The sequence below is a fragment of the Acanthochromis polyacanthus genome, chromosome 4 (genome assembly GCF_021347895.1).
Source record: "Acanthochromis polyacanthus isolate Apoly-LR-REF ecotype Palm Island chromosome 4, KAUST_Apoly_ChrSc, whole genome shotgun sequence".
NCBI classification, from domain to species: Eukaryota; Metazoa; Chordata; class Actinopteri; family Pomacentridae; genus Acanthochromis; species Acanthochromis polyacanthus.
In genome coordinates this window covers 3,668,309-3,740,397 of record NC_067116.1, presented here as the reverse complement: position 1 = coordinate 3,740,397, position 72,089 = coordinate 3,668,309, and the positions used below count along the sequence as shown (strand labels likewise).

The following is a 72,089-nucleotide window of genomic DNA, read 5'->3' as shown; positions in this document are numbered from 1 at the left end:
CTGTCTGATAAATTCTTCACCCATCTGTGTTGTGTGTTATCTGCAGTTGGACTCCCTGGTTTCTGTCTCCAACTGAGTTCTTCTGCCCTTGTATTTTTGTGTGCCCGAGATTGGAGGCTTAGAAACTTGTGTCTTTGCCTTTCCTTGCTCTTAATATGTTGAGATTGTTGGGCTGTCTCAACAAACTTAGAGACTTCCTCCAAGGTCACAGGAGGCAGAACTGGCATTAGTTTCTTGAAAAGCTGGTCAGCCTTTGCCTTCAGGCTCTCGATGGTGAAGTGGACCTGCCTCACTCTCTCATTCAGGAGTTGGTTTTGGGCTTTCTCCAGGATGGTGTTTGCCCTGTGTCCCCTCACTGTGGATCCTAGTCGTAGGCTGGTTGGGACGAGGTTGTTTTGGCGGCATCTCAAGTTGAATCATAAGTGGTTTCTGTAGTCTGCAATCTTCCTCACTGTCCTTTCATATTCCTGCACCACGCTGAGGGTGTTCCTCCCAAAGTGTTTAGCAAGATGTCTGTGTAGGTTCTCATTCATCCAGATCATGGTTATCCAAAGTAGTTTAAATCAATCCACTGGACTGGAAGAAAGTTCCTTGAGCTGAGGCAACACCAACCACCACCAGAACTGAAGAAGCCTCTTGGATGAGAGGTGAAACGCCCTCAAGGAACTTTGTTAAAGTCCAGTGGATTGATTTAAACTACTTTGGATAACCATGACCTGGATGAATGAGAACCTACAAAGACATACTTTCATTAGAAATTGTCAGAGGTCATAAAGATTGATGCAAACTGCTTTTTTGTTGAGTCCAGACATTATTTTAGAGTTTATCCACCAACATGTCAGAGCAGACAGACTAATGAAGGTAGAACTTCTTGTTTAATTTCACTCTGTGTTTTAACCCAGCAGATGTGAATTTCTTTCTGGTGGGTTTCCAGCAGAGGGCAGCATGGCAGCAGCACCTGGTGAGTCCATTCAGGATTTATGTCACCTGGATGTTACCTGAGAGTTTACAACTTCTACACACAGTTTTTTGTTAGTTACTATTTTAGTTATTCTGACTGATGAAGACAGCAGCATTACAGGGAGCTCAGCAATGTTAATATGACCTGACTGTATGTAACATAATGGAATATGCAGAAACAAACATGGGGCTGCACAGTGTCGTAGTGGTTAGCACTTTAGCCTTGCAGCAAGAAGATCCCCGGTTCAAATCCCGGCCTGGGATCTTTCTGCATGGAGTTTGCATGTTCTCCCTGTGCATGCGTGGGTTTTCTCCGGGTAATCCGGCTTCCTCCCACAGTCCAAAAACATGCTGAGGTTAATTGGTTACTCTAAATTGCCTGTAGGTGTGAATGTGAGTGTGATTGTTTGTCCGTATATGTAGCCCTGTGACAGACTGGTGACCTGTCCAGGGTGTCCCCTGCCTTCACCGAGTCAGCTGGGATAGACTCCAGCACCCCCCATGACCCTAGTGAGGATAAAGCTGTGTATAGAGGATGGATGGGTGGAGAAACAAACATGTGCATCCTATGTTGTATAATAAAGAAAAAATAGAATGGCAATAATGATGAAGTCAGACCTTGTACTACATGAAGTCTTGTGTTAAAAAAATCTGCCTGTATGCATCAAAATGTAATATGTAGAAAGAAATCACATTTGATTTCAATCATTTATGATATAATTGCATTGTTCCTCAGATGGACTTTGATAGATTCTCTGTTCATTTCATGATGTTTTCATTTGTCTTCATTTCAGTGTCTGAGCTGAGGATTGTTCTGTTGGGGAACAACTGGTCTGAGAGGAGTTCTGTTGGAAACTTATTACTGGGAGAGACCGAGTTCAACACTGAGGAGGAACCAAACCAATGTCTGAGAGTCAGAGGACAACTGCAAGAGAAAGACATACTCCTCATCAACACTCCAGATCTGCTGAATCCAAACATCTCTGAAGACAAACTAAGAGAACATGTAGAACTCTGTGTGAGTCTCTCTGATCCTGGACCTCATGTGTTCCTGCTGGTTCTACAGCCTGAAGGCTTTACTGAGGAACACAAACTGAGGATCTGCAGAGTCCTGGAACTATTCAGTGATCAATCATTTGATCATTCAATGGTTCTGATTTCAAAATCCAAAAAGAAGAGTTCAGTTTTACGGGATTTTTGGATAAACCAAGTAATCGTAAGATGTGGATCCAGGTCACTGAAGCTGGAGGACCATATACTGCCAGAGTTGGTGAAACAGTTAAAAGAAATTGAAGAAATGACCAATGGAAATCATGTGATCTGTCATCGTCACAGCATAAAACGCTGGAAGTCTCTTCGAGAAGTGGGTTCTGCTCCATCTGTTGGTAAGTGCAGGAAATATTTTGATTATGTCATGAAAATTTGAAAGCAAATGTCTGATATGTGACGTTATGTTGCTGCACTTGATGATATTTGTGTCTGTTGTCTTGAAAAGCTCCATTTGTTCCTCAGATATTAGTCTGAAAGGACTCCCAGCTAAAAGAACAGAACTTTATGAATCAGGTCTGGTTAATTTAGGAACTAAAACCTGAAACTACATTTCACCTTCATAGTTAAAGTTAACAAATGGAAGCAGCTACAGATAAATAATATCCTCACCTGAACATCTGTAGTCTGTGTTGTGTAGCTGCTCTGAGTGGACGCTGAATAACAAGAGCTCATGTTGTACTGAGATGATCAGCAGCAGAACGTAGAGCAGAAATCCTGCTAATGTTTCTACTAGAACCACTGATTAAAGACACGTTCTGCTCAGAGGCTCTACTATCCTTCACAGCTCAGTCACAACAATCTGATCTCTGTTTGTTGGCTCACTTTATACTGTCGTTGTTTCTCTCTCTGGTGTCCATGATGTGCAGGTGAAGGAGAAAATGTCCGTGACACTGACTTTCTTTAAAAGTATTTTATTAAAAGAAAGAGCAGCATCAGTACAGACAGAACCTGCCTGGAAGGAGCCGGCCAATTGAATCCTCCTTGCTTGACAATAGCCAGCGATCACTTTTATAGGTTTTAACATGTAAATGAGTACAACATATGGTTCTTTATTGTCTAACACATGGGAAACAAGTGAGGAGTATCCCCAAACAAACCCCCTGTGTCTACAACAGCTGAAGAATCCCTAAGTCAATGTTTTAGACAGAAGAACCCTCATAAAAACACCTCCAACAGGGCTCTGTAAACAGGAGAACACTTTCCCATGGCATGGGTAGAATATAATGCTGGTTCCATCTGTGGTCAGAGGCACCAGAGCAGACACTACATAAAACAAGCAACTCATATCAAATACTAGAACAAACAAAACAGATTCTATACTACTAACTTATTAAGTAATACATGTAACAGATCAGATACCACAATACCAGCACAAATATTCTGTTACCTGATAAATACAGTTTGTGGCCGAAGACTTGAAGGCACCAAGATGGAGCTCTGAGTGAATACTGAGCTGAATTCAGAGGCCGTCTGTGAAATCAGAGAAGATAAATAATCAGAGTTCTTCATTGGTATTAGAGTCTCAAGCAGGAATATTCGAGATGATATTAAACACTGATGAAGACAGAATAAATAATGTGTATATTTATGCTTTGTATTTACAGATGAACCTCTGAAGCGCAGCAGCAGCTATAAACCTCCACGTCCACCAAGTGAGTCAAACTGTGTTTAATTAGGTTGAATTTCCAGAGTTTATGTTTGCTTCCAGGAATTTAAAGTGACTGTATTGTTAGTTCAGACTCTATAATTATGTTATCGTAGAGACCCAGTGTCATGGTAAATAATGTTGTATTTCTGAGCTTTCCTGCTTTAACTCTGACTGATGCTCAGGTTTATTGTCTTTAACAGAATAATAACAGTAAAGACACATTCAATGATTGTATGTTTTCACAAACTAAGATCATATGACCTGTGTTGTTTCCAAAGAGCCAACTTCTGTTCCAGCTGTAGGTCATCCAAAAGAAGTCGTCAGTGTTGGCTTGGATGCTGCTGAACGTACTGGTGAGTTCAGGAACAATTTTTATAATGTGATGAAAAGCATGATCAAGTCTGAATATGAAGTTACCACAGATGACTCTGCTGTTAAGTTTATGCTGTTTAGAACTCATTTCTGTTCTTTACTGTTTTATGAATTTGAGTAATGCACAGAGTGATGAAAATATTCTCATTGTCGAGGGGGCGTGGTTATGGTGCTGAACTAGACACACGTATTCTTAGGAGCTCCTGGTGATATCTTACTAAACTCCTGTAAATGATCCTTTAACATCGTGGACACGAATACCAAACTTCTGTGGCAACTTTGCAGTGTGCACCTGTGATATCATGTTGCCGAAAAAGATGAAGACCACGTCTAAAACCCAGCTCTTTCTCGCACGAGGAGGATGACGATATGGACGCTAACAGCCTAGCTAGCTCAACAGGTGATGCTAGCCCCAAGCCTCGATTAAAGGAGGCTGAAGGAGCTCATAACATGGATGTTATTCAGAAACTCAACGTGATCAGAAGTGACTTTGCCACCAAGATTGAAGGGGTCCTGAACGCAATTCAAGATGGTAAGAGGGATATACGAGACTTCTCAGATCATACGGATGAGGCAGAAGAGCGTATGAGCAATGTCGAAGACATGGTTAATGCAGAGAAAGGCAAAACTGATGCGCTAGTTAAACAAGTAACGCTCCTCACGGACAGGCTTGATGACCTCAAAAACCGGTCTCGACGATCCAATCTCCAACTGGTTAACATGCCCAAGAAAGTGGAAGAGAACGACGCAATAGGTTTCCTCGAGAAGTGGCTATCTGAGGCTCTGGGTCCCACAACATTCCCGACACCACCTATCATCAAGAGAGCGCACAGGCTGCTCGGCTGATCACAGCCCAATAGGCCCCCCACACCAAGAGTTCTCATCGTGACGTTTTTAAACTTGCAAGATAAAGTCCAAGTGATGTGAGCAGCCAGGGCCAAAGGCAAAGTATTGTGCGGTGGGCAGGAGGTGATGTTCTTCCCGGACATATCAACGGAGCTTCACTGGCGGAGAAGATGCTTTGAAGGGGTTAAAACAACAGCTGAGAACGCTGAATATCCGCTACAGAATAGTTTACCTGGCCAAGCTAAGAGTGACGATTGATGGACAAACAAAGGTGTTTGTATCTTCTTCAGGTGCTGAAAAGTTTGTCCAAAAAATCCAATGCACAGAGGACTCACAGAGTGATTAATTTGGACTACTTGAACTTTGATTGCACTCCTGCACCACATAAGTTTTGTTATCAATGGATCTGCAGGCCAAAAAGTAATCATACGTGCTGATAAGGCTACGTTTTCACCTCCTAGCTGATTTAGTTTCCCTCTTTTTCTTTCCTGATGTATGTGTACATCACTCCTCCAATTTTCTCAGAACTGCTGATAGTCATTTTCCATTATAACTAAATAATGGAAATCTGTTGCCCTATTAAAAGAGGGCCTGCCTTACCTATATTTGAGAAGTGGGCATTCATTATTCTGTAGGCTTTTCTAGAAGAATCTTACACTGCAAGTGAGTTGATTTCTATCATGTTATAAATGCTTGTTTGTGTTTAACTTACATGTTCGCCAGGAGATTCTTATGTCTGGTTAGTTTTTGTTTTTGTCAAGAATATTATTACTTTGAGTATTTAGTTTGGTTTAACTGCTCCCTTGGTTACATTGGACCAGTGTGTGCATTTAACTTCACCCCACGGTCTGGGGGAGGGTGGGAGGAAACGAGAAGCTATCCTGTTCAGGATGACAGCTGAGGGGATTTGTTTATGGCAGGTTTTTACATTTTATGTTTGCGTTTGTGTATTCCTCACATTATCACATCTTGTACTGGTGCACCTCAAAATGATCACATATGTACAATCTAACTCTACATTAGTCTAAAATTACTTCAAATAAGAATTTAAAAATCACCTATTGGAATGTAAGGGGGATGCTTAAATTGTCTAAGTTAAAACAGGTTATTACTAGGATAGAGCAACTTGAGTCATCTATAGCAGAAATATTTCTATAGTTTTTTTCAGGAGTTGCATTTACTGAAACAAGACCTGGTGAAAATAGGAAGGTGATGGCCGGGCAAGGTGCTGGCTTCATGTTTGTCTTCCCACTCTAAGGGTAGGGCCGTATGATTTCCGCGATCAGACGAAATAGCGGAATTCGCCGTTAAAAACGGAATCCATGTTTAAATGCAGAATATCATGAAATTTGACATAATTTGACTGCAATGCTGTTTTCATGTGGAAGAGGAATGTAAGTCTGGGGAAAACTACATGGAGGAAAGCAAATCTGGGTGACACAGCAAGCCCTTTCCAAAGACCAAGCCCCATCTATCCATCCATCCATCCATCCATCCATTCTCTATACACCGCTTTATCCTCACTAGGGTCATGGGGGGTGCTGGAGTCTATCCCAGCTGACTCTGGCGAAGGCAGGGGACACCCTGGACAGGTCACCAGTCTGTCACAGGGCTACATATACAGACACACAATCACACTCACATTCACACCTACGGACAATTTAGAGTAACCAATTAACCTCAGCATGTTTTTGGACTGTGGGAGGAAGCCGGAGTACCCGGAGAAAACCCACACATGCACAGGGAGAACATGCAAACTCCATGCAGAAAGATCCCAGGCCCAGGACAGCTTAAACAGCTACTTTAAAAGAAGTTTCAAATGTTTGGTTGTTGTTTTATAACAAGTCAACCCATGAATTTTTTTTTACTTGCTGCTAGTTTTTGATGCACTTTAATTTTGCCATATTGAGGAAGAATGTTGTCTGTCACCTCAATAAATGTAAGTTAATTTCTATTTAATTTGTTAACATTTTAGTCATTTACATTAAAAAGAGCAGTCATTGCAGCGTTGCTCCGACACATGCTGATTATCTTGCTGATATTGTTGCAACCTCGCTACGTACGACACTTGATGCTGTTGCCCCACTAAAAAGAGGAGAGCTCCCTGGTATAATACACAATTACGTTTATTAAAGCGGGCATCATGAAAACTTGAAAGGAAATGGTTTTCAACTAAATTAGAAGTGTTTCATCAAGCCTGGAAAGAGAGTTTATTAATATATAAAAAAGCTCTCGGTGATACTCAAACTGCGTATGTTTCATCATTAATAGAGGATAACAAGAAAAACCCCAGGTTCCTTTTCAGCACTGTTGCCAGGCTGACAAAGAGTCACAGCACTGTAAAGCCCTGTATCCCTCCGACACTCAGTAGTGATGATTTTATGAATTTCTTCACTAATAAAATTCTGACTTTTAGGGACAAAATCAATTTGACACCTTCTATAGCCACGGATGTATCATCAATTACAGTGGCCTCAGAGGAGGCTGTGGGATCTTTGGACTGTTTCTCTCCTATAAATCTCTCTGAGCTGACTTCATTAGTCACCTCAGCTAAACCTTCGACATGTTTGTCAGATCCCATCCCGACGAGACTTTATAAGGATGTTTTTCCTATCATTGGCCCGTTCACGGTGGACCTGATCAACTTATCCTTAGCAACAGGTTACGTGCCGCAGGCTTTTAAGGTGGCCGTTATCAGCCCCCTCCTTAAAAAGCCTACTCTGCATCCTGGCAACTTAGCCAACTATAGACCAATATCCAACCTCCCATTTATATCTAAAATCCTTGAAAAGGTTATCGCGAGACAATTAGGTGAACATTTGCATTGCTATGGCTGGTATGAGGAATTTCAGTCTGGATTTAAAATTCATCATAGTACAGAAACAGCCTTGATGAGAGTCACTAATGATCTTCACATGGCTTCAGACAATGGACTTGTTTCTATGCTTGTCCTGTTAGATCTCAGCGCTGCATTTGACACTATTGATCATCAGATCCTATTACAGAGACTGGAACATGCCTTTGTCATTAAAGGAACAGCCCTTGGCTGGTTTAGGTCATATTAACATGGACAGATTGTTGTCGGTTTGATAAATGATTCCTCTTCAATGTATACCACAGTTAATCATGGAGTTCCACAGGGCTCTGTGTTAGAACCCTTACTCTTTACTTTATACGTGCTTCCTTTAGGCAACGTCAGTAGGAGGCACGACATTAATTTTCATTGCTATGCAGACGACACTCAGATCTATTTATCTATGAAGCCAGACAGAACCAATCACGTACTCAAACTCCAAGCATGTCTTAAAGACATTAATGCTTGGATGACTTCTGAATATTTACTCCTCAATCCAAACAAAACTGAAATTATTATATTCGGTTGTAAACACCTTAGAAATAGATTATCCAACAAAATAGTTACCTTAGACAGCATTACTCTGGCCTCAAGTACCACTGTGAGGAATCTTGGAGTTATTTTTGATCAGGATTTGTCCTTTAATTCACATATTAAACATGTCACCAAGACTGCCTTTTTTTCATTTACGTAATATTGCTAAAATTAGGAACATGTTGGCTCAGAGAGATGCTGAGAAGCTTGTCCATGCATTTATCACTTCTAGACTGGATTACTGTAACTTTCTATTTTCAGGATGTCCCAATAACTCCTTGAAAAGCCTCCAGCTAATCCAAAATGCTGCAGCACATGTACTGACAAGAACTAGCAGAAGAGATCATGTTTCTCCCGTATTGGCTTCTCTTTACTGGCTCCCTGTAAAATCCAGAGTTGAATTCAAAATTCTTCTTCTCACATACAAAGCGCTTAATGACCTAGCCCCGTCTTACATTAAAGACCTGATAACCCCATACCATCCCTGCAGAACACTTCGTTCCCAGCATTATGGCTTATTGGAGGTTCCTAGAGTTTTAAAAAATAGAATGGGAGGCAGAGCCTTCAGCTACCAGGCTCCTTTCTTGTGGAATCAGCTCCCACTTCAGTTTGAGAGGCTGATAACCTCTCTCTTTTTAAGACCAGGCTTAAAACCTTTTTATTTGTTAAGGCTTATAGTTAGGTCTTTTATTATTTTATTTTGTTTTATTTGTTCTTAAATACTTTTTCTTGTCAAAATGTTTATTGCATTGTTGTTTGTGTTTTTATTATTGCATTTCCTCCTTTTATATTTATTCACTATGATAGCGATGTTTTAGTTGATTTTAACGTTTGTATTTTATGATTGTGCAGCACTGTGAGGTGCATTCTTGTATAAATGGTGCTTTATAAATAAAGTTATAAAAACACACTGTTTTTGGTTGTAAAATAAGAGTAAAACATAATTATCAAAAATTAAAATGGAAAAAATAAAACGGAATCTGGAAAAAAATGAAATGGATTTTATAGGGCCCTATAGGGGGTTAATGGTATTGATTCACATCTCTGTGCCAATCCAAGTTAATAACACCATCCATGATACATCTGGTAGATTTTGGGTGGTTCAGGGAACACTTTTAAGAGAAAATATTAATTTGGTGAATATATATGGCCCCAATGACGACAATCCGTCATTCTTTGAAAATTTGTTTTTGCTAGTAGCCATCCTCCCACATAAAATAATTATGGCAGGAGATTTCAACTGTACTTTAGATCCAAAGCTAAAAGCACCGCTCATTTACAAACCAGAAAGAAAATACATCAATATATATAAAGGACCTGAACCTCTGTGACCCATGGAGAATACATTATCCAAGCAAAAAGGAATATTCATGTCACTCTTCACTTAATACACACTCCCGAATAGACTACTTTTTAACCTCACACTGAAAAAAAAAAATCCTTTCAATTTACATGATTTGAATGTGTACATCAGTCCCACATGATCAGATCGGTTCCATCTGACACACTTATCCACTTTATTTCTATGAAGAATTGCTTATAAAACCAATGTATTGAATTCATATTGGATTGTTTGAAAAAAATCATGTTCATGTTACACAGAATTTTCCAGTTACACTTGTATAATTTTAATGTGTAGTGTCAACGTAATTTAATCATGTCCAGGATAGTTAATGTTTGACTGTAAAACAAACTCGATTTCTTTGTGGTATTATTACTCAATAAGTATTGCATGGCTGTAAAATAATTAAATCATGTCTCTGGTACTTATTTTTTCTCTATAACATCAACTTTATTTCTTTGTAGTATTACTATTCATAAGTATTGTGTCTGAAAGTACAGAAATGATGAATTCTTTAAGGTAGTATTCAAAAGGTGTTCATCTTCAACTCAATTTGTGCAAACAAAAAAAATCATAACAAAGACTCTGAGCTCTGAATAGTTACATTTTGGATTTAACATTTTTTTTAACCATATACAAACTTTACACAAAAAACTTAAGTAAAACATCTAAACACAGAGACAAGCAGAGAGACAGACAGCCACAGGGACAGACAGAAAAAGAGACAGACAGACCCAGACAGAGAAAAACAAACAAACAAACAAACAAAAAACACCACAGTGAGTATAAAAGGAGAATTCCAGTATACTTAAACCTGAACCCATTACACCAGTAAAGGTAAATTCTCCATAAGCTGCAATAGATTCACCATCCATGTGTAACCCTGAATTTCAAGTTCTCACAGTTTCAACAGGAACATAAAACTGAACCTATTATAAAACTGGAATAAGAACACCAAAGACATGTATGAAACTGTCTAAAATGGAATAGAACATTTAAAGTGCATTTTTAGGAACAAATACAAAACAGGACAGCAAGTGCTTTGTTGTAAAGTATAGTGCAAAGGTTTTAACACTGCAGACAACCATTTCCCCCCCAATGGATTTACAAAGTAATCAACCTAAAATTAAATGTTTCCCATAGGAATAAACACAAATACATAATTAAATGTCAAAAATGTTTAACAAAATACAGCAGCTGTTTTATAAGCTGACTCAGATAAGCCAACTAAAAGATTCTAAACCTTTGACACATTTTTTGGGTCAAATGACATGCTGTCAATTCAAGACAGAAAAAGGGTGTCCACCTGACACAGCAATAACAAAGATGCCTTAGAGGATGGCAAATGTCCTGTGATGTCGTCACTGGGACTGCATTCTGACTCTTACTGAAAGAGCCTGTTTTTGAGAGTGAGCGCTTTGTTGGAAAGTTTATCTCTGTCCAGTTCAATGAAAATCTTTTGGATGACCTCAAAGGTGTAGCGGAGGTTGAAATTTAAAGTCAACTGCTATAAAGTGAAGTGTCATGCAGTATGTCTTGTCTGAAAACATAAAACCAGAAGAGAAATAGAGCCTTGCTGTGTGCTCCAAATAATATCAGAAAAAGACATTAAGACATTAAAGTAACTGGAAAGAAAAGAAAATGTGCACAAATATATTGAGTAAAAATCAGAAAGGTTGACCTTCATCTACATAAACCATTTCTATCAAAGTGCATTAAAGCATTTGGCAGAATTACAACACAGAGTCCAGAAACACCTACCTCATACATGTGTGCAACAAGTGTTTTGAGTTTTTTCCCGAGCTGTCCTCCTCTGTTCTGAAACAACTTGGTCAGACTGGTAGAGTGGAGGTCCAGCTGCGACAGGAACTTGGACTGAAGAGGGACAGTGGTGATTCTCTTGAATTCGGCATTTATCTGAAAAACAGTAATAAGCACAAAGAAACGGTGTTAAAAATTAGGGCGAAAGCTTCCATCACATAATCGAGGTGACAGACCCATCTTACCTCAGTGACTTCAAACAAAGGGCACCTGGCCATGAACTCCTCCACCATTGGTGCATCACGAACAACTTCGTGTCTTCTGTGAGCAAAAGTCTTTTCCATCTTGAGTTTCACGACCTCTCTGTTGTTCCTTTGTTTTACATCCAAGAGTAGGTCTTTCTGTATGGCCTCCAGACTGCCCTCAGTTTCGCCTGATGGATATTCTGGGCAAAAATTCACCCCTGCCCTTTTTGGCTTTTTGACACCAAATGCTGCACTGTGCATCCCTGCAGGCTTATTTCTTAAAGAGTTTACTGTGACCTCTGGGCAACCAAATCTTCTCAGCTTTGTGCGGTAGTTAGACAGTTTATATTTCAAACTGATCTTCCATCCGCCACTTCCAGTGCTGGATCCCTTCTCGGATAAACACGGATGTCTCTTGATAAGACTCTGTGCAACCTGGTCCATCTCCTTATCCGTTGCATAGACTTTATACTGCACAATTTCTTGTACTAAACCATCAAGGATGGCTGACTTCAACTTGGGATCTTGGTTAAGTGTTGTGCCATTCTGAATATAAGCAGTGTTTGCCTGTTGAAGTTTTAATTCTGCATCATAAGAAAACTTGGGGACATGAAAAACTGCAGGCCAAGAGAACCGTGAGGTTGTGGATTCACTTGATGACAGTATGTCTGTATCCACGCATCCACTGGATGCTGACGAAGAGAAAGGACTCACTGGTTGAGAAGGGGCAACTGGACATGAAGCAGCACCACTATCCTCATGCTACATCAGCATGGGCCTTGAAAGTTCAACAACTTTAAGAGTCCCTTTGTTTTCAACCTCTGACATTGAGGTTGGGTTAAGGAATTCATTTCCAAACATGAGATCCATGAACTGCAGTCTAAAGTCAGTCTGAATCTGGTATTGTTTCTTCACCTCAGCCATTAGGTCATCAGTGGTTGCTGGAAGTCCATGGGGTAGAATCAGTCTCTGAGAGCTTCCATCCAATAATATGATCCTGAGGATCACAAGAGTTCCCATCTCTACAGTTTACTCTGTAAAGACAAAAAAAAAAAAAATATCCGATCTCAGGAAATCCAGGAAAACATTACACCATAATGTCACTGAGTGCTACAGATAAGCAAATGTACAATCAAAGAAGAAAATTAACAATATAAAATATAATCATTAATCATGGAGACTAAACATACAGCAAAACAATATTACAAAGCAGACAATTTTTTAGATTTTTTGACTACATTCAGAACAATATCTTCCCAAAAAGACTTTTCCAAATTCAGTACAATGTATTATTGTGAGGTAGCAATGGTTGCCAACTATACATTTTAACACTAGTGACTTTAGTAACAATATTATTTTGAAATAAAGAGGCGATGAAGTCAAATATATAACTTTTGATTACTTTTAGGGCAATTTTATTCTTGATTTCATTTAAATGTTGTACTTTTTCCCATGGCAATCTTATTTTGAAAGTAAGATATGACTTCAAATATGATTTTTTTGAATAATTTTTAAAATGTTTTTAAAAAGCTTTTAAATTTAATTTGAGCAATTCCACTGCAATTTTAAAAATTAAGAAATAAACTCAAATTTAAGACTTATGTTTCTATTTTGAAATTAGGACAATCAGTTTGAATACAAGACTTAAATGACTGTACAGACAGGTTTTTGGTTAAAATGAAGACCTAATGACTTTTAAAGCCTAACCCTTGTAAAATTCAATGTAGCTTTATTGAATATCCGACACCTGGAATATCATTTATAAAGCAGATTAAGTTAAAAGCAATATTTTGCAGGCACAAAGCAAAAAGGTGATGCCACGCCATCCTGTAACCATATTTAATAAAGAAAATAAAAAATGAGTTTTAAAAACACTCACTTGCATACCTTTTATTTCAATGTGGCTTTTCAAAGTCACCATTCGGACTGACCCAACCCTGTAGAGTTCAGTGAGAGCCACAAGAGTGAATGTTCTTGTTGGTGATGGGGTGAGTTCAAAAGATCTATAATGCTCTCTGTACCAACCACAGAGCTCTTTGACTATTTAGAATACACAATCACGTATGATGCAGATTTGGTCAATTTCACCAAATTCGGGCAATCTCCCTGTTCCTCTGTGTGCCAGTATCATGCCCTTCCTATAAGTTAAATCCTTGGAAGTCACACACTGGGCAAGGTGAACCTCACTTATATCTGAGAACCTTTGTCTGATGTCTTGAGCTATTTCATCTTTCAGTAAATCTACTGGTAGGGTAGACACAGCTGAGACCTCAAGGTTGGATGTGGTAAGACATGGAGCACTCTGGTGGTAGGTGATCATCATCTGACGCTTTGAGGCTAATGTGAGGGGTACATTTTTGGAGCACCTTGTATGCCTGATGACGCGTTTAAAAAGCTATGCTTAGCGTCAAAGCGCATTGTCCACTGCTCAACAACTGGACCGAATAGCCTAACCATCTGGGGATAATGCTCTAAAAAAATGGTGTTTTGGTAGCAACTTTATGTCAGGGAACAATTCTTTATATCTCTGTCTACGTCACGTCCAGGCATGTGAACCCAAGCAGCAGGCAAAAACAGGGTGGTTAAATTAATAACGATTTAATGAAAAAAATATAAATGAACAGAAAACACTGAATAAAGAAAGCTGGAGAAAAGCAACGGGGAAGAAAAACTAAACTAAACACAACTAAACTAAAGGCGGACCCGAAGGCCGAGGTGAGCTAAACATAAACTAAACTAAAGCGCGGGGAAGGTGACTCACAGAAAGTCCAGTCCGGTGTCTGATGGGCGGAAGATGGGGGAGAACTGACGGAGCCGATGGAGGGGGTGAGCTAGTGACAGGGTCCAGGAAGCGATGTGTAGGAGATGATGAACGGAGAAACGGAGTGCATGGTCTGGCATGAACAGGATGCAATGAACCAGCAGTGAGTTCTGAGGGAAGTCGGGCTTATATGTCGCACTGATTGGAAACTCACGCCGGCTGTGCCGATTAGAATTTGAGTCAGCTGTGCATCAGCACAGCCGCTCGTGGTTCGCTTGATGAGCAAGAACACTGGACCAGGCGGAGTGTGACAGTCTATGCTTTTACTCTCTAGAAAAGCAAGAGAGTCATCACTATGTACAGGGGCCACAGCAAGTTCTGTGATGTCTTTAAAGCTGCTGTCCGGAGTTTCCGTTTGTTTTCAATTTATGTATCATTGTTTAACAAAGCTTAAATGTGTTAGTCTAGTTCGATACTATAATATAATGTTAGTATGACGCGATATGAAAATTTATTCCTGAGCTCCGCCTTCCTCTCAGAGACCCCCATGTTATTCCAAAAAGCGCCGGTCGCTGCCGACCAATCAAGTTCGAGCTTCAGCTTTGTCATGCTGTCAATCAACGGTTGCGCGCACAGCAAGCAAGCCCATGCAGAGGTGGGCGAGCTACGCACTACGCAACCGCGCGCACATTTGTTTTGCTTGTGGAGGAGAGAGCATCAGGGCTCAGCAACTTCCAGAAAAGTTACCGATCCCACGGCTTGTCAGGCCAAGAGACTGCAGGACGTTTTTTGGCTCGGGGTGCTCGCGTCGCTCCCCGACCACGGCCTCCATAGCCCGCCTGACGGCTTCGTTTAGATGCCCGACCTCTGGAGGAAGATGTTGGGGCGTCTGGGACATACTCTTCGTCAGAGGAGTCATGCAATTCTGAACTCTAGATAGAAATAAATAAACAATGTAACACATATACACGCGTAAATGCACTAAGTTTGATAAACAACGTCATCCAGAGGGATACACGAGTGTAATCACATATTGAAACTTTACTCGTTCGTCCTAGCAGATTCATGTTATTTTGGTATTAGGACAAGTTAGACTCAATACAGCATTCTAACGTAATTCCTTTATTATTTACTAAATGTACTAAATGTAGAAGAGGGGAAAACAGCAAAACGAGGCGAGATGCTGCAGCACTCCGGGCACTTCTCTCATGTACTGAGCGCGTGCACAAATAAAGGGGCGAAATCAGAGGGAGGGACCAACAGTGTTTTGGGAGACGCTGCGATTCAAACTCCGGACAGCAGCTTTAAGATCCATTAGAATGAGCCAAGCAGGCTCATCATCAGGGATGAGGGGTCCAACCAAAAAAGGCAATAACCTGAGCAAGCTCCAATTTTCGTGAGCATTTCCCCCTACTGTTTTTGTGCTAGAGAAGCTTTGTGAAACAACATGGGGTTTGTTTGTCCTGTTTGACCATTTGTAGGGAAACCTCTGAATGGCGTTAAGTTCAGGCAACGTAAAAAGCTTTTTAGATATAAGAACATCTAAACAATAGGCAAGCTCCACTGGGATTATACCCTCAAAAGATCATGTGCAAGATCAGGTGGATAGCCAAAGATTACATGAAAATGAGAGAGATTTTTTGTGAGGACACACTCCCTTTTCACTCCACAGCAACCTGTACCTGTATCTTGGGCTTGTTTTACATGAGCCTGATGAAGCTCCTTTGTTCTTTGAGTGAAAGCACCCGATGCAACTGAATGTTGTTGAATTTCATTGCTCCTTCCTGTACAAAATCTACAATAATACTCTCCTGAAAAACTCTGCACAAACCCTGCAATACTGTGTGCCCCCAGGTTGTCAGCTACTACACTGAGTACCGTACCTTTACGTGACTCACCTAACAGTGTAATATAAATGCCTTGCTTCTCCAGATATTTCAGATCCTGTTTAAGGGGTTCCAAAATTTTATCAAAACCATAGCATTTAACATCATCGGTTTTGCATAAAACTGACAGGTATATTGATGACAACAAAGAGTGAGACCCTAGAGGCAAATTAGCCAAAACCCAATAAACACCACAGAGCTTGTGTTTTTTTCGGGAGGTGCCTGGGGGGTTACAAATTTCAAAGTCATCCACATAAAAAGTCAGGATGATTCTTGGCCCTCCTTCAACAAGGAAATCATTGTCTTTAAATAGGGAACCATCCTTCACAGATCTGAACTCACATGACCCTCCACATTGTGTGCCCTGTGTTTCATCGCTCTCAAGAACTTTCTCAATAATATCCTTGCTATTTAACAGTTGCTGTAAAGACTTCAGTAGCGAGATATATTGGAAACTGTGTTTGTTTTTACCATCAAGAATATATTCAGTTGGTTCTACTACACTGAAGTTATCCTTGTAATACTGCTTACGCAGATATGCAGTACTTAGAGGGCCACCCTTTTGTATGGACTTTTGGACAGGGTTACCAGAACAAATTGCATTGACAGTTTCTGTGATTACACTTTCGTCAACAAGAAGGTTTCTTTGAAGAAAGATGATGCTCACTTTGTCACAAGATAACTGAACAGGGGCAGAACAAATCAAATGATGAAGTTCATCTGAAAACTCATCTACAGATGTGCTTGGCACATGGACCGAGTGTTCCAACTTTAGCAAAGCAGCGGAAAATCTTTGCTTTATGACTTTTTGCAAATCTTGTGCGTGAGAATGAATATTTGAAGGGATGGCAGTATCTGACTCTATTTCAACACACCCCTGAATATTTTCCTCCAATTCATTCACAGATGTCGTAGCTATAACTACTCCCGGTTTAAAATCAACTAATGTGTGATGGCAGTATTTTCTGTTTCTGTGTGATTTAAATGTGCAGTAAATGTTAGTTTTATAGTCACAGCCGATAAACATACAACTGACCGTCTCATTTCTCTTGAGATGTGTATTTATATGAGCAAAATATGGACAAAGGACAAATATATATTTTATGTAACACACAGGAAAAATGGCATAAGGGCATAGTGTACTTGCTGTGACCTGTGCTGGTCAGACCGTCAGGTTTATTACCTCCAAGTATTGTCTGTACAGTCCTTAACTGTTATATAAAATATACCACATACATGAAGAAAAGTGCCATTTTAATACTCATAAAATAATCATACAAAACATAAAAATTCCTTAAAATTCAGATTTTTGATTTAGCGCCAAAGCAAGAGTTGTAGTTTGACCAGCAAGAGCCCATTCATGGCTCCAGTGATTTTAGTGGCTCTACAGTGAAGTTATTGAATAAATGTGCAATGTCTCTTTTCACTGTTGCAGCGGTTTTGCTATTTGCAGACGGTCCCTGTTCACTCGTTGCACCGCCGGCTGCTCATAGACGCCAATGTTATTTCTGTAGCTTGAAATACAGCGACTTTTGATAAAATTGGCCTTGTAGCACATTGTCTACCTTACAACGATTTGAAAGAGGCATCGTTCATGTTTTGACAACATATATCTCATGAGTTATTGATGCCGGAAGTCCGAATCTGTGAATATCTTTCCAACTTTACCGAACTCCGCCAGATTCATTGTAAACTAAACTAATGCACGTGTCTGAGTTTGCAAAGAACTAAAACTGGACTTAATTTACAGCAATTTAGGCTGTACAATGGGCTGATTCATACGCCAATTGCCACGATTCATAATCTCAAATTATGTTTGTTTTGTTATTAAGCCTCCTCATTAGCCTCCTTGCATTAGAAGGCTAATGTGTCACCGGCCCGGCTCGTTAGCGTGCAAGCTAAGCAGTACCGTCTTTCGTCCATAAACCGTATATCAATTAAAACAGTACAGTTTCATGAAATAAATAAATTACAAGAAGTTGGATGTGTTATTTACTTGACCTGTGAGGCGTCACCTGCCCCGGTAGGTCCACCGGGTCCACCCGGCGTCTACGCTTTATAAATGGCGCATGCGCGTTTGGAGCAATCGGTGTTCGATTACCTTCCCCTGTGACCTGTGTGACGTCATTCCAGTATTTTTCTACTCGTACCCATAAACTTGAATTCGTCCTCACAGGGAAGACTTCGTAGTCGTAGAAATTAGAGTTGCACTCACAACTTTTAAGTTCATACTCGTAAAAACAATCCTAACCCTTAATTTATCAAACTCATGCATATGACAGCAGAATTTTGTGTACAAATTTTTTATTAACATACAAATGTTTAACATTACGAATACGAATGGTTCGAATCGTGGATGAATACTTTTGACAGTAATCTTATTCCATACCAATCCAGCTCATTGGTTCAGTGCTGCCACCCTCTGCCCAATCACATGTCTGAGAACCATTTGAATATATTATCATTTCCAGTCATGACCAAACTTAATTACATCAATTTAATGTTCGGTTCTGTATTATTTTAAGTCAACGTGAAAGAAATGAGCGCATTTAATAAGCCCCAGAGACACTTCAAATCTATATCATTGAAATATGATCACAAGACAAATATAGCAATCATGTTGGATACACTTGGTTCAATTTTGTAAATTCAAAGACCTGCATTTTCCCATTTTTTCAGTGCATCCTCTCTGTTACCAAATATAAGTAATTGTGTATATGATAACATTGTTTTGTCAGACCATGCACCAACTTCGCTATTTCACAATGATTTTCAATTAAACAGATGGTCTTCTAATTGGCGGCTGCATCTTAAAAGGTTTCAAAATTCTGATTTCATAAAATTTGTAGGTGAACACAGTGACGTCTCGTTCTCTTTAAACACAAATCAGACAAAAGCAGCCATTAGATAGGAGGCATTTAAAGCATATATAAGAGGACAAATTATCAGTTTCACTAGTTACAAATTTAAACATAGAATGAACGATTTAGAATCCAAATTCAGAAAATTAGAGAAAGCGGCTCCTTTTGATAATTCGAATCAAACAAAACAAGAGCTACTTGCCCTTAAAGCAGAATATGATGAGCTTTCCACACTCAAAGCTGAAGACAGCCTAACAAGACTGAAGCAAACTTTTTATGATCAGGGTGAAAAGCCGAGCAAATTGCTTGCTTGGCAAATAAAGAAGCTTGACTCAGAAAGAGCCATAAACATAATTAGGAATGAACATGGAGAATTTGCCCCTTAACTTATTTATTTGTTTATTTGGTTCTCTATCTGTCTGAGGTTGTTTCATTTTTTCTATCCTCTTCCTGCTAGTAATTTTATCTTATTGACCTTTTTTTTTTGGACCCACACTCTGATACTATACCTGTGCACGTTCAGTAGCACATGTGTTTGTTTTGTTTTGGCACATTTTCTGTTTTGTTTTGTTTTTCTTGAGGTTTGTGTTGGTTTGTGTCTTGTGTTATGTCTTTTGCTGTGTTGTTGTTGTTTTTGTTTTTTTACTGAGTTCTTTGTTATTAAATCTGTTCATTTTTGTTAATGGTCACGTTTGGTTGGCCATTTACGTATCAGTTGTTTGTATGCTCCTGGTACTCTGTTTATTGCGCCTTAAAAAATTCATAAATAAATCACACATAAAAAAAAGAACATGGAGAATTAACTACAGGTCCCAATGAAATTAGTAATATTTTTGTTTCGTAATATAAACCCCTTTACAAGTCAGACTTCCCACTAAATCTGCTTACAGCTGCCCAATTTGCAATGGTACTACTGGGCAGTCCAGTTAAGAGCCACAATGTTTTGGTTTTCTAATGATATCTTCTTGCCCTGACTAGAGCTGGAAATATTATCCACAAATGGTTAGGCATTGAATAGCTTTTTATACTCTGCACTTTTTAAGAAATTAAGACAAAACATAGCTAATCCTTTAGTAAAAAACACAATGGTTGTTTGGCATGAAGTACATAAATATATAGGTGATTTCCCAGTGTTGTCTTGTTTCTCCCCGATATGGGGTAATGAACACTTCGCCCTGGCAAAAAAAAAGATCTGAGTTTTAAAACATGGTTAAGCAGGGGCATATTAACTGTACAAGATCTGTATAAAGACTGCAATTTAATGTCATTTGATGAGTTAAAGTCAAGTTTGACATGCCACAGAAACACTTCAAGTATTTACAACTTAGAGGTTTTATTCTAGCACACTTAAAGAATTCTGTGCAGCAACCTCCTTGATCCAGGCAAGAAGCATTTGTTACAAAAAACTGCTTCAATAAGCGGCTGGTCACTAGTTGTATAACTTGGTTGAAAATCATAAAGATAACTCCGAAAGTAAAGGACAGGAAAGGATTAGAGACTTAGAGGAAGATATCTCAACCACTGATTGGCATAAAATTTGCCTGGGGACCAGACAGCCTTTATATTGTGCATTCCAAATACACATAAAGTCAGTCTGGAACTGCTCCATTGAACCAAATCTAGCCCAGAGGCGGGACTACCGATCACAGCTTGAATTGGAGAGAGCCAATCAGCGTAACACATGTGTGACGCAATCACTAAACGACCTAACAACTGCCTTTCCGCCATGATGTTTTGTAGTTTTAACAGCTTCCTTCGTCGTACAGGGGTCCTGAGGAAAATCTAAGCTCTCCCTTTCAACAGTGGAGGGCAGCATTACGCATTCTATCGTACAGCCTGCCGGAATTAAAAATACATCCTTTAAAGAAAAGCTTTAAGAGCTGCTTCTTGTTGAGGTTTTAAGGACAAATTCAGCCCGTGCAAAACAGAGGAAACCGCACGAGAGAAACCTCGCTCTGTTGCGGTCGCATCGTTAACTCCCGCCTCTGGTGCTCTGATTGGTTCGGTCTGATCTGCTCGGAGCTTGAAAACCTGTCAAAATGTGTCAATGGAGGAGGGCTAGACCGTATTCCCGTATATCCCTTATAATGGGAATACAGTCTAGCTAAGCTAGGCTATAAAATGTGTTTAAAAGCACACACTCAAACTATCAACACTCAACTGAGATTAATACAGTTCAACTGCATAATGAGAACATATATCTCCCCTGTAGAGCTAAATAAATTTGATCCTAAAATACCTGACTTATGCTAAAAGTGCAATATTCACCAGGGTTGTCTGTGGAAATGTGAGGAGATTCAAAACTTTTGGAGTTTGGTCTTAAAATATATCTCCCAGATGGCATCTTCTCCAATTTCTCTGTGTCCTAAGATTTGAATTTTAGGCATTTACACAGACAACTGGGTACTGCCTAGCTGCCTTTTATCCAGCAGAGAAAGGAAAATGATTGACCTTTGTTTATCACAAGCCAGGCGCTCTATCGCATTGTGCTGGAAAAGTGTTAGCTGTCCCTCTCTTGGCTATTGGTTAAAAAAAAAATCTAATATCTAGTTTGGCTCTCAAGAAACTCACTTATATAGTTAGAAAGAAAGCTTCTGAGATTAATGACATCTGGAGGTTGTTTTTGGAATTTATTAGAAAGGGTGATATTGAAAAGGCGCTGGAGATATGATTTGATTTTGAAGGTACCACATACAGTGGGTATGGAAAGTATTCAGAGCCCTTGAAATTTTACTTCTGACCATGTGATATTTCAGTTTTTCTTTTTTAATAGATTTGCAAAAATTTCTACATTTCTGTTTTTTTCTGTCAAGATGGGGTGCTGAGTGTACATTAATGAGAAATAAAATGAACTTTTTTGATTTTGGCAAATGGCTGCAATGACACAGAGAGTGAAAAATTTCAAGGATCTGAATACTTTCCGTACCCACTGTACATTTAGGTCAAGGGTTGCCTGCCTGCACAGCCTGCTTCTCCACCGCGATGCTCTCAGTAGCTGCAGCCTACCCAGAGTAGATTTGAGTTCTGGTGGGAGTGTTAAGTTCGAACTTACTTTAATGTCCAGGAGTTTGGTTCGGCTGTATCTTTGCTGACTGAATGATGCAGAGTCAGCACTAACTGTTGGTCCGGGGACATTAATAAAAGGCTTATTCACGGGAGCTCGGGAAGCCGCTGCACCTCTGTTCGCCGCCATTTTAATAATCCATTATGAGGAATGGACTCTGAATTGTGCTCAATACCTGCGTTTATCTACATTTTAGTTATTTATTTATAATGCTACCCAATGTAATGAGATGTTTTGTATTATACAGCTAGTGCTGCTGGCTCAGCTGACATCTTCAGCCGGGAACCACCTGTCTGCAAGTGCTTCGACCCTTCATTTCCTGGAACACTTGAGGTGGCGGGTCCACAATGAGCACGTCTGCTCACTACGTGTTAGCTCATAGCTTCCAGCTTTCCTCTTCCCTCTTCAACCACAGCCAGCTCGATGATCTTTCTGCCGCTTGGCCCACTACTTTAACAGCTTTCTTCCTGCCCCTGCCCTTGACGCCTAGGTTCCCTAATGTTCTCCATAGGGACTGTGCTGCAAATCCTCTCGCTCCTACTTCCACTGGGAAAAACAAACACCTCCAACCTTGTTCCTGGCACTGTTGAACCAGCTCAGTGTACTTGGCCTTTTTGCGTTCAGACGCTTCCTCACATCTTGTTTCCCAGGGTACGGTGACTTCGATGATTATGATTTTCCTTCCCTCTGAAGACCAAATGACGATATCCGGCCTCAGAGTGGTTTGGACTATGTCTGGGAAAACCAGCCTTCTTCCCAGGTCTACTTTCATCTCTCACTGATCAGACTGGTCCAATACTGATAGTGATGGTTGTGCCACTGTGGTTTTCTTAACTTCCCCCTTTCACAAAGTTGATGAATTCTTTGGTTTTCATAGGGTTTCTCTTCTTCCTCCTTTCTCTATCTAGGATGTTTGCAAGTTCCCTTAGAACACTGTCATGTCTCCATCTGTAGCGGCCTTGACTTAGTGCTACTTTACAAGATGACAGTACATGCTCCATCGTTCCTTTTTTTTCGCACAATGGGCATTTTGGATCATCTTACAGACCCCATCTTTGTAAATTGGCTGGTGATGGTAGAAGGTCATAGACTGATCTAAGTAAGAAACTCAATCTGAGAGGCTCGTACTGCCAAATCTCTGCTCATGTTAACTTTCTTTCTGCAGTTGACCATCTTGTCCATGCCCCTTGCAGCCCTAATTCAACTGCTCTTGATCTTTGGGTTTCCTCTTCTGCTAACCGTACTTCATTTTGGACCATTTTCCTTTTCTCGCTCCCTGATGCAGCAAACCATCTGGGGGTGCTAGTAGTTCCAAGGCCCTGCCATCCAACTGCTGTTGTGCCAATGATGTCCTTGCATTTTAGCCGACTCTCTGCTTGCTCCACTGCCTGGCTGGCTGACCATTTTCTTACTGTGCGGGTTTCTATGCCTGCCTTACCGATCATTTCATCTTTGGATTCCTCCAGAGTCATCACCAATCTTGTTTTGGCAACCTTATACTCTTCCAGAACTGATGAGACTGGGAGTTTAGTTGATTGGTTCTTCCATACAGGCCGATACTTGTGAAGCTTGGTGGTACACCTAGCCATCGCCGCAGATACCTGTTGATGGTCTTTTCCCATCCTTCCACTGTTGTGCTGGCAATTTCGTAGAGCATGAGTGGCCACAGTAGTCTTGGCAATAGTCCATGTTGGTAGAGCCAGACCTTGAACTTGCCTGGCAATCCCGTCTCCTCTATCTGCTTCAAGTGTTCTTGGAGCTGGCTTTTGACCTGTGCCGTGTTATTCTTGTCTTTCAGTGTTGCATCTTACCACTTCCCTAGGCACTTGATTGGGTTGTCCACAATAGATGGAATGTTTTCACCTTGCACTTGTAATGTGAATCTCTTGCTTGGCTGTCCCCTCCTGACAATAAGGCTCCTGGACTTTCTAGCCTTGAATTTCATTCTTGCCCAGGAAACAGTTTTTTCAAGAGCCATCAGCATCCATCTGGCTTGTACAGGGGTTGCTGTTGTGAGGATCATGTCATCCATGAAACCCCTGCTGGATGGCAAGTACACTTCCAAAGTTGTTCTTGGACCTCGTGTTTCTCTTCGTCCTGCTTCCAAGATGAGATTCATTCCCATTATGAATTGCACCACAGAGATGGTGCAGCCGGTAACTATTCCTTTCTCCAACCTCTGCCATTGGGTCATCTTATCTCCTACAGAAAACCGCAGATGCATGCCATCAAAGTAATCTGTGATGATTCCCTTGATGTGGTCAGGAACATGGTAATGATTTAATGCCTCCTCAATCAGCTTGTGTGGAATAGAGCCATATGCATTGGCTAGGTCCAACCACACCACTGCCAGGTCGTTGTTGTTGACCCTTGCTTCCCTGATAAGCTGGCTGATGCAACTAGTGTGCTCTATTCTGTATTCAGTATTTTTTTGTTTTGTCTTAATTTATTTATATTTTTCTTCTTTCCCCCCATTTAATTATTGTTTGAAAATTTTTACTTAAATTTTTCTTTTTTCTTTTTATTTGATTATTTATTTGATACTGCTGTATGTTCTTGTTGCAAGACTTCAAATTTTTTTGTACATTAAAAATATGTCCAATGTATAAATACATAAAAGCAATAAATACATTTTTAAAAAATATTCTCATTGTCATCCAGGAAGGTAATTTTCATTCCTATTTGTTTAAGTTATATTCTTACTTGATATTCTATGTGAATTATATTCCCTCGAACTAAGGATTGTGTTGTTTGGAAAAAAATGATAACAAAAAGACAGCACTGGGAAACATTATCATTAGGAAGAAAGAGCATAAAGGCTAAGTGTTACAAACACGGCATTTAGAACCCAAAAAGCAGGCACTCAGGCAGGTGGATAAATAAACAGGGATTTAATAAGGAAACACAACATAAAGCTCTCCACATGGGAGGTACAGGAACTAAACAGAACGGGGGCAAAATTAAACCAAGGGCGACGGCTCAACGGCCATGGTGGGGGCTAATTAAACTGCAACTTGATGGCAACACCTTAGACCAATCGCACTTGAAGCACTTTTGCACTTACTACAGGTTTTTCCTTATGTCTGAATTCTTGCTTGTGTTGTACGTCACTTTGGACAAAAGCGTCTGCTAAATGAAATTGTAGAATTGTAGAATTAAACAGAACTGAGGAACTCACAGTATAAGGGTGCAGGGGGTTGGGAGCCGAGGGGGGGACAGAGCTGAGGAGAGCCAGTGGCGGGGTTATGGCAAGGGGTAGGGAGAACCAGAGGAGACAGTGGGAGTCCGGAGCGGAGGGGGAGACGGAGCGGTTGTGGGATTCCAGGATGGGAGAGCAGACGAGGTATTCTGGGATTGAAGAGAGAGCAGCGCTCGAGCAGACTGGTGTGGTCTTGGCAGAGGAACGCCAGCAATGGCCCAGCAGAGAGCTGTTGGCAGAGCCAGGCTTTTATCTGTGGCTGATTATTGATTTGAGCCAGCTGCGCTCCTGCACAGCCACTCTTAATCCGCCAGAGCGCAGCACAGGAGAGGCAGGGGCCATGGCACTAAGCCGATGCTTGAAGCCCTTGAAGTGCTTCACCAAGACTTAAATGGTTGAGGCGCCGACAAACTTTACCACATCTGATTAAGAGGGTCCGAGACAGAAGCTTGCGCTCCAGAAATCTGCATTCATTGCTCCAAACAATTGCAATTCAACATGCTTCATCTTAAACAACCTATTTTTCATGACCGGCTTTTTCAGTGGTCTAAACTGTTTTACCTTCCAGGCGGAACACCTGCCCAGACAAAGATTGGTTCCTACTTATAAAGTAGCACTCACTGGCTCTTACAAAGAGTTTTACGTCCCATAATTCTTTGGAGGAAAGCAGTGTGTAGCTGCTCATGGAATGTGAAACATGAAACTTTTAACAGTAGTGAAAACTCCTCTCAACTGTCTGAGAAAACAGTTCAGACAAGAGATGAAGAGAAGAGTGGATCTGTGTTCTCCTGGACCAAATGAAGTTTATCCTGAGTCTGTTTGGTGAAGATGCTTTCAAACACTTGATGGTCATCATGACTCATGTAACACATGACACAGAATGTAATATATATTACTTAGATGCAAATACACAACTATCCTATAACAAAAAAAATCATTAGTTAAAGAACAGGGGTTGTTTAGTTAGGTAAGGCTTCTGGAGGTGGAGGAAAACTAAAAACAACAACAAAAATTTCTTTTTAACTAACTGCTTTTCTACTTTGAGAGTTTGAACATATCTCTCAGCAAGCCCATTTGCTGCTGGATGACCTGGAGCACTGGTGGTGTGCAGGATTCCACTCTGCTTGACAAAAGCCTGAAACTCATCAGATGTGAATGTAGTAGCATTATCTATCACAATTTGTTCTGGGAGACCATAAGAGGCAAAAAGTCTTCTCAGCCTTGTGATGGTTGCTTGAGATGTGATTTGTGATATGTGAAACATTTCCAACCATTTAGTGTAAGCAACCACAACTACTATGAACATGTCGTTCAAAAAGGGTCCTGCAGAGTCAATATGCATTTTCCAGGACTCCCTGGAAACCCCCATGGGTGCAAAGGAACCTGCTGTGGCATTTTCTGCTCCAGCTGATAGGTCTCACACATCCCTTAAAGATCTGTTCCACTTCTGAGTCAAGGTTTGGCCACTATACATACAGTGCCTTGCAAAAGTATTCGGCCCCCTTGAACTTTTCAACCTTTTGCCACATTTCAGGCTTCAAACATAAAGATATAAAATTTTAATTTTTTGTCAAGAATCAACAACAAGTGGGACACAATCGTGAAGTGGAACGAAATTTATTGGATATTTTAAACTTTTTTAACAAATAAAAAACTGAAAAGTGGGGTGTGCAATATTATTGGGCCCCTTTACTTTCAGTGCAGCAAACTCACTCCAGAAGTTCAGTGAGGATCTCTGAATGATCCAATGTTGTCCTAAATGACTGATGATGATAAATAGAATCCACCTGTGTGTAATCAAGTCTCCGTATAAATGCACCTGCTCTGTGATAGTCTCAGGGTTCTGTTTAAAGTGCAGAGAGCATCATGAAGACCAAGGAACACACCAGGCAGGTCCCAGATACTGTCGTGGAGAAGTTTAAAGCCGGATTTGGATACAAAAAGATTTCCCAAGCTTTAAACATCTCAAGGAGCACTGTGCAAGCAATCATATTGAAATGGAAGGAGTATCAGACCACTGCAGATCTACCAAGACCCGGCCGTCCCTCTAAACTTTCACCTGGAACAAGGAGAAGACTGATCAGAGATGCAGCCAAGAGGCCCATGATCACTCTGGATGAACTGCAGAGATCTACAGCTGAGGTGGGAGAGTCTGTCCATAGGACAACAATCAGTCGTACACTGCACAAATCTGGCCTTTATGGAAGAGTGGCAAGAAGAAAGCCATTTCTCAAAGATATCCATAAAAAGTCTGGTTTGAAGTTTGCCACAAGCCACCTGGGAGACACACCAAACATGTGGAAGAAGGTGCTCTGGTCAGATGAAACCAAAATCCAACTTTTTGGCCACAATGCAAAACGATATGTTTGGCGTAAAAGCAACACAGCTCATCACCCTGAACACACCATCCCCACTGTCAAACATGGTGGTGGCAGCCTCATGGTTTGGGCCTGCTTTTCTTCAGCAGGGACAGGGAAGATGGTTAAAATTGATGGGAAGATGAATGGAGCCAAATACAGGAGCATTCTGGAAGAAAACCTGTTGGAGTCTGCAAAAGACCTGAGACTGGGATGGAGATTTATCTTCCAACAGGACAATGATCCAAAACATAAAGCCAAATCTACAATGGAATGGTTCACAAATAAACGTATCCAGGTGTTAGAATGGCCAAGTCAAAGTCCAGACCTGAATCCAATCCAGAATCTGTGGGCAGAGCTGAAGACTGCTGTTCACAAACGCTCTCCATCCAACCTCACTGAGCTCCAGCTGTTTTACAAGGAAGAATGGGCAAGAATTTCAGTCTCTGGATGTGCAAAACTGATAGAGACATACCCCAAGCGACTTGCAGCTGTAATTGCAGCAAAAGGTGGCGCTACAAAGTATTAATGTAAGGGGGCCGAATAATATTGCACACCCCACTTTTCAGGTTTTTATTTGTTAAAAAAGTTTAAAATATCCGATAAATTTCGTTCCACTTCACGATTGTGTCCCACTTGTTGTTGATTCTTGACAAAAAATTAAAATTTTATATCTTTATGTTTGAAGCCTGAAATGTGGCGAAAGGTTGAAAAGTTCAAGGGGGCTGAATACTTTCACAAGGCACTGTATTTTCGAGCAAGAGCTTTTGTTTTCACTATGCCTTGATGGGCAGTGTGGATCTCTTGTAACACTACTTCTCTCATTTTTGAGGGTACGGTGAAACTGGTGACCCATAAAAAACCTTGATCTGTGGATAGTTCATTTCTTTTTGTAGCAAACTGTTTTAAGTTTTCTTGGTTGGGCCAGCCTTCCATGACACTTACACACTCAGGATAGGCCACTGTCTGTGTGTGTTGCTCTGGAAACTTGGATTGCATTGAGCAGTGCTTCCTGTAGATGCTCCGTTAGCAGTGAATGAACTGTGGCAGCTGTCACAGCCGTTCCACGGGTCACTTTTCTCAGGCAAAGAACATCGAGATAGTCCATCAGTGATGTGATCCTCAGACTTACACTAAACGATGTGATAGTCATAAGATGATAAGATAATGACCCAACGCAGGCTGCAGGCTGCATCGAGAATCGGCAGACTCGTATGCTCACCAAACACTGTCAATAGGGCACAATGGTCACTGATTAGAGTAAAGTGTCTGCCCCATAAGTACTGGTGAAACTTCTTAACACCATATATCAGTCCAAATGCATCCTTCTCTATTTGAGAATATTTCCTCTCTGCTGGAGATAATGTTCTGGAAGCATATGCTTGTGGCCACTCCTCATCATTTGGCATAATGTGTTGGATAACTGCTCCAGTGCCATAAGCAGAAGTATCACAAGCTAAGGTGAGCGGTAGAGAGGGGTTATAGTAAGCCAACATTTGGTCACTAGTCAGTAAGTCTGTACACTTCATAAAACCGTTCTGTTCAACCTCAGTACATTTCCATGTTACCTGTCCCTTTAACAGTCTGTATAGTGGTGCCAACACCGTGCTTTGCTGTGGCACAGATCATCCATAACAGTTTACAAGTTCTAAGACAGCTTGAAGCTTCTTGACGTTGCTCTCACCTTGTCTCTTGGAGAATGCCATGTTCATCCAAAACGTGACCCGGATTTTCTATGCAAGTTTCACTGAACTCACATTGTCCAATGTCTTGGAGGCGTTGTAGGATATTCTGTAGGTTTTAGAGGTGTTTCTCCTCCTCTGAGTGACCTATGACCAGCAGGTCATCCAGGAATACGACCACTGGTAGGTCTTTCACCAAATTTTCTATTATCCTCTCAAAAATGGAAGGAGCAGAGCTTATTCCAAATGGAAGTCTGCTGTACACAAACAAGCCTCTGTGTGTGTTGACTGTGGTGTACTTAAGTCCTCATCTAACAGCACTTGCTGGTAAGCTGCTGCTAAATCAATTCTGGAGAAAACTTTCTCTCCACTCAGGGTTGCTAACAGCTCCTCTAACCTAGGTAGGGGTTAAGTGTCTGTTTCAACAGCTTGGTTGACTGACACTTTATAATCTTTGCATAAGCGAAATGACATATCTCTCTTTTTCCCTGGCACTATTGGCGCTGCCCATGCACTATGTTTCACTGGAGAGATAATACTTGCTTCTTCCAGCCTCTAGTGCTTCCTCTACTCTTTCTTTCATAGCAAATGGAAGGGGTCTGTGATTGCAAAGCTTTGAAGTTATCTCTGGTTTAACAATAATAGAAGACCCAGTGTCTCTCAGGGTTCCCAACTCCTCCTTAAATACCTCTGAATATTTATCCACCACTGCCTGAAGTATCACATGCCTTTGCTCCTGTGAATACTTAATCTTGTCACAGGTAAGTCTAAGTTTTCTCAGCCAATTTCTGCCACACAGTGTTTACCCTTGAACTTTAAGAACTACCAGTGGAAAATTCTGAACTTGTTCTCCATAGATTACTGTAGCTGTTGTTAACTGTTGTTTTGTTTTTTTTGTGGTCAGTGTACATAGCTGCCTCTATGTCGATTTCCATCTCTAAATCATCATCAGCTATTGCAAATGTGTCTCTATATAGTTCAGCATCCATACTAGTGACTGTCAAAATGGTAAAAACACCTAAATCCACGTCTTCTTCCACTTCCACATATTTAGTGTGCTTTTGCTGCTGTCCTGTGTATTGTGTACTTTTTCGCTCTTCAGTCAGTGTTTGTGCACAGCACGCCTTTGTTTTATATGTGATAATCAACAAAATGAATAAAGAAACCTGATAGTCACTTAATATATTCTGTTGTCCTTTATCCTCACAGCTTCAAAATATGTGCGCAGGAACAGCTATCCATTCTTGCCTCCCTTCAGTGAGTTTTGAAAATTTCATTTCTTCTGATGTAGGTCAAGCATTTGCATCCTAAGTTGTATAATAAAGAAAAAATAGAATGGCAATAATGATGAAGTCAGACCTTGTACTACATGAAGTCTTGTGTTAAAAAAATCTGCCTGTATGCATCAAAATGTAATATGTAGAAAGAAATCACATTTGATTTCAATCATTTATGATATAATTGCATTGTTCCTCAGATGGACTTTGATAGATTCTCTGTTCATTTCATGATGTTTTCATTTGTCTTCATTTCAGTGTCTGAGCTGAGGATTGTTCTGTTGGGGAACAACTGGTCTGAGAGGAGTTCTGTTGGAAACTTATTACTGGGAGAGACCGAGTTCAACACTGAGGAGGAACCAAACCAATGTCTGAGAGTCAGAGGACAACTGCAAGAGAAAGACATACTCCTCATCAACACTCCAGATCTGCTGAATCCAAACATCTCTGAAGACAAACTAAGAGAACATGTAGAACTCTGTGTGAGTCTCTCTGATCCTGGACCTCATGTGTTCCTGCTGGTTCTACAGCCTGAAGGCTTTACTGAGGAACACAAACTGAGGATCTGCAGAGTCCTGGAACTATTCAGTGATCAATCATTTGATCATTCAATGGTTCTGATATCAAATCCCAAAGACGCGAGTTCAGGTTCCATTGAAACATGTATGCAGCGTCCACCATTAAAAGGCATTTCGGATAAATGTAGAGCCAAGCTGTTGTGGGAGAAGAACCTTGAACATCAACAGCTGTTAAAAGTTATCGGCAACATGGTGAAGCAGAAAAATTATTGTGTGACCTGTGATGTTTCCAAAGAACCAACTACTGTTCCAGCTGCTGGTCATCATGAAGAGAGCATCAATACTGGCTTGGATGACACTCAATGTACTGGTGAGTTCAGGAACACTTCATAATGAAATAAATAAAACGTGATCAAGTCTGAACATTAGGTTACCACAGATGACTGTACTGTTAAGTTTATACCGTTTAGAACTCATTTCTGAGTCCTTCAGATATCCATGTCAACACTGCATCAGTCAAATACTTGTACTTCTCCACATATTTGGTCTGAGTATCGATTCAGATTATAATACCTGAGCAATGCAATCTGTTCTCCACAAACTAGACACATAGCTTTATCCCTCACTCCAGTACAGAAATACTTTGAAGTCCATGCCTTGTTAAAAACATCAGATTTTGAATCAAGCTTTTTTTTTGGCATGAGCTGACATCTTTATGGGCTGCAGCTGACCAACGAACAAATCAGTGTATAAGGTCACACGCAAAAAACATTAATTACTATTACTATAACTTGAAAGTAAGTTGCTGTCACAACTGACACAAGGAAGATCATAGAACAGTCTAAAAGTATCTGATGTAACTTTGTAAACTAATATTAATTAGTTATTGTATCAGTGTCACATGATAAGTTAACAACAGCTGCATAGTGAGACTCAAACCCAGCAAATTGTAAACAGTGATACTAATTTACTAACTCTAAAGCTGCGTGTCGACTGGATGCGATTTTCCCGCATGGCAACGCACCGCATCTGAAAATCGCACGGCTGGCAGGCGGTCACTAGCGAACAACAATATTGTCACGTCACAGCACTCGAGCAACAGTGGCCGGCTACATGGTCACGTGACCGAACTTTCAACTTGACAGTCCGGCAGATCAGTTGGATAAACACAGCGGCTCGGCCACAAACTTTCACTTTTATTTCGAAAACACTAATGGTTACGATGCGTGCGCAGACACAGCTGTAATAAGCTTCTCCCCCACTGCGAACTGTGTTTAACACCTGCCGACTTTCTTGAAGCACCTTGCCGTCTCAGGGGTTGGTCTGCTCCTGGATTTCAAGCTGGACAAACATGGCGGCTTGGCTACAAACTTTGTCTGATATTACAAAAACACAAAGTATTTCTGAAAGCATTTGAGGAGAGAAATAAGCTGTGCAGCAGCTGAATCTGTCCTCATTTTATTTCACCGATGGCTAGTTTAGATGTTTGAGGACAGTTCCAAGATGCGTGGACTCTCTGCACGCTGCAGTCCAGTCTATTTAAGCAAATGAGCTGCAGCCCTCTCCAGGTAAACACACCGGATCGCGGCTGAAAATGCGCCGCATGTGGCATGCTTATCTGATTGCGGGGTGTTTCCAGCTGCGATCCGGTGTACTTACCCAGAGAGGGCCTTAGCTCATCTGCATAAAGTAGAATGGATTCTACTTTATGCAAATGAGCTGCAGCGTGCGGAGATTCCACGTATCATGAAAATTTCCTCAAACATCTAAACTAGCCGTCACTGACCTAAAACAAGGACAGATTCAGCTGCCTCACAGATTATTTCTTGCCTCAAATGCTTTCAGAAATACTTTTCGCTGAAGTGTTTTTGAAATAAAAGTGAAAGATTGCGGCCGAGCCGCAGTGTTTATCCAACTCGACTGCTGGACTGTCAAGCTGAAAGCTCGGTCACATGACCACGTAGCGGCCCGCTGTTGCCCGAAGGCTGTGACATGGCAATGTTGTGGTCCTCTAGTGACCGCTCGCTGGCCGTGCAATTTTCAGATGCGATGCGTTTCCACGTGGGAAAATCATATCTAGTGGACACGCGGTTTTACCATGGACACTAATTCCCATAAATTAATATATGATGGAATGTGAAGAAAATATTCTTATTGTTATCTTGGAATCTTGGAAGGTCATTTTCATTCCTATTTGTATATATTTTTTTTATTCCAGCACAAGAACTCAAGATTGTGTTGTTGGGAAAAAGTGACAACAAAAAGAACGCACTGGGAGACATCATTGCTGGAAAGAAAGTCTCTTATTTCCAAAGAGTCTTTGGAGGAAAACGGTGTGAAGCTGCTCATGGAACGTGGAACATGAAACCTTTAACAGTAGTGAAAACTCCAGACGTCTTCAGTCTGTCTGAGGAGATCCTGAGAAAAGAAGTGAAAAGATATGTGGATCTCTGTTCTCCTGGACCAAATGTTCTGCTGCTGTTAGTGAAACCTTCAGATTTCACCGAAGAAGACAGAAAAACTCTCAAGTTTATCCTGAGTCTGTTTGGTGAAGACGCCTTCAAACACTCCATGGTCATCATGACTCACAACGAAGACGGACAGAATCAGTCGGTGGAAAAACTCCTACAAGACTGCAGGCAAAAGCAGCACAGCATCAATCTTGATATAAAAGATCCTTCAGGTCATGAAGTACAAGAGTTAATGGAGAAAATGGAAACTATAGTGAGTGACCTCAGGGGAAGATATCTGACACTAACTGAAGAAGAGGATCAGACAGTGATGAACCTGGTCCTGTGTGGTAGAAGAGGAGCTGGGAAGACTTCAGCAGTCAACGCTATTCTGGGACAAAGAAAGTTTGGTGGACCTGAAGACTCATCAGAGTGTGTTAAAACCCAGGGAGAGGTGTGTGGACGTCGGGTTTCCCTGCTGGAGCTGCCTGCCTTGTATGGAAAACCTCAGGAGGCAGTGATGGAGGAATCATTCAGGTGTATCTCCCTCTGTGATCCTGAGGGTGTCCATGCCTTCATCCTGGTCCTACCTGTGGGTCCCCTCACTGATGAAGACAAGGGAGAGTTAGAGACCATCCAGAACACATTCAGCTCTAAAGTCAGAGACTTCATCCTGATTCTGTTCACTGTGGAGTCAGATCCTACAGCTCCAGATGTTGTTGACTTTATCAGACAGAACAGAGACATCCAGGAGCTCTGTCAGAGCTGTGGAGGAAGATCTGTTGTTGTCAATATGAAGGACAAGCAGCAGATCCCAGAGCTGCTGGATCAAGTGGACAAGATGAGACTGTCAGTTCAGAAACCTCACAGCTACACAACAGGAACATTTGCTCATGGCCAAATGGAAAAGATCCTACAGCTAGAAGCAGTCATCACCAACCAACAGACTGAAAACCAGAAACTGAAGAAATCCGATGTGGTCACCTGTAAGTATTCCACAGTTTTTATTTTGTTTTTGCAGATTCTCCTAAACCCTGTTCTACACAACGTTCATACTTTAAGTAACTCTGTTTGGTTTCACAGCTGATGAAGAGCAGCAGAGCCCAGAGAGTCTCAGGATTGTGCTGATCGGGAAGACTGGCAGTGGAAAGAGCCGTTCCGGAAACACCATTCTGGGAAAAAAGGAGTTTGAAGCTAAAGCAGGCCAACAAGGTGTCACCAAACTTTGTCAGAAGTCAATGGGTAAAGTGGACGGACGTTCTGTTGTCGTGGTCGACACTCCTGGTCTGTTTGACAACACTTTGTCTAATGATGAAGTAACTGAAGAGATGGTGAAATGCATCAGTCTTCTGTCTCCAGGACCACATGTCTTCCTGCTGGTGCTACATATCGGCAGACTCACCCCAGAGGAGAAGGAGGCTCTAAAACTCATCAAAGAAGGTTTTGGGAAGAATTCTGAAAAATTCACCATCATTCTTTTCACAAGAGGAGATTCATTAAAACAGGAGAATCAGTCCATTGAAGAATACATAGAAACATGTGATGAGTCCTTCAAGAAGCTGATCTCTGACTGTGGAGGAAGATACCACGTGTTTGATAACTATGATGAACAAAACCAAACACAAGTCAGTGAACTGATAACAAAGATCGACACCATGGTGAAGGAAAATGGAGGAAGCTGCTTCACCAACGAGATGCTGCAAGAAGCTGAAGCAGCCATACAGAAAGAAACGCAGAAAATCCTGAAGGACAAGGAAGAAGAGATGAAGAGAATGATGGAGGAAGTGAAAAGAAAACACGAGGAAGAAAAGGAAGGAATGAAAAGAAGAATAGAAGAAGAGAGAAGAAAAATTGAATGGAAGAGAAAACTGAGAGCAAAACAACTTGATGACATGGACAAGGAGCATGAGCTGAGAAAGAAAGAAGAAGAAACCAGAGAAGAAGAGAAAAGGAAAAGGGAAGCAGAGGAAGAAAAACACAGACAGAATCTAAAAAAGGAACTGCAAATGTTGGACAAAAAAATTCAATCAGACCAAGAAGAAAAGAATAGCACTGACAGAAAACTGGAAGAGACCAGAGACGAGATGAGAAAGAAACAAGAAGCCTGGGAGGAAGAACGAAGAGAGTGGTGGAAGAAACGAGAACAAGAAGATGAAGAGAGACAACGGGAGGAGAAAAGAAGAATGGAACTTCAGGAGAATTTAAAGAAGGAACGAGATGAATATGAAAAGAAAAGAAAAGAAGAAGACCAAATCAGGAGAGAAGAGGAGGAGAGGAAATATGAAGAATTAGAAGAAAGCTACAAAACAGAGCTAATATATATGAAAAAGATGTACGAAGAGAAAGCCAGAGAGAGAGCTGAAGAGTTAAATGACTTTCACATGAAACACATGGAATACTATGCAGCTCTAAATGAACAGCATGCTGAACAAATGAAAGCTAAAGATCAGAAGTATGACCTCCTAACTGCACTTGCAGCCCACAGTGAAATACAAGAGAGAGAAAAACATCACAAACAACTGAAGGATTTTGTGAAAATTGTGTCCAAGAAGAAAGGAAATCTGAGAAAGATCAGTGACGTACTGGAAAAACAAGAGGAGGAGTTGAAGAAAGTGGAAAATGACACGGAAAAGGGAAATCTGCAGAAAAAACATGAAGCACAACTCAGTGAATTGATAGATGAACTTCTGAAGAAAGATGGAGGGAGATGGTGGAAGCCTGTCAAGACACCTCGTCCGTCTGAAAAAGAGGACAGCGGACTTATTGGCACATTTCACAGTTTAGGGATCCCAGGTAGCCACTACTAACACAACGTTCAATGAGGCTCCTCAGTCAGGACATGATCACTCTGCTAGGAATCTTAACATGGAAGGATGGACTCAGGTGTTTCTAAGATCATCTTAATGCACTCATGGTGTGCCTCTGCGTCGACTGAAAGAGTTACTGATCACTGCAGTCATTTCCCTCGTCACAATAATCGGATCATTGTGAACTCAGCTTCAGCAGCTTCAGCAAGTCAAGTCTTCCAGAGTTCATCTTTATAGAACAAAAATTATTCTTTTTGTGTCACAACTGCTTCATCATGGTTCAGATTGTGAACTTTGTAGGCTACCCGCTGGATTAACAAAAGTCTGAGTCCGTCTATGTTATCGTATTGGTATCTGCTCCTGGTTCCAGTTTATTACAACTGAAGATGATCAGGAAATTCTGTCCCTAAAACAATCAACTGTGAAAACTCTGTTATTTCCTTGTACTCTGGATCAAAAGTGCACTGTGAGAAACAATAATGGAAAAAAAATGTGAAAGTCTAACAGCAAAGATGCCAGAAAAAGTAAATTAAAAAAACAGCATGTTACATTACTGTAATGTTCAAAAGAATGCTGAATATCCTGATTTAAGTACAATGGTGTCATTTTATGGTCATTGATAGTAAAACAACAAATCAGTTTGTAAACATATTGATTTTAAATGTGGACATTATTTACAGTTTTGGCTCACTGTCTTTGTTTTTTTACAGTCAAGTAAATTGATATTTTTTCCCCTGTGATTGTACTGGATATGATCTGTAATCTAACAAAACCTGTCAAATTTATAAAATAACAGATTAATTGTGCCATTTTAAGTCCTTAATATACATAACTTTCTTTAAATAAAAAGTAAATTCATTATATTTTTGCTGGTTTACAGTGACTTTAGAATCAAATGTAAAAGAAAAAAACTATTAGTAAAAATACAGATTTTTGATGTGGACATTTATAGTTTTGAATCTTTTCTTTTTATTATTGGCAGCAAGTTCCTACCCTTTTCTGTGATTTCACGAGACATTTCTAATTTAGTAGGACTGAAAAAATACATAAAATGAAAGCATACAATTTTCAGTATTTGCAATTATATGCTCAAATACAAGCAAATATCTGTAAACATGGTAGTAATTTTGCTGACTTAAATACAGTAAAAATAAAAACTATTGACTGATTTTTTTTTTTGTTTTACAGCTAGCATGCAGAATATTACCTTTTTCCTGTAATTTTATAAACTCTAATCTGAAATTTTACATAATCCATTCTCTATACACCGCTTTATCCTCACTAAGGTCTGTCACAGGGCTACATTTAGGCTGAATCCCAAACCCCCCCTACACACTCCCCCTACACTACCGGGTGTCACTCCAAAAGAAGTCACACTCACAGCTGTGGAGGGCACCTATTATTGAAAGGGGAGGGTATAAATACGATCGTCAGGAATGGGACGCCCTGTCGCCTCACTGGAAAACGGAAGACGTCATCGCCATGGTAACACAAAGACGCCTACTGTCATGGCTGTAGCGCTGTGGCACAGGTTGCAACTAACAAGGATCGCTGCTGCTTCCAGAAGACGAAAGCATCCCACTTTTTTCACTCACATGTTTTCCAATCCTATTATCTGGCATTTCAAATCCAACAAATGAATGAATGAATTCTGTCAGGTGTGTTCAAATGTTAAGGTGTCAGGGGGTGCACAATTAAATCAAACGTCAGCAGAGAAGAAGATTTGTTTCTTTTGTTTTATCTTTTTACACCACTCTTTGTGTGATGTTCTGTTAGTGTGATAAAGGCGTTTTTTTGACACAGTTGCACTTACTATAAAAGTATGGTTTTAGAAACTAAGAATGATGTTATTGCGTTTATAAAAAAACTTTCTTACAAAAAGCAGAAAAGAAGCATGAATTGAATTCAGAATATCTGCACCACATGTGCTTCTCTTGTTTCTGACCTGTAATTTGACATAATTTTGTCATTTGTAAGCATGATCACAGAAATTACTTTGTGGTCCGATTTGCTTGTAATATTGATTATGGGAGACGCCAGCATGTCGTCATTTGCTATGGTCACGTGGTACAAGACTGCTGCTGGTTGGCAAGAACCGGCAGTAACATAACGGCTTGCTACGAGAACGGTATCGGGTTTGAAACAAATACGTAAAGTTATCGCTTTTCATGAATGAAATCGCACATGTATTTACCACAGTGGTAATATCGTGTGTAGTTGTTGTTGTACGAAGCGTTTTGAGAAGGGATCAGGCTTGAAATTTCACCGAATACCGATGTCAGGAGAGAGAAGATGGCGGTGGCTTCAGCCATCAACAGGAAAAATTGGACCCCAGTAAGCAGCAGAGATCGTGTTTGTGGCTCCCACTTTTCTTCAGGTAAACTATTCAACAGTTTAGCATGTTTAGTATGTCCAACTTTGAGCTTATTTACCAAAAGATATTTAGTGCTGCATCCTTCGCATGAAGCGATCTCTACACTTTCGGTTTGGTTCAGTGTTGTCATGTGTTACTGATCGCTTTTTAGGCGATGAAAGTATACTAAAGTGGAATGAAGCATATTCAATAACATCTCCTTAAGCCAGCAGCCTCCTATTTGTAACCATATTTGTTTCTGTATGCGTCTAGCGATCGTTTTTTAGAATTGTCCTATTTTCGATCACCAATGCTGTGGGTCTGTTACTGTTACATAGAAGCCATACTGCAGACAAAAAATACAGCAACGTATTGACGTTTCTTTGACATCTTGTTGAAGATTAACAGAAGATATATTATTTTTAATTCATAATTATATATTTTTGGGTGGGTGAACTGCCCAGCGGTGTCAATCAATTAAAAATAAATGTCGGTGAAGGAAATGCCCGGCCACAATGAAGGATCGTCAACCCACCCAGTCTTCAAATTGTAGGGATCTGGCAAGGTTTTACCTTTCCCTGATATCTCAGCTTACTCACGTATATTTTGTCGGGCCTCAGGTGATAAGGATTGAACATAATCGGACAATTTCATGGAAGGATACTTCGCATTGCTATCATCAGCCATTGTTCCTCTGGTTCCTCTTGCCAACCAGCGCGGTAATCACGTGACTTCGTTACTTCACTGTTTGTAAACACTGGCATCTCCCATAGAAACCTGCGATGGAGTCAGTGAAATAGGAATCTAATTTTCAGTTGTTCATATGTTTAGAGATTTGGGATTTTTCAATAACGAGCTTTTATGAGGTGTGTGAGGTAATTGTTCTTGTAAGACCAAGACTGTGTTCTTGCTGTTAGTTCATACCACAATGAGAACTCAGTGCTTAAAATGGTTTACTTTCAGCTGCTCTTGCTTCAAGGTTCTTTTTATCTCTGGAATGCAGCTCAGCCTGGTACATTTCAAACACTTCACTCTGTATGCAGTATTAAGACCACAGGAACAATTATCACACAGTTCAACAGATCAAGCTAAAATACAGTTTCACGTTGATAAAGCATAGATGTAATAAAGTATAAATGTATTACTATATAAAGATATTCATATATGGATGTGGTTGCATATTTCTTAACGTGTTAGAGGGAACAGGGTCCCCATGGGGACGGAAAACCAGAGTAATGGAGCTAAACACCCGAATTACGACAACTTTTGCGGTTCATGAAACAGGCTCTTGGGTGGTGTGTAAACACCACACCCTCCACACATTTGGATGAAAAAGAAACCTGATCATTAATTTGTTTGTCCACAGAGGATTACCCAGAATTTGAAAAAAAAAAACCTGCCCAGTGATCTCTGGTCCAACAGCCCTACAGATGTAGGACTGATAAAGATTTTCCACCTGTTGAAGTACAAGCAGCCACTCCGTGTCGACCACAGATTTCTCAATATCCTCTGAAACAAGCAGCGATAGAAGGTATAAGACCTGTTATTGCAGATATGGAAATATCAGGGATTACTGTGAAAACGAAAGAGCGCGTCTGTAAAACACCCATTTTCCCTGTTTAAAAAACACATACAGGAAAATGGAGGATGGTTCAAGACTTGAGAGCAGTGAATGATGCTGTACAGAAAACTACACCTGATGTTCCAAACCCACATACATTATTAAATGAAATGACCCCAGATAAAAAGTGGTTTTCAGTTATAGATTTAAGTAATACTTTCTTCTCTGCACTACTACACCCTACCTCACAACACTGGTTTGGTTTGCCTTTGAAGGTGCACAGTACACCTATATACCATTATCACAAGGCTTTACAGAAAGCCCCATGTATACACTCAGGATCTCAGGTGATCAATGGCAAAACTTCAAATTCCAGAACACAGCCAAATTTTGTTGTATGTTGATGAGATTCTTGTGACTGCAGACACGCAGGAACACTGTAAACAGACAACGATGGCAGTGTTACGACACTTACATGGAACAGGTCATAAGGTTTCGCTAAACTAACTTCAGTTATGGGCTCCGCAGGTGGTGTATTTGGGCCATATACTTTCAAAACATGGGAAAGCTCTACTTCCTGACAGAAAAACTGCAATCCAAAATGCTCTAAAGCCGCGAACAAAACAACAAATGATGTCCTTTTCCGACCTTTGTAATTTCTGCAGATCTTGGATTCCAGATTATACAGTGTTATCTCAGCCACTGCAAGGTTTGATATATGGCAAAGACATGTCATTAACAGATGAAGTTACTTGGACTGAACATGCTGAGAAGGCTTTTAAAAATCTAAAATTAGCCCTGAAAACTGATGTTGTTTTGGCTCTACCTGACTATAACAAACCGTCTGACCTGTTTGTGTGACATCAGCGAATGAAGAAACTAAACCACGACCTGATATTTTTGTTCTACCACAACCTGGTTTTATTGATATTTTTTGTGGACGGTTCCGCTTTGAACGACATTCGAGTCAATCATTGTGAGGGCTGTGCAATAACGACAGCAACTACAGTCTTAAAAGCTAACTAAACCTGTCAGTGTCTATTAAAAGTATTTTCTTAGTTTTACTTGGAGACCCGTTTTGAAACTCCAAAACACTGTTCTATATGGATTAGGCACAAATAAAATCCATTTCTCATAGTAGCATTTCTCTCCAAACACAAGAATCATAGTGCAGGACAGCATTATTATTACTGAGAGTGAAAATATATATATATATATATATATATATATATATATATATATATATATATATGCTTTGTCAAAATCATTTTTCAGAGAGAGTAATTCACATTCATAGAACACAGTGTGCCAAACAATTCAGTTCTAGCCTTTTACACATGTATAATCAAACACCAAAAGCTGAACCAGTAAAAAACAAGTAAGAACAGGAAATGCTTCTGCACCAGAGAGGCTCTGATCTGTTCAAGCCATCAACAGTGAAACATACAATTGGCACATAACTGCACAAAATTACAAAAAAAGACGGTTAGGGAAACGTCTAGAACCAGTAGCATGAATTTCCTTTTCTTGCTTTTGATACTTTACCTTTTGATGCACTACATGGGTCAAAAGTGACCCAGTCCAGTGGAAAATGGGAATCCTGACCCCCGCTGTGCACCCAAGGGTTAAAGGAGTAACGTACAGATGATCTGCTGAATATTAACACATTTTAAAGCAGTACATGCTTAGCTAATAGATAACCTGCCTCACATTTATCTACAAGTAATTGAAAACTGTAGAGACAAAAACCTTTAAGAGATGGTTGTCGAAGGCTACATTAGATCTGTTATTAGGAGGGTTTCACCAGACTGCGTTTTTCTTTTCTTTCTGCATTACAGTATTGTGGATGGTTTTATAATCCATAGGAGCGTTTTCACACTGTGTGAGTTCAAAGCTCATCAAACCGATGACTCCACTATAACACTGAGTGACCTTGCCGACTCTGGTGCGAACCAAGCCTCATTCAGCACAGAATGCTTTGAAAACAATAGAATTAGAATTCTTAGCAGACGCATATCTGAGCACACTTCTTGGCTCAAGCGTGGAGCAGTTCTCACAAACAACCTCTATCACATTGAAAGCAAACCCATCCTCTAGTGAGTCATGGTCTCACCCATGTCTCAACAGGAGGGATGGTACACATGATGCAGAGACAGTTCTTCACTGAAAAGTTTTCTGACTTTGCCAAGGAATACTGTACACAATCCATATGGACCTTATTGAACTAACAGCATCAAAAGGACTAATATATTGTTTAGTGGTTGTGGATACGTTTTTAAAATGGGTTGAAATATACCCAACCAAAGATAATACAGCCATAACTGTAGCAAAAGCTCTCTGCAACCATTACTTTCCAACTTATGGTATTCCCGCCATAATTAGATCAGATAATGGTACACATTTGTAAATGCAATTATGACACATTGCTCACACTAAGGAACCACTGTGCATATCATCCACAAAGTGCTGGCCTTGTACGAATGGCACAATAAAAACAGACTAGCCAAAACTATGGAGGAAACTAAAAGACCTTGGCCAGATTGTTTATCCTTGGTTAAACTGTGGATGACAATTACGCCCACGGGAGACAAAGCAATAACACCTTTTGAGATAGTGCATGGGAGACCTTTCCCACTTCCATAAAACAACAATCCACTGAATCTTAGTGAGCAGATTGGAAAGCACATACACTGAAAATGAGAGAAGTTCAGAGTTCAAATAATCTGCCAGAGTGTTCTTCTCCTTTGTCTACACAGAAGCTTCAGCCTGGAGACTGGGTCCTGATCAGAGTCCTGAGGCGGAAGAATCGGAGGTCGCCTCGGTGGTAAGGGCCGTATGAAATACTGCTGACGACACCCACGGCAGTAAAAATTGCTGAACGGCCTTCATGGATCCACCAATCGCACTGGAAGCTGATACAACTGGAAGCAGAGCCAGATCAACCGACGGGGTAGCGGTGGAAGTGCAAAGGGGTCAGTAGCACAATAGGGTGCTGACGTCTCAACCCGGTGAAGAACCCAACTGATCCGCGCCCAACTTTAAAATGGCTCTCTGGCGACTTCTGCTAGTCGCAGGGGTGACTTTGTCACTTCTGTGGCTTTCCTTCTTCTTCCTTCCCCCTACAGGAACTCACAGGACTAAAAGAACCCATGAACACTCCATGGCAGCGACTTGGGAACAGAACCTCTGGTATAAAGCTATGAATTTTACAGCACGACAGAATAAAGTTACTAACGCACTAATTGACATAACTGATCAGCTGATCCTGAACTTGAGGCTATCAAGCAAATGACACTCCAGAACAGAATAGCTTTAGACCTTCTTTTAGCGGCACAAGGAGGAGTTTGTGAAGTTGTTAATGACTATTGTTGTACATACATCCCTGATCACAAAGACTATTACACTTTAATCAGACAGAAATTGGATGAGATTAAAACAAACATTTTAAGCAACCAAGACAAAGGTCTTCTTTCAGGCTGGGATTTTACCTCTTGGTTTACATCTGGTGGTATTTTTCAGACTATTATAAGTGCATGTATTTTGTTACTATTTTGCATTTTTGCTACCTGCATTTTACCATGTTTGAGATCCATGATTTCTAAAATGATAACTACTTCTGTTGTTGCGTATGCTGCACTCGAAATGGAAGAACCACAATATGACTCTAATGATGGGAATGATGATGTTGAAGTGTAGTTTAATGACGTGACAGCAGAAAATGTTTTACAAGATGTTAACTGATCTTCACATTTTTTGATCATGATAAACAGGAGGGAATGTTAGAGTTGAATTTGTAAATACATTCATCATAATCGAGCCTTAGAGCATTAACTGTGTGTGCATAGTATTTTACATGACTATTTTTATAGAATACCACTCACTCACTTCTATCTGCACATATCTCTCCCTCTCTCTCTCTCCCTAGTCTCCACATCCCAGTATATTTCCACTCTTTCAGCTTAGCACACCCCCTTGTGTAACTCCAGCTATTTCTTATCTTATGCCATGTTTTCATTCCTGCTTGTGTATAAAATAAACCTTGTATGGGAGCAGTCTTTGTAGCTCGCACTAATGTGTCTTGTTACACTGTGCTGTGTTACCCTTGCAAGTAAAATTACAGTCTCCGTGTCTTTCTGGTTTGGTGAAAATCTTCTTATGTTACGTGAGAGCTCTTAACGGAGTTTCTCCCTGACATATAGTTTCCTCCTCCATTTCGACGTTGCACTTCCTGAAAAAGTTGTCCAGAGTGAGCATCGATGCAGACTCGCTATTTAAGGGCTGAACAGTCCACTCCCCCTCCGCACTACATGGTGTGGGACGGCCCTTAATATGGAGGACCCTCCGCGGGAACGCGCAAACGGAGGGGTAGTGTGTAGTAGAGTGCCTGTATAATGAGAGTGGCGACAACTGGGGATTTGAAGCCATTTTGTTTCCATTCACTCAATATGGGACGCGCAGCGCGAGGTGCACATTCACGAAAACTATGGATTGTTTACTGATTTCAAGACATGTTTTGGACAAAATAATTTACTGGATTGTTTTGTCTGGATGTCCAAGGTTGGATTATGGCCGTTTTTAGTGGAATATTTTCATCTGTGACTAGTTTTGAGCCTTCAAAGGTGAGTTGTGCTGTTTACGTTATTTGCTGTTTGTTGGACAAATGTGTTTATATCACCCGCTGTGGTAATCACATCTGAAAGTGGTTTATACCGGCGGATTCATGAGAATCTAAGCTTTCCATGGGTGTATAATGTTTCTATCATCGAGTTTTCAGCTTCGGTCAATTTAGTAAAATACGTTGTCCCGTCCGCCTGTACGGTGCTGCAGCTGTAAGCATATGGCTAACAGCATCCTCATGCTAACGGCGGCTAATAGTCCAGAAACAGGTGAACAACACGGAGCCTGTTCGGGTCATATGAGGCTGATAAGTGACTGCAGGTTGGACGGAAAACAGAAAATAGGAAACAGAAAACTGTCAGCTGTTTGCTGAATTGGAAATCATGTGAATGAACAGGGAGGCTGTTGTCGAAGCTCAGATGGGCCGCTGAAGTTTAACGGGTTACCCCGTTAAACTTCAGCGGCCCGTATTTCATGCATCTCCATCATGAAAATGGTCAAAGTCAAAATAACCACAACTGCCTAAAATCACATCAAACTTTCCTATCTGTCATTCACCCATACATCATAACATGAAAGTACATACATGGGACTAACCTGGCACAAAAATCATGATGAAGTCGGTTTCCATCCCACTCTCCGGACTTTATTTTCCCACAGTTTCATTCTTTCACTACTCCTGGGAAATCTAAACATGTGGAATCTCTTCTCCGATCGATTTGTGCACCCAAAGGCAGAAAGTTTCCATTCTGTTAAATTGTAATGCTTATGTGTTATTTTTTTTTAAATAATTGCCTTTTTGTTGTTTTCAGTGTTTGTTTTTTTTGCTTTGGTAAATAGCACAACTGATATTTATTAGTGTTGCATTATCTTCAGACTCATTTTTATGCTGTGTTCTGTATTGTCACTATGAAAAATGAAGGAATGTTTCTCTGCAGTTCAGTGTGACTGTTGTTAAAAGCTCAAGTCAAAATGATCAAACACTGAAACACCTTCATTCTCCTCTGACTTTATTTCTGTGATACACTGATCTGATGCACTATGTAGTACTGATGTTACTGTGATAATATCCCAATAATCCTCATTGGAACAGTAAATGATTATATTGTACAGTAAAACGTGGAATTGTGTGTCTAAAACAGTAATAAAATTGTCAGATGAGATAAGTTTTGTATTTAATGAACTTTAGTGAGTCTGTGGGTGGCTGTTGGAGAACTTTGCTGTTGTCTGATCAACTTTCACTGAGTTTTTAGGCCCGAGCCCCTGGTCGCCCAGGCTGAAGGGCCTATTGCTTTTGCAACACAGACAACGACTAGGACATTCACACACTCAAACACACAAAAATGACAAGTCGAGCGCACAGCGCTCGATCACGGACAAGGACCGACATGTCTACACACACACATACCGACATGCACTGACACACACATGCACAAACACAAAAACACACACACACTCTCACACACAAAAATGGCTTGACCACAACAGCGCTCGACCACAGACATTCACACTCTCAAACACCTCACAGACGTGTCGGGCTTGTCGAGACCTTTCTGAAAATATATATGTGGGCAAAATATGGGCGAAAAACAAATCTTATATTGTTTTTGCAAAAAATATTATTTCTTTCTTTATTTTTCTTTCTTCTTCTTTCTTCTTCTCTTTAAAGTGGAATTTGACCCCCTAAACATGCTCGAAAACTCACTAAATTTTGCACAAAATTCAGTTCCGGCCAAATTTTTTTTTAAAATATGTGTATCAAAATTGGGACTTAAAATTGGCTCTACAGCGCCACCTGCAAAAATCAAAATGCATTGCGTCAATGGGAGGGGGTCCGACATGAACTTTGTTGTACAGCCACCAAATTTGGCACACACGTGTCTTGTCGGGACAAACAAAAAATATTATTATGACCCCAGCCTCAGACAAACAGGAAGGCAGCTATTTGGGATTGAAATTTCAAAAATGCTGAGTCACCGTTTGAGGACGTCATACAAAATGTTCGTTTTGATCACGCACTTCTCCAAATGAGCTGAAATTTGTTGGATACCATCTCCACAAGTAGACAATTAAAAGTTATCCAAATCGTAAAATTTCATTTCATGATTTCCGCGTGGCAACGCCGCAAAGTTGATGTAAAATTTTGCCATTTTTTGTGCGTGATAAGTGGCTGCCATTCGTACATAACGACTCCAATCCGAACCAAATTTTAAACACTTATTGACCCTTCCTACCTGGACACATTGACAGTGAAATTTTGGCAATCGGCGTTACAGCGCCCCCTACAGAATCAAAATAAAATCTGTATGGGGAATAAAATTATTAGTTTGTCAGAAATGAATGAAATTTGGGTGACTATTCCTTCATGTGGTCCCGATCATAAAAGCAAATAGTAACTATGTTGTAATCTTAATGGTGTTGCTGTGGTGATGACTGAAGTTCCCCATGTTATTTTAATGGGCCCAAGTGAAAAATCTCTCATTATATTAAATTTACCTGTTACCATGGAAACGTCCCAAATTTGACACATAAATTCTGACACACATGCAGATCAAAAATGTCAATGGTATCCATGCAGTATTTTGGACGGTGTTGCCGTGGCGATGGCCAACATGTCACATATTGTCATAATGCAGCAATGAATGAGCATGGCTCCTGTTTGCACATTTGTAAATCCATCCATCCATCCATCCTCTATACACCGCTCTATCCTCATTAGGGTCGCTGGAGCCTATCTCAGCTGAAGGCAGGGGACACCCTGGACAGGTCACCAGTCTGTCACAGGGCTACATATACAGACACACAATCACACTCACATTCACACCTACGGACAATTTAGAGTAACCAATTAACCTCAGCATGTTTTTGGACTGTGGGAGGAAGCCGGAGTACCCGGAGAAAACCCACGCATGCACAGGGAGAACATGCAAACTCCATGCAGAAAGATCCCAGGCCCGGGCCGGGATTTGAACCGGGGATCTTCTTGCTGCAAGGCGAAAGTGCTAACCACTACTCCACTGACCAGCCACATTTGTAAATATTTTTGATAAAATTTTGATGTACATTCACCAGAAAAAAACGGGGCAGGTCAGGACGGCAGCCGGCAAGGGCCTTTTGACACCACTTGCGGCTTTAATTACACTTTGTTCTTAAAGTTACTGAGATTTTGTGAACATTTTATGACTCAGAGATGCTTTCACATTTTATTTAGATATCAATGATTATCAAAGCTCTAGTCCTGCTAATGATAGATTTCTGATCAGTTTTATTCACCATCATCTATTACAGTATCATAAGAAACTAGCACAACAGATGTATTACCATCAGTCTAAAAGGCTAACTAGCTGACTTCATGTTAAGCTACTACTGTTATGCTATATCAGCTTGCTGTAGCACTAGCTAAATAGCTAACTTCATGTTAGGCTAACAATATTACTGGCTAGCTAGCTTCAGTTCTCTGCTGCTGGTGGCTAAATATCCCTGTTGATTTGGATTTAACTTTATTTCATAAACTTAAATATCACTGACATACATATTTCTAAAAATACACAATCACCATAAAATACAAAAATGAAATACAATAGATTTTAAAATAGATTTTACTACTAACTATGATTCCTGATCTTTCTCTTCTGGGTCACCATCAGGTAAATTAGGAAGTTAAATCAGATTCAATAAAACGAGAATTAAATATTTTCATCAAAGAAATGTCAACATTAAACATCTAAATTTGAAATTAAAGTACAATGAAAAGAGCAAACTAGCAGTACAGATGTTATCATCAGTCTAATAGGCTAACTAGCTAGCTTGCTGTAGCACTAGCTAATTAGCTAACTTCATGTTAGGCTCACAATATCACTGGCTCGCTAGCTTCAGTTATCTGCTGCTGGTGGCTAAATATTCCTGTTGATTTGGATTTAACTTTATTTCATAACTTTAAATATCACCGATATACATATTTACACAATGCTCTAACACTACACATTAAAATACAATAATGAAATATGGCAAGGCAAATTTATTTATATAGCACATTTCAACAACGAGGCGCTTCAAAGTGCTTTACAAAGACATTAAGACAGAAGATGACAACACAATTATTAAAAGAAAAACAAAAGAAAACATTTATAAAAACATTAATAAAAACGATTTTAAAATAGACTTTACTACTTACCTCTACGATTTCTGATCTTTTTCTTCTGGGTCACAATCAGATAAATTAGGAAGTTAAATCAGATTTTAAAAAAGACGTTCCCCTTCATCTAGGAGGCTTCTTCAGTTCCAATTGACTAATTGGAGTTACAGAACTTCTGAAACTTCAACGTTTGATCTAAATCAGTAAATCAGAGGTTTTTTTTTGGAAATCTCTTTTATTGTTTTTTCGCGTTTTAAAATACAAACATAACAGTGAAACGAATGCTTCACACCTTTACACGTATATGTACACGTTCGGCAGTAATGCGATTAGCTCTTGCATCATAGAGACACAGAAATAGAGATTGTAATATAAATTACATATATACACATGTACACATATATAAACACATATATACACACACTCATACATACACATGGATACTTTGCACACAAAACAAACAAACAAAAAAAAGAGAGAAAAAGAAGTCAGAAATCCTTTCCTTCCATTTGGGGTTAAAATGCTTCTAGAGTTTTCCCATCAGGCTATGTTTTATGGTTAAAATAATCAATAAATGGCTGCCAAACCTCGTGGAACTTTCTTTCTTGATTCTTCAATACAAATCTAATTTTCTCCAGCTCTAAATGTCTCATGACGTCAGATTTGAATAAGTTGGTGCTGCCTTTTGCTTCCAGTTCAGTAATATCAATCTTCGTGCAAGTATACTGACAAACAGAACGATGCGATCTTCAATGTTACTTTTTGTCATACTCGGATCAATGATTCCTAAAACCACCACCAACGGGTCTGCATCCACAGGTCTCCCTAAAATACAGGATAGTGATTTAAAAATAGAATCCCAATTATTTGATAGTTTGTGGCAGCTCCAGAACATATGCCCTAGTGATGCTGGTCCAAGCCCACACCTGTCACATGAAGGATCCACTGAGGGGAAGATTTTATGAAGTTTTTGTTTCGACCAATGTAAGCGATGTATTATTTTAAATTGCATGAGGCCATGCCTTGCACATATTGAAGAGCTATGAGTTCGTTCTAAGGCTGTCTGCCATTGTTCTTCTGTGATCTCGCTGCCTAGGTCCTCCTGCCAGGCTGTCCTTAAATGGTCTAGTGTAGTTTCATCAGCCAAGTTAGACAGATTCTCATATAACTTGGATATCCCTCCCTTTTTAAAGGGGTCTTGTGTAAGTATCAGTTCCATTGGGGATTGGGTGGGGGAGCTTGGATATGCTGGGTTATTCTGGATAACAAAACTTCTTATCTGCAAGTATTTATGAAACTGATCTTGAGATATTATATTTTTCCTTTAACTGTTCAAATGATAGAAACGTCTGCTCTATAAACATGTCTAAGAAATTGTGGATGCCTTTGTCATACCACTCTTTGAACATTGTATTGTTAAATGAAGGCGCGAATGAGTGGTTTTTGGTAAGAGGACATTGAAGGGAGCAGGACTGCCAACCGTAAAATTTTCGAATCTGGGACCAAATCTTAAGGGAGTGGGAGACAACCGGGTTAGATAATGATTTAGGATACACAGCTTGCAGAGCTGACAGCAGCATGGCCGGAAGAGAAGACGGGTGACAACAGGCATTTTCTATGCTTTACCATATCGGGGGTCTATTTTGTAGCCAGTAGGTCATCATGTTAATATTACACGCCCAATAGTATCATTTAAAATTTGGCAACCCCATACCCCCTACTGATTTTGGTCTCTGTAAGAAGTTCATTTTTAATCGAGGTTTCTTCTTGTCCCATATAAATCCTGAGATAATTTTATCTATGGTGTGAAAGAAACCTTTTTTAATATAGATGGGAATACACTGGAATAGAGTAAATCAGAGTTTTTATCCTCCAACTATTCATTCATTGAATGTTGGGAGCAAGTCTCCTGAATTACTATTTAGAGTGAACCAGGATGAATTAAAAACCAAACAATGAAAAATTATTTCAAACATCCACAAAGACTCACTTTGTAACTCACTGCTGTCTCTAATGAGGAAAACAGCGAAAAATGACCAAATCCAAAGCAGCATTAACTAGCTGCACTAATAAATGCTGAACTGATCTAAAGCTCTAACCCCGAATTTCCACATAACGGAACGAAGCGCCGCTGTCTTGCTCCGAAAGTCAAAGCACACAGCAAGCGCAGCGCAGCGGCGCGCCGTCCGGATGGGGAGGGCTGCTCCTCAGAGAGGCTCTCGTGTGAACAGCGATATCACGCGATAAAAATGCATGATATAAACAGAAAATAAATAAACCGCACCTCATTTCTTGCGTTCTGTAAAGCGTCTTGAGACAATTTGACTGTAATTGACGCTATATAAATAAAATAGAATTGAATTGAATTGAATTGAATTGAATTTCGCTTCTACAAGGTCGCTCTGCTTGACCCAGCCACATTGCTCTGTGATTTATAGTACTTCTAGCATGGCTTTCTCAACGACAGTGAATTTACGAGGTTTAATTCTTTAGCTAAACGGCCCTAAACCGTTTCCCATTCATTCTCTATGGTAGTGCTAAAACACTACGGCTGTAATATATTTTCCGCCACTAGTATGCGCCTGTTCGCCCTGCCATTTGTGCGCATGCTCATGCTTCCCCTCGCTCACTTTGAAACTGCCCGGCCACTGGAGAGACAGACTGCGCTCAACTTTCCTTGGACTGAGTTAAACGGTAAGTTTTATGACAATACGAGTGATGACACAAACTATGAATGAATGAAGGTCTATGTATGTTTCAACCCGCTTTATAGGGAGGCTTGTGTTTTTGTTGAAGCTAAATGAGTATGTTTAGTACGATGTTGAAGTAACTGTTAACTAATGTGACTGTTGGACACACATGAGCCGGTTTACGTTTATAACAGTTCATTTACATCCTCGAGTTACGATGAAAGAACGTCATGTCCGTTCATCCTGTTAACACTGAACATCGCGTTGGCTTTATCCTCAGTGTTATGATGATATAATTACAAATCCATCCGTCCGTTTTCTACCGCTTGATAATCTCCAGCGCCTTGAATACGTTCAAGACAAAATGACTGTTCAATAAAACGGTTGTATTTTTTAAGCATGTTGTGTATTAAGACATATTACCAGTATGTGTGCTATATATTACTGGAAAATGTGCAGATAACTGTAGGGACGTGACTGTATGAAAGTCGACTGAAACTGGTCAAACCGGGTTCTGTGACAGCCTCTTCTGAACCTCTTCACACATCAGTGTCACATGATGGCCCCTATTGTTCAGAGAGTTTCAGCCACAGAGGTCCACTGACTGGTGACAGAACTGACAGCAGAAACATGCAGACAGGCAGCAACTTAGAGCAGCAGTGGATAGAGTCTTCCTCTACACGTCAACATCTGTTATAGAAAGCATCTTTGTCTGCAGCACACATACAGGGCTGGAAGTCATTTCTTACAAATACTCAAATGACTGTAATTATGTAGGTTTTTGGGATGCTTGTGCTTTTATGAGTAGATTTCCAAGTCTGTACTCTTACTTGTACTTAAGTATTCATTATGCCATGTGGGGAAAAAAGACTTGTCATTGAAACTTTGAGGAAGATCACCAAGTTAGTCACTTAAAGAAACATTCCCTTATCTTTGATTTGTTTTCAATTTAGTTCTTCATTTCTGACATGTAAGTAGTACTAAGAAAAAAGACAAATAATGGAAAAATACAATAACGAATTCTTTTTTTGTGCATGAACTACAGAGAGATTCTCTGGTATATTCATTATTGTATTTTTCCATTATTTGTCTTTTTCTTAGTACTACTTACATGTTAGAAATGAAGAACAAAATCAAAAACAAATCAAAGATAAGGGAAAGTTTCTTTAAGTGACTAACTTGGTAATCTTTCTCAAAGTTTCAATTCCAATATTCTACTGATTACTGTACATTATACACACATATTAACAAGACCTGCAGACGGAACTGAATGAAATGTGTTCTTTATTCACACAGAACAACAGTTCAACTGTTTCACAAACATGCCAAATCAAATTGAACAAAGAGCAAAAGTTACATATACATACACACGTGGACAAAATTGTTGGTACCCCTCAGTTAAAGAAGGAAAAACCCACAATTCTCACTGAAATCACTTGAAACTCACAAAAGTAACAATAAATAAAAATGTATTGAAAATTAAATAATCAAAATCAGCCATCACTTTTGAATTGTTGATTAACATAATCATTAAAAAAAACAAACTAATGAAATAGGGCTGGACAAAAATGATGGTACCCATAACTTAATATTTTGTTGCACAACCTTTTGAGGCAATCACTGCAATTAAACGATTTCTGTATTTGTCAATGAGCGTTCTGCAGCTGTCAACAGGTATTTTGGCCCACTCCTCATGAGCAAACAGCTCCAGTTGTCTCAGGTTTGATGGGTGTCTTCTCCAAATGGCATGTTTCAGCTCCTTCCACATATGTTCAATGGGATTCAGATCTGGGCTCATAGAAGGCCACTTTAGAATAGTCCAACGCTTTTCTCTCAGCCATTCTTGGGTGTTTTTGGCTGTGTGTTTTGGATGGTTGTCCTGTTGGAAGACCCATGACCTGCGACTGAGACCAAGCTTTCTGACACTAGGCAGCACATTTCTCTCCAGAATGCCTTGATAGTCTTCAGATTTCATCGTACCTTGCACACTTTCAAGACACCCTGTGCCAGATGCAGCAAAGCAGCCCCAAAACATTACTGAGCCTCCTCCATGTTTCACCGTAGGGACAGTGTTCTTTTCTTCGTATGCTTGGTTTTTGAGTCTATGAACATAGAGTTGATGTGCCTTACCAAAAAGCTCCAGTTTGGTCTCATCTGTCCAAAGGACATTCTCCCAGAAGCTTTGTGGCTTGTCAACATGCATTTTTGCAAATTCCAGTCTGGCTTTTTTATGAGTTTTTTTCAGCAGTGGTGTCCTCCTTGGTCGTCTCCCATGAAGTCCACTTTGGCTCAAACAACGACGAATGGTGCGATCTGACACTGATGTACCTTGGCCTTGGAGTTCACCTTTAATTTCTTTGGAGGTTGCTCTGGGCTCTTTGGATACAATTCCAACGATCCGTCTCTTCAATTTGTCATCAATTTTCCTCTTGCGGCCACGTCCAGGGAGGTTGGCTACTGTCCCGTGGGTCTTGAACTTCTGAATAATATGAGCCACTGTTGTCACAGGAACTTCAAGCTGTTTAGAGATGGTCTTATAGCCTTTACCTTTAAGATGTTTGTCTATAATTTTTTTCGGATGTCCTGGGACAATTCTCTCCTTCGCTTTCTGTTGTCCATGTTCAGTGTGGTACACACCTTTTCACCAAACAGCAGGGTGACTACTTGTCTCCCTTTAAATAGGCAGACTGACTGATTATGAGTTTGGAAACACCTGTGATGTCAATTAAATGACACACCTGAGTTAATCATGTCACTCTGGTCAAATAGTTTTCAATCTTTTATAGAGGTACCATCATTTTTGTCCAGGCCTGTTTCATTAGTTTGTTTTTTTAAATAATTATGTTAATCAACAATTCAAAAGTCATGGCTGTTTTTGATTATTTAATTTTCAATAAATTTTTATTTATTGTTACTTTTGTGAGTTTCAAGTGATTTCAGTGAGAATTGTGGGTTTTTCCTTCTTTAACTGAGGGGTACCAACAATTTTGTCCACGTCTGTACGTAGGCACATGATCAGCCACCAGCCCACCCTCTCACTCATTTTCCTTTTTCAGCCTCCCACCTCTGCTTTTCCACTTCAAAGAAAGGAGACTTCTGGAACTCTGTCCAGGTCATCTCCTTGTCCATATCCTTATCTCTGTACAAAGAAAAGACTTTTGCTGGGCAGTAGATGTACTTCCCTGCTCCTCCAGGGAAGCCAGTGTGTATGTGTGGACTGTCCGGGTCCTGCTTTAGCTCCAGTTTGCGTGTCCCTGTCGGCTAGGAGTCAGTCCTTTTTCTTTGTTGCTGTTCTCTCTCCTCCACCCTTTGTTTTGTTGCCTCCAGTTCACACTGAAAGAATTCTGTTTGTGCAAAGTCTTTGAAGTCCATTTTTGCATCCGTCAGACCTTCAGCACCACATGTTTTAAAAACCTTAGTGGAACAGTAGAAGTACCTGACCGGGCCCTGTTGGTAGAAGAAATGGACGGAAGAACCGTCACATTCATATCTGGACTTAGGCTGGCCACAGGACACTTCTTCGTCTGGGTTCTCTTCCCCGGCTGTTGCTGTGGTGGTTGCTGCTGCTGCTTGGTCATGATACTTTGAACCATTTCCTCTGTTGAGTCCTGCATTAGAGGTGTCTGAACAGGACGGGGGTTAAAAACAGCAGCCGGCATGGCAACAACTGGCACGCTGCTCGTCTCACTGCCCTCTGTCAGAGAGTGCCAAAGCTGCTGCCCTTTTTCCACCTTCTCTGGCCTGGTGTTCAAAGAGGAGCTGGTGTTCAGCAGCTTGCTCAGGTCTTTCATATACTGTGTTATGTGCAGCTTAGTGGTGGGATGGAGCATGCTGTTCAGGTCCTTACAGCTGCTGTGAACCAGAGCCGCACACTCCTGGTCCACCAGCTTCAGCATGTCCTTTTGCCCGCCGTGTTTATTGAGGAGGTCGTCTATGGTTTTTTTCATGGGAGCTGGCCAGCGCTTGTGGTCGAGCACAAACACCCCCCCACCAGTCCAGTGCGGGTTGTAGTTGGTGAGGACAGCAGGGGCAGAGGTGACGGAAATGTGGATCCTAGAAGATAAGAAAAGAACAATATATACAGTGCCTTGCGAAAGTATTGGGCCCCCTTGAACTTTTCAACCTTTCGCCACATTTCAGGCTTCAAACATAAAGATATAAAATTTTAATTTTTTGTCAAGAAACAACAATTGGGACACAATCGTGAAGTGGAATGAAATTTATTGGATATTTTAAACTTTTTTAACAAATAAAAACCTGAAAAGTGGGGCGTGCAATATTATTGGGCCCCTTTACTTTCAGTGCAGCAAACTCACTCCAGAAGTTCAGTGAGGATCTCTGAATGATCCAATGTTGTCCTAAATGACTGATGATGATAAATAGAATCCACCTGTGTGTAATCAAGTCTCCGTATAAATGCACCTGCTCTGTGATAGTCTCAGGGTTCTGTTTAAAGTGCAGAGAGCATCATGAAGACCAAGGAACACACCAGGCAGGTCTCAGATACTGTTGTGGAGAAGTTTAAAGCCGGATTTGGATACAAAAAGATTTCCCAAGCTTTAAACATCTCAAGGAGCACTGTGCAAGCAATCATATTGAAATGGAAGGAGTATCAGACCACTGCAAATCTACCAAGACCCGGCCGTCCCTCTAAACTTTCACCTGGAACAAGGAGAAGACTGATCAGAGATGCAGCCAAGAGGCCCATGATCACTCTGGATGAACTGCAGAGATCTAAGGGACCGCGGTCCCCAGGCGGAGTTAGAACCTTTTTTTAAATTTTATTTTTGAAACAACTATTTACATTTTTTGGGTGGGCTAAATGAACAAAACACAAATGAACAGAAGCACAGAGACAACAAATACATTAAAAAAAGGCTGCTGAGGAAAATAACATTAAACAGAGCATTTAAAAGCAAAATTCCACAAAATCATGAACATTCAACAGAACCTCAAAACAAATATGAATCTCAGCAGGATGGTGGTCATCTCTGATCCCAACACTCTGCCTCTCGGTGTGCGTGTCTTTAAAACACCGAGCTCTCTGGTTGTCCTCCACTGATGAGATGGCTTCGATGTTCAGCTTCGTCTTCATGGTGACGGTGCTGCATACAGTATAACCACAGGTCTGAGCTGTTGCACATGAAGCTCAGCAGGATTTCTCGGGCCGCCCTCCACTCTGCTGAGATGGTTTAGATGCTCAGCAGAGTCTTCATCGTGAGGATGGGGACATCCAAGGACAACGTCGGCGACGCGTTCGGTCTTCTGGGAAACCCGATCGTCTGAAAAGTAAAAAGACAAAAACAAAGTTAAGAAAAAGCAAGAGACTGTGCAGGACTTTCACTAAATGATCAGGCAGTACATGACCTGTGATCAGTTTTTCCAAAGTAGAGGAACTTTCACCATGTGTGCTGAAACCTCCACACCTCAGTGTTGGCCCGCTGCCGATCAAAGTCATTAAACTGATTGATTGAAATGTTTATTTTGAATAAAACAAATAAAAAACAATTCAGAAATTAAACTGATTACAAAACATATTATTCGAAAAGGAGTAAGTTGAAGTGAAACTTGTAGAAACTTACCCCCTTTACAATCTTATATTCAAACTGCCTTTGACAAGATGATTGGACACGCCGAATTAATGCCGAATTGTTTAAAAAACATGTATTTTGCTAACAAAAGTGGAGATGGACGTCCATGTGGCGTAAAAAGCGATAATCCTAAAAACGCTATTTTTTGAACGGGGTTTGGCACAGTTTCCGCTACCGTTGGCCGCGGTGGAGAAAACTCATTAAACTGGCTTTCAGCAGATCGTGGGACACGCCAAAATACTGCACAAATGTCTAAAAAGCATACATTGAGCTAGCGAATGTGTGCATTCGCTCTAAAAAGTGCTAACAATTCAAAAACACACACCTTTCGAACAAGTCGCCGCGAGCCTTCGCCGCGGCGGAGAAAACTCATTAAACTGGCTTTCAGCAGATCGTGGGACACGCCAAAATACTGCGCAACTGTCTAAAAAGCATACATTGAGCTAGCAAATGTGTTCATTCGCTCTAAAAAGTGCTAATAATTCAAAAACACTCACCTCTCGGACCAGCTGCGTTGTTCAAACGGCTCTGGCTGCTTGGTTCAAACGGCTGCGTCGTTCAAACTTCTTCTCCTTTCACGGCGGTTGGCATCCGGTGTATTACCGCCGCCTACCGGTCCGGAGTGTGGACCACACAGTACACTTACGGACGTTTCTGGGATTAAACAGCCGAGTGTAGAGGTGCTTTTCTTGTGCTGAAGCTGTCTCCATGACTAGTGTACACCCGTTTCTATTAAAAGCACTTCTTTGGTGTCCAGCTGCTTGGACTAAACCGCTGTTTCCTGTCCCTGTAGATTGGGTCTCCTTAAATATACATCGCTTACAGTCATTTACCATCCGCTGGGATGGCCGAGCAGTCTAAGGTGCTGTGTTGGTGTTGCAGTGAATGCTGGTTCAAATCTCACTTTTGACAGAATTTTTTTTTTTTTAAATTTTAGAATAATAATAACAGTCTAATAGTCATGTGCAAAGTCAAGTACTTTTACTTGTCATCCGCTATGTTCCCCAAAGCATGTGTTATGGACTTAAAATGTGTGTGTGTGCGCGCCATATGACAGAGCAGCTGTAATTTAAGTTCATAACTCTGGAATGCTGACAGGTAAAGACCTGAAATTTTTCTGTGTGTCTGTTGGAGCTCTATCTTCCTGCCTGCATCGGGTCCGATGGCACTTTCCATGTACAAGTTGCTGAAGTGAATAAAAAAAAAAAAAAACTTTAATTTGCTCAAAAATGGTGTTTGGAGTCTGATTTCTGGTCTTTATGTCTGCATAACTTTGGACAGGAAGGTCACAGGAGGATGGTTCACATGTCTACGGACGCGTCTGGACGAGAGGAATACGTGGATATGTGAACGGTGCTTGTGTGACCTCTGCGGGCTGAGATACGGGCCAAAGAAACTGTCAGGCTCTTCAGCACACATCACATCATGATGCAGGGCAAAGAGACACGTCAGGCTCTTCGGCACACATCACTTCATGCCCCATTGACAGGTTTCCCCTCCTCCTTTATCCGGGCTTGGGACCGGCAAGGGACTGCGGTCCCCAGGCGGAGTTGGAACCTTTTTTTGTATTTTATTTTGATTTTTCAAACAACTATTTACATTTTTTTGGTGGGCTAAGTATTTACAATATTTACAAAATTAACAGCACACGGTCATCCACATTTACTGTCGCTTTAGCAAACGCTTTCTCTTTTCCTTAAAGGCCCCCTGCTGTCTGTAAGGTATGTTGGCCTCCTGGCACCGCCTAATATATAAGCGGTATCCCTCTTCATTTGTCAGGTTTTCTGAAATGACACTTTCGAGAATTGCCACCTCTCTTGTGTCCCATTTTGTGTTTTTCAGGTATGTTGGCATGTGACGGATCTTCACCTCTTGCAGCTGTTGTCCCTCCACATCGTCTGTCTCCTCCAGCCCTTCCTCCTGCTGTTCCTCAGGCGATGGGGGTCTTTTGAGAGCTCGTCTCTGCTGCTGCTGCTGACCAGGGCCGGCTTGACTCACACTCTCCAGCTTGAAAGGGATGGATGGGTGCAACCTCATGACTTTTAGTCTGTTTATACCAGACATTTGGAAGGGCCCCAAAATCTCCAGCTGGCGGAGGGTAACCTGACTCAGGCTCATGTCCTGCTGCAACCTATCCATTTGCCTGTAATCGACATACATGTTCAGTTGCAACATCGCCACACAAGTCACATACGCGCAGGTCCTCACCAACTCGCTCTGATCCAACTGTTTGCCCTGGAGTTTTCAGGGTCGGCTCCATCCAGGGCAGTTTGCGCCTCTCCATTAGGGGTTTCAGTGTCGTCCTGTAACTGTTTTTGTTTTCGATGTAGGCCATGACCTCTCGGCCCGTCTCTGCACCGATGGTCTCCAGAGACTTTTCAGCAGCGCTCCGCAGGATTTGTACAAGCGCTTTGCCGTCCCATTGAGCAGTCACGTGCTTCGTGGCATCGTACTTTTTTTTTTCTTTTTTTTTTTTTCTTTTTTTCTTTTTTTGTCTGCATTTATTCTCATTGTTTAACTCCATGAAAGGGGTGTCAACACTTTATGAGATTAATGCATATTTTAGTCTTGCAGCCAAATATCTTATTATTTGGTGCATGCGTGTGACCATCACCAGCCCTCCCTGAAAGCTAAGCTGACACTTTTTATTACATTACCCTGTTTAAGAGCCAGGGAGGGCAGTGCTACACCTCAGTGGTGATGTGAGGGGAAACAAAGGGGTGGACAGGACGAGAGGGGATGGACAGGGACAGGGTCTAGCAAGCAATGCTATTACATCTGAAGAATATCAGGTGTTGTGCTATTCCCAACTAATAATTACCCATCAATAAGACAAAAAAGCAAACACATACACAAGAGAACAGAAAACCAAACAAACAATAAATAAATAAATAAATGAAAGAATAATTAGCCAGACAGTACTAAACACCATAGTTGTGGGTGTCATGTTAGTATAGAGTGGAATAGGCCAGATGATACTAGAGGAAGATACTAGAGAAAAGGAGAGAGGGTTTAGTTTGAGATTAGACTCTGGAGAGAGTCTCAGCACATTCCGGCGGGTCCCATCACTGCTCAACAGCGGAACTCGACAGGAGCTGGTGGGACCTGAGCAAACATGCACATGCAAGTGTGAAAGACCCCGAAGCCCAGAACAGCCATCACAGCAGTGCAGTGCCAAGCCGACAGGGCACCCCCCCACAGGCCGAGGAGCCACGGGGCAGCGCCCCCAGAGAGCAACCGGGCCACCATGTACCACACGGACCCCGAAGACAAGAGGGCGAAGCTACCGACACCCCCAGCACGCCGGAACCGGCCCAGGCAGCCCAGGGCAAGCGGACCCACCCACCACCCAAACCCCAACCCCGCCCGCCCCAGCCCCCACCAAACCCCCACACCCCACCACCCCACCCACCCACACCCCACCCACACCCCACCCCCAGGGGGGCCGACGGCCCCAAGCAGCCGGGAAGCCAGACACAGGGGCAGAGCGCCCCGCCGAAGGGACGGCAACCAGCCCAACACCGGGGCAGGCCGCCACCGGAGGCCGGCCGGAGGGAACCGGAGCCGGGACCCAATGCGAGTCCAGAGGGCAAAAATGGACAGAGCAGTGGGGCCCGGCAACGCCAATGGGGGGGGCACCCCGCATACCCACCCGCACCAGCCCCCGGGTGAGCACAGCACACCCAAGGCCCCCACATCCCGCGACACGAACCAACCCCCCCACCAGGATAGAGGCACCACACACAACCAGCACCCACCAGGACAGCCAATCCAGATCCCGCAGCCCAGCAAGAGCCACCGCACCAGCCGGGACCAGCAGGACACGCAGGAGAACCCCCACAGGCCCCGGACCCCTGGCCCCGGGGACCCCCAGCCACAGCGACACGGATGATGGTGCACCCCGCCGCCCCATAGCCGTAAAGCCATATGGGGGCCAGATCCCACCAGAGAGGCCATAACGGTGAAACCCACCCGTTATTCTCCTATTAATATGTCTCCCGATCCCTAACGGGAAACATTATCCCAGCACCGTGGTAGTGTAACCCTGGGTGTCATGTGGTGCATTAAAAGTGGGGAGGCTGGGGGGGCGTTAGCCAACCCAGACCTAGCCCCAAGGTGAGTGTGTGTGGTGCATTAAAAAAAAAAGATTGGAGAGCAGGGGAGGCAGGCAAGAGGGTGATGAGGGGGAGACAGGGCCGTATAGCCCTGCCACCCGCCCCACCACAGTGCCCATCGTTCCCACCCCCACCTGCCCTCGGGGCCCTAAATGTTGTGTCCCTATATGTGCCTAAAGGTTGCTATTTACAGTGAGGTGTGAAAAATGTGAGGTGCACAATCAGAGGCATTCTGGTGTGGATCTGGCCCAAGAGGACAAAGCAGTGGGGGAGGCAGGTAGCAAGACCACCGGTACTGACGCAGAGGGCCCCCAGAGCCAAGAGGCAAGGGACCGGGGAGGGCCCACACGAACCAACTGGCCCAGCCGGCACAAGAACCCCCCGGGAGCTGCAGATCAGAGCAGCGCCCCGGCAGGCACCGTAGCCCCAACACAGGTGAGCCACATGCGGCACCCCACCCCGAAGGGGGGACCAGGCCACGCCACAAGGAAGCGAGGGCCACAAGCCGCCACACCCACCCAGGAGCCGGCACGACAAGGACGCAGGGCGCCCACCCCGCAGCGCCCCCGAGACCCCACCCACCCCACCACACCCCAGGACAGCACCAGGCCCGGACGGAGGCCCCCAGCCAGCAGAAACTGGACTCCAGTGGGGGCACACAGGCCAGGATGAAGGCCTGTGCCCAGGTGGGCCAGAGCCACCCCCCCAGAGAGAACACCCAGCCCCCGCGCCAGACCACCCGCCCGCAGAGGGCCACCAGGGTGTCGGAGAATGTAAAGATTGGCTCGATTCGAATATGCTCTTTGGCATTCTTTGTCCAGTATGTCAGCGGTGGGTGGCTGTTGCCATCAGCGGCAGCTGAACCGTGGTGTTCCAGGCAGAGGAAGCCACGACCCGACGTGACGGACCGATCGACACCGGCGCTTCCGGGGCCCAAATTTGTAGACCAGATATTGTCCTGTGGACATTTGGGCTTCCCGAAAAAGAATTTCTCGAGTGCCAACTCCAGCTGAAAACTTCTCCAGCTCGCGTCAAATCCACCGTGGCCTCGAGTGTTGCTTAAAAGACCAAGCAATTCTTGGCACAAGTAGGCACTGACTTCTGTTATTGCGGCAGAAAAGGGTTTCTCCGCATCCCTGTCGTTATGTATGGGCACAAACATCGGGTACTCTTGGAAGAGGGTCTTAACATTTTCAGCGTCGAAGAACGGCCGCGCTTCCAGAGAAGACGTGGTGTGGTCCCGAGGTGTCAGTTTGCATACAATTTCAATCCGACATTTTGTTTCGGCAGCCAGTTTAGACACGTTGTCCTGGAAGCAATCCAGGTATTTATTTGAAGCGGACATCAGTTTCTTTGTCTGAGGGTGTAACAGTCCGCACGATGTCACAAAACCGCTGACCGGATGGAGTCCACATTCCACGGGATGCCTGTGAGGAGACTCTGCGTATAGCTGGATGAAGGTGAGAGCCTGTGGGTAGGCTGCCACGGATCTGAGTTCTGGAGTAATGTCTGGGGCACGGCAATCCAGATTGCTTTGAAAATTGTAGGCCTCGCTAAAAGATAACGCAGGAAACAGTGTGCCATACCGGTTGGTCAGTTTCTGCAAACCAGCTGTTGCCCAGAACAGGTAGGTGTCATGGCTGGACATGTCGAGGCTCATGGCTGCGTGCACAGTGAAGTCGACTATATGATCGCAGGCAAAGTGCTGATCCAGTAGTACGGGCTCTTGTTGCTTCTGTCCAAATCTACATGCAAACACAAACGGGTTCAAACATTCAGGAACATGGGACCGGAGGCTTTCCAAAGCGACGTCCAGCTGCGCTAAAAGGAACGGCTGGTCGGCGTGCACCACGTCCCAAAAAGAGACGTCCCTCAAGCTATTCTTCATCAACGTGGGACGTGCTCTGTCTCTGCGGTCGAGTTGTTGCAACTGTGTTTCAAAAGCCTCTTTCAAAAGGCGAAAGCACCTGTCTCTGCCCGTCCACTGTTTACAGGTAAAAAAATCTGCCCTTCTCAGGTTAAACGGAGGAAGAAATGTCACGACGAGTTCGTAACCGTGATCGTGGCTCAGTACCAAGCCCTTTGCCGAGCGGAACACGTCCAGGGCGTCTGCCGACATTTCGTGAATTCGCAGATGCTTTTTGAGCAAGTGAAAGACTGGCTTGCAGTTTCTTTCGAGCTTCAAGTGAAGCCTACTGATGCGGTACAAAACACCCTCCAACTTGTCCAGCTGCACCACCAGTCCGTCGATGTCGTAGCTGTCTCGTAAAAGAGCCAGCTGCTCGTCGTCGCTGGCGTTGCAGCTGAAAATAGGGATGTAGTTGTCCGCTTGAGTCAAAAATTCTGCCACGCTGGAGGCTCGTGCCATCGCCTCCGCGAAATGGGCTGCATTTTGCCTCCCGGTACTGTACAGGCCGAGGGTGTCCTGGTACATTTCCATGTCGTCTTCTAAAATGAAAAGAAAGAATAAGAGAAAATCCATATCAACTAACAACTATTCTCTTCAAAAACAGAACGAAGAAAAAAACCCAAATAATCAAAACCCAAAAAGCAAAAAAAAAAAAAAAAAAAAAAAAAAAAAAAATCACACTCCAAAAAATAATGTTTTCCCTATGCGCAACGTTCCAACCGCCGCTATGGTCTTTCTCATGGCAGGCACACAAGAAAGATTCAAAACTCCTTAGAAATTTACCTTCCATTGGCAGAGTCATTTCTGAGCCGTTTCTCCTTCGGCTGTTTGAGGGACAGATAGCCAGCAGGGTCTGCTCCTCTATCGGCTGTAAAATAAGAAACAGGATTTTAATCTTTCTTAACGCAGCCAGAACAGACTTAGATGACTGTAACTCCATTTAGATGGCTGCCCACAGCACACGGCTCTCCACCCAGAGCACGGAGACAATAGTTCACACACCTAATGCAGCGGGAAAAAAAACACTCGCCACCATTTTGCATTCAGTCCTGAGCTCTAAGGCAACACCCTGGAAAACTAATTTGGACCTGCAGCTGGGTTTTTATCAAAAATACATTCTGACCCCAAACTGGGAGGCTGTAAAATAAAACAAAACAGGATTTTAATCTTTAACGCAGCCAGAACAGACTTCCAATGAACCGAACAGAACCACCCCGGACAACACTGGTTTCATTACATACTCTGCACTGTAGTCACGGTGCAAATCGGTGTTTTAAAACATCCCACAATATCGAAATGAAATGAACAACACGCAAATTCACAGAAGCAGAGAGAAAACAAATCATTAAAAACAGGCTGCTGATGAAAAAGAAGTAAACAGAGCATTTAAAAGGGTTAGCTCCAGTCAAATTTTAGCCATTTACAGACAAACAGGAGCCAAAGACTGGCTGTAGATACAAAAGTGTGAATCTTATGACAGAAACTTGGCAGAAAGCAACGTCAAAAGGCAGTTGTAACATCCAAAACAAATGAAACTAGATAACTAGAGCTGCATACCTGTACTTGGAGATCTGGGAATACTTTATCGGAAAAGCCTCGCTGTCGTCAGGTCACCTTACCAGTCAGAGCAAAGTCTGCTAGAGAGATGAGCACTGTAGGAGTGGAAAGAAGAGGTGCTGCAGCTGGAGGAGGGGGACAATAGTTCACACCCAGTGCAGCGGAAAAAAACCACTCGCCACCATTTTGCATTCAGTCCTGAGCTCTAAAGCAACACCCTGGAAAACAAAGTTGGACCTGCAGCTGGGATTTTATCAAAAATACATTCTGATCCCAAAGTAGGACACCGAAAAAAAAATAAATAAAAAAATATGATAAAAAAAAAAATAGACCCCACTAGGAGGACGAACGGTCCGTGAGAGATTTTTATGTTGGCTGCAGTTAAGCAGTTATTTCTTGTGTGCTTTTGTTTTAGACAGCATTTGGAGGTGAATAAAAAATCTCTACAGTCACAATACAAACTGTACAACGGACTATAAAAACTTAAAAATGCTCCCAAAAAGGACAATAAACACCTTAAGAAAAATTAAATGTTCAATGTTCAAATGTTTTGTTCACGTCATGTCGTCAAATGATCCATTTATGATCGATGAAACCTAAAGATATATCAATTAGTGTTTCACAGTCATGTTTTTAGAGTTTATTGTATCACTTTTCAGAGTGTACTGACTACTACTGTCAGTGTACCGAGATGAGATTTCATAAAGGCATTATGTCATTGACAGAAAACACACTTGAGATTGTTATCTGCAACTCTGATGGAGAAACACAATTTAAAATATTACACAGACTCCACTTTACACCTCTGCTGAGAAGCAAGCTAGGTCTAAGCTCTCCATATTGTGGTAAATGTGACTCTGAAATGGGTGCGTACGCACACGCGTTCTGGAAATGTGTCGGCATACAAAAATACGTGACTGATGTTAAAAAAGATATAGAGTGACTTGTTGGATACGAGTTGGAGCTTTCAACCTTTCAGTCTCTTCCGGCTGCGAAAGCGGACAACGCCAGAGACGACGACCACTCCGAATCGGTGGAAACCCTCCTTTACGTAGCTAGAAAAACAATTTTAAATTTCTGGATTTCCACTGTGACACTCTGACAATTGAACACTGGTACACAGAAGTACTAAGGATACTTCCTTTGGAAAGGCTAACATACATTTTGCGTGACAACTCTGAAGGGTTTATGGACATTTGGTTACCTGTCCTAAACAAAACTACATTCCCACCCACCGATCTGGCTCATTTATGTCGAAGCTGGACATTTCTCTGTAATTCAAACTGTTGTTATAATCACATGACACTTTGTAGTGGTGGCTGGACTAAACTCACTGTACTGGAACATACTGTCAACCCCTCTTTTTTATTTATTGATTTATTTTTGCATCTCTGCTGCTATTTAGTTTTATTTTTAGCGACTCAGTTTTGGTTTGTTTGTTCTTTGTTAATGAAAAAAAGAGAACACATTCTTCACCTGAACTGTATGTACTGTATTGTGCAAACTCAAATAAAAAGCATTTAAAAAAAAATAAAATAAATAAAGGCAGTTTGTCAGCCAGATCCATTTAATTAATGTCTGATAAATTTGTGCATGATGTTTTTGATTCAGTGTTAGTCCGTTTTGAGCTGTATTTCTGCTCTTTATGTGTCTCTCAAACCCAGTTATTTGGTGTTTTACCGTAACCTGTTCAGCTAGAGTGGTTTGGATCAAACCGCCGTTCTCCCGTCCTGACTCGCCTGTAAATGCCACAACTTTGAATATAAATCTCTTGCAGCCATTTGACAACAGTCGGGATGGCCGAGCGGTCTAAGGCGCTGCGTTTGTGTTCCAGTGGACCCTGGTTCGAATCTCACCTTTTTTCACCCCCCTCCTCCCTTTTACCCAGCATGCTTAGCGGCGCTGCCCATTCACGCACAACAAAGGGAAGGTGTGAAAAGTAACACGACACAGCACACGCCCACAAACCCCTGTAGCACCGTGAGTGAGGTTAACATTGCCAGAATAGACCCTGGGCTTAGGAACAAGCAGTCAGACATTGCTCAGATGGATCGATCGTTGGTGAGTATGACTTTCACACCTTTCTGTCCTCTCTCTCTCTCCCCAAAAACCTCTATAGGCGGTATCTCCCTGGGGCTGTGCGTTGCATTTATTTGGGAGCACAGGGGATACTTTAAAATAGGCCGGGGCAGGGTGGGTAGCTTTGTGGGTAGTATGGGAAGTTTGGCCCCCATGGCCTTTCTTCTCTTAGCTTGGGTTGTAGCATGGGTTCCTGGAGGGACCTGGGGAGCAGCCCTGTGCTGCTTACCCAGACTCCCTCCTACCCGGTGGAGCCAGGAAAGCGACAGCATAGCTGTTGATAGTACTGGCTTCCCGGGGAGGAACTCGGGCCCGGGAGAAGCGTTCCCTTTGGGTCCCAGGAGGCCAGCAGCCCAGCGTTGCTCCGCCTGGGGATCCCCACTGGGGATCCAGTTTCTCTGGGTCTTGTCCACAGCTTTCAAATGGAGCTGGTCCCACCTCTCTACAACTGCAGTATGAGGATGAAAATGTCTGCCTCACCCAGTTTGCTCTCTGATCTCTTTGTTTTTTCTCCTACAGGCTGGATTCATTTTATTTTTTAAATTTTTAAAAGCTGCTTTTAACTTAGAGGCAAGTGTTTTCTGTCTTGAACCCTGAACATAAATCATTAGTCCTAGCTGGATTTCTTCTAAGCATCTATGTCTGTCTTGGAGTAATTAAAAATGAAAAGAATTAAAACTGGGCCAATATGATAGCCTCACTTCAGAAATTGTTATTAAATCTCATTACATCGGTCTATATGTCACAGGAATAATCACACAACACTGTTGTACCGGCCTTTTTCTCTTATTGCAGCAAATGGAGGACGAAATGGACGAAAGACTGATAACGGTGGAGGCCAGGACGGAGGCTCTACAGTCGGTCTTCGAAACCATGTTTCGCTCCTTGAGAGACAGCACCCAGAAAGACATGGAAGAGGTCCGAAGAAGGGTAGAGGACTTTGGCGAGAGACTCGTCGCCCTGGAAAACGGGGACCGGCGAAATAGCGAAAAGGTCAACGACCACAGACGTGACCTGGAGTCGCTCCAGGAGGATGTGAGGTCACGGCGCGGGGGAGAGCCGGCGGCACCGAACGTCTCTGAGGCGGAGGGACCCGGCGCCTCCTCCTCCTCGGACGAGGAGCGACCCGGCGCCTCCTCTCCCAAGAAGTCTCGTCTCTCGCTCCGCGCCTCCTCGCCGCCAATGTTTCCGACCTGGAGGACGACATCGACGAGTAAGAGGCCAGGCTGGATTACAGGGCAAACATGAAGTTGTCCCCCAGGCAGATGGCCTTCGTGAACCTCCAGCTCGACAGAATGAAAATAAAAAGTAATATATATTTTACCGCTTATTCCACAGCTTATACAGGGGTTTTGCTATGTATATGACAGTGGTTTGCATTGAATATTAAATCACGCACTGTCATTTAGTTTTGTAATACGTTTCTCACAGCCTGTCACAGTATTACCTGGACACTAAATTGAGAAATAAATTTGTTTCTTTCATTGTCTTTTCAGGCTGCGACGATCTGGAGCAGAAGGCTCTGAGGATCATCAGGCAGGGGGTCCGTCACATGTTGTGGCCGCGTGGTTGGACTCCGCCGAACGTTAAAGTGGACTTCCTGTCCTACATGAAGGAGAGGATCAAAAATCACGTCCGCCAACAGAGGCGGGAATCCCAGAAGTTTGCCCTGCAGGAGCAAATCCGGAAGAACCTTCAGGACTAAAAAGACTTTTAACTATCCCTAACTGGGTATCGGTTTGCTGTGGTTTTTTGTAATAGAAGTGGTGTGTTATTTTTATGTGTGCCAAAAAATATATTTCATATTTGAAAGATGAATAAGTGTCCTGATTCATTGATGTTAATATGAAGGGTTTTGAGCTTGGGGTTAAGTCTTAAATGGTCAAACACATATACATATTTAGGAAAACTAAGTAATTGCAAGTTTCAAATGTATCAAGGCTATAATTACAAACTTTCATGGTTTTTATTGTCAAAACATTTATTTTAAACTTTGTCCATTTAGGGTAAAACATTGTAATTTTCCAACTTTAAAACTTTCATTATTTTTAACTTTTTAAACATAGTACAGGCAATTATGTAGCCACTGTCTTTCAAGTCCTCCACACTTATTATAAAAACTTTGAAAATGCTCAACAATTACCGATGGTTCACATTCGCATGTACCGAGTACCGGAAACAAGTCTCTACACGATGAGCTGACTAACACGTATGCACAAGTCAAGTCACATTTATTTATATAGCACATTTCATACGACAAGCGCAGACTCAATGTGCTTAAGAACAAATAATTAAGCAACATGAGAGGGTAGCAATAAAACAAACATTTTAACAAGGTATTAACCCATTAAGCTTCAGTGTACCGCCGGCGGTACACCTACTAATTTGCATAGGAATTTCAAGAATGTCCGACGGCTGCAAACGCGATTATACAAACACTATACGCCGATGGAAAGCTTAGATTCTCATGAATCCGCCGGTATAAACCACTTTCAGATGTGATTACCACAGCGGGTGAGAAAAACACATTTGTCCGACAAAAACAAATATTCATCCATCCGTTCTCTGTACACGGCTTCAAAGCACACAGCGCGACTCACATTTCCGGGTTCATTACTCACAAAAAAAAAGATTCCACAAAAAACGGCCATAATCCAACCTTTTACATCCAGATGACACAAGCCAGTAAACTATTTTGTCCAAAACATGTCCTGAAGTCGGTATAAAATCCCCGAATCGGTCGTTTTCAAGGAAATGCACCTGGCGATGCCCGTCCAATATTCCCTGTATTTTTTTTATTTAAAAATAGAATATTAGCGATTTTTTTGTACTGAAAACGGCTGGAATTGACTGCAGCTTAAAGGGTTAAGATCTAATGTAAAGATAAAAACAACATTAATTCCACAATAAAATGCTGTCACCCAGCCAATCATTTCAAACCTAGTCAAAGGCTTGTGCCAAAATACACATTTTTATTCTGCTTTTAAAAGAAGACACTGTTGTAGCAGACCTTAGTTCTTGAGGTAGAGAATTCCAGAGAGTGGGACCGTAGTGACTGAAAGCACCATGAGCAGATTTTGAATTGATTCTTGGTATGATAAGAAGACTTTTACTTGATGATCTAAGAGATCTGTCCGGTATGTATTCAGTGAGCATGCCAACAACGTAGGAAGGAGCTAAACTATTCATAGATTTATAAACAATAAGAAGCATTTTTAAAATTGATTCTTTGTTTAACTGGAAGTCAGTGAAGAGAGGATAGAACAGGAGTGATGTGTTCATACCCGTTAGTTCACAAACAAACGTATGTACAGAAAAATGGTCCTACTCCTGTTCCATCTGTAACATCTTCCCTCTGGAGCTTTTACACTAACAGCATCCTATTGGCAATGGAAGCTGAGGAAACAGTTGTGAGCATTTTGACCAGTGACAATGCTAAGCCTCACATTGCACTTCTGACACATGACCATGGTCTGTCAATCCTGCGTCGACCTTTCACTGACTGCTACTTCCCTCATCTGAATCTGATGAACCATCAGGTGGCAAAATTACAGATGTCGCCACTGTTTTTCTTGCAGTGTAAAACATGCCCACAGAAATTCCCTGTAAATTAGTAAACCTCTGTTGAATTAATCAGTAATACACATTTAATTGTAATATAATGAGTAATAAATATGTTACAGCTTTATATGATTGACTATCTACAGAGTATAGTCCTCAAAACACAAGTATATGTGGGAGTGATTTAGTGTTTAGGAGCACGTTTCAGGCCATTTGGAGTCGATTGGTAGCGGTTTGTAGTGAAGTTTTTTGAAAAGTTGTGTGAACTGTAGGTGGTACTAGGATTCGGTCAGAACCCAAAATTTGGGTTAGTCCCAATCCTGTGGATGGGTGCGTGGGCGTTTCCTGCCCCGTCTAACCTCCGTCCATTTAATATTTATTGCTGTTCATTTTATTTGTCCTTTTTAAAAAAAAAAAAAAAAAAGCAACCAACAAAAAATGCTTCAAAAATTGAAAGGCAGTCCAAAAAGTAAAATTCTGTTTTCAAACAGATAGTCTGCACATTTAGCTTTTCTTGAGAAACTAGCCACAGCCTCATCTACTCATATTTAACTTACAGCTCTAATTTTTCCACACTACTTCCAGGCTCACCATTCCCCTCAGCATCTCATCTTCATGATGACTGTCAGACTTTGCTTCATAATCAGCATTTAGAATTTGCTTGGTCAGCATCTCATTACCACAGCTTCTTTGAACATTTCTTTATTACTTCCTGCTGTCACTACTATTTCAAAATAGCAAGCAATCTCCACCAACTCTGCCTTCTTACAGGCTTTGAGCACTTCCCAAGTGAGGTTTTCAAATAAACGCCTCCACCGTGGACTCCATTACTTGTGCAGTAACTTTTTTTTTCCAGGAAAAACCAACCAACTGAAAACCCCCTGAAAAAAAACAGGATCAGGATTTTTGCTGATTCATCTCAGATGAGCCCCCAATTGTTACATTTTTGCCCCCCTGGTCTCAGATAAATTCAAAAAACTAAGGTTATTTGTGGGTGAAATGAACAAAAAACTGCATAAACAAACAAAAAATGGGGTCTGTGGTCTAAAAGGGGATAGGGTATGGTTAAATACCACTAAATAGTGATGGGACAAATGAACTGAGGCTTCGAGGCGTGTCTCGAGCAAAAGTGGGCGTGTCAGATGAAGCCTTGCTTCGAGGCTTGTGTCGTGTCCGAGGAAATCACGTGACCGATGACAAACGAGGCCTCGGTTTGCTCAGGTTACGTCATTGGTTCATTCAACGTATCGCTTCCTCATATAAGCGTTTCAAATCTGGCGGGACACTGTGGGTTGTGTCGGCGTTTGTAGTGAGTTGTCAGGTGGTTTGTGAGAGAGTGAGTTAGCGGTTAGAGAGTCAGTCAGAGTAAAAAATAGAGATAGTAGATAATAGTTTGAGAAGTAGAGAGGTAGTGGTTTAGGAGTAGAAGCAGTGTAGATTATTTTCC

The 72,089-nt window shown here is 41.7% G+C and overlaps 1 protein-coding gene across 1 annotated transcript; it reads left to right on the top strand.

The window, feature by feature from the left end:
• The first annotated feature begins 33,465 nt into the window (after positions 1-33,465).
• LOC110970831 (GTPase IMAP family member 8-like) lies at positions 33,466-36,559 on the top strand. The gene is made up of 2 exons (XM_051947054.1): positions 33,466-34,643; positions 34,762-36,559. Exons 1-2 carry the CDS (start codon positions 33,579-33,581, stop codon positions 36,472-36,474), a joined length of 2,778 nt encoding a protein of 925 aa, XP_051803014.1. The 5' UTR covers positions 33,466-33,578; the 3' UTR covers positions 36,475-36,559.
• Positions 36,560-72,089: the final 35,530 nt, after the last annotated feature.

Bases quoted from the DNA above. Each gene is read 5' to 3' on its own strand.
- LOC110970831 (XM_051947054.1), top strand. From the start codon at position 33,579: ATGAAACCTTTAACAGTAGTGAAAACTCCAGACGTCTTCAGTCTGTCT. The intron at 34,644-34,761 runs GTGGTCACCTGT...GCTGATGAAGAG, and splicing joins AGAAACTGAAGAAATCCGAT to CAGCAGAGCCCAGAGAGTCT.